We start from the raw sequence: 72,089 nt of genomic DNA on the forward strand, positions 1-72,089 counted from the left end.
GATGGCGTATCGCTGCAGAATGCTGTGGTAGCCATGCTGGTTAAGTGTGCCTTGAATTCTAAGTAAATCACAGAGTGTCACCAGCAAAGCACCCCCACACCATCACACCTCCTCCTCCTCCATGCTTCACAGTGGGAACCACACATGCAGAGATCATCCGTTCACCTGTGTCTCATAAAGACAACGGTTGGAACCAAAAATCACACATTTGGACCCATCAGACTAAATGGACAGAATTTCCACCGGTCTAATATCCATTGCTCGTGTTTCTTGGCCCAAGCAAGTCACTTCTTATTGGTGTCCTTTAGTAGTGGTTTCTTTGCAGCAATTCGACCATGAAGGCCTGATTCACACCGTCTCCTCTGAACAGTTGATGTTGAGATGTGTCTGTTGCTTGAACTCTGTGAAGCATTTATTTGGGCTGAAATCTGAGGCTGGTAACTCTAATGAATTTATCCTCAGCAGCAGAGGGAACTCTGGGGCTTTCCTTTCCTGTGGTGGTCCTCATGAGAGCCAGTTTCATCATAGGACTTGCTGGTTTTTGCGCCTGTACTTAGAAACTTTCAAAGTTCTTGACATTTTCCGTATTGACTGACCTTCCTGTCTTAAAGTAAAGATGGACTGTCGTTTCTCTTTGCTTATTTGAGCTGTTCTTGCCATAATGTGGACTTGGTCTTTTACCAAATAGGGCTATATGCTGTATACCACCCCTACCTTGTCACAACACAACTAATTGACTCAAATATATTAGAAAATAAATCATTCCTACAAATTAAGTCACACCTGTTAATTGAAATGCATTCCAGGTGACTACCTCATGAAGCTGGTTGAGAGAATGCCAAAGTGGTCATCAAGGCAAAGGGTGGCTACTTTGAAGAATCTCAAATATAAAATATATTTTTATTTGTTTAACACATTTTTCGTTACTACATGATTCCATGTGTGTTATTTCATAGTTATGTCTTCACTATTATTTCCCAATGTAGAAAATAGTAAATAAATAAAGATAAATCGTTGAATGTGCAGGTGTTCTAAAACGTTTGACCGGTAGTGTAAGTTTAAAAGGATCAATCAAGTATTTTATTCAAACACACTGCAGACAATTTCAACTAAAATTTTATGGTGAAAAAAAATTGATGAACATCAGCTGACAATAATGATTAAATATGGCTGATAATGAACTGAATGGTGGGACTTTCTAAACATGACCAGCAGATGGTGCCAAAGCGTTTTCTTCATCGGGCCTCGAGGGCCTTCATTCACACCACTAAACATTGTAACAGCCTGCATTTTAAATGGATTAAATGGAGAGTTGTCGTCACTGGCTACACAATATTCCAGAATGTCAAAGTAGAATTATGCTTTTCAAATTTTTACAAATGAATTACATTTATGCTGAAGTGTCTTGAGTCAATAAGTATTGTTTTGGCAAAGCCTAAATAAGGTCAGCAGTGAAGATGTGCTTAACAAGTTACACAATAAGTTGCATGGACTCGCTGTGTGCATTAGTCTTTAACATCGCTTTTGAATGACCACATCGGGGTGGCAGGTAGCCTAGTGGTTAGTGTAGAGGAGGCAGGTAGCCTAGTGGTTAGAGTGTAGAGGTGGCAGGTAGCCTAGTGGTTAGTGTAGAGGAGGCAGGTAGCCTAGTGGTTAGAGCGTGAGGAGGCTGGTAGTCTAGCGGTTAGGGGTAGGTAGCCCTAGTGGTTAGAGTGTAGAGGAGGCAGGTAGCCTAGTGGTTAGAGTGTAGAGGAGGCAGGTAGCCCAGTGGTTAGTGTAGCAGGTAGCCTAGTGGTTAGTGTAGAGGTGGCAGGTAGCCTAGTGGTTAGTGTAGAGGAGGCAGGTAGCCTAGTGGTTAGTGTAGAGGAGGCAGGTAGCCTAGCGGTTAGGTGTAGAGGCGGCAGGTAGTCTAGCGGTTAGAGCGTAGGCGGCAGGTAGTCTAGCGGTTAGAGCGTAGAGGAGGCAGGTAGCCGGTTAGAGCGTAGAGGTGGCAGGTAGCCTAGCGGTTAGAGCGTAGAGGTGGCAGGTAGCCTAGCGGTTAGAGCGTAGAGGAGGCAGGTAGCCTAGTGATTAGAGCGTAGAGGAGGCAGGTAGCCTAGTGGTTAGAGTTTAGAGGTGGCAGGTAGCCTAGTGGTTAGAGTGCAGAGGTGGCAGGTAGCCTAGTGGTTAGAGTGTAGAGGTGGCAGGTAGCCTAGTGGTTAGAGGTAGAGGTGGCAGGTAGCCTAGCGGTTAGAGTGTAGAGGTGGCAGGTAGCCTAGCGGTTAGAGAGTAGAGGTGGCAGGTAGCCTAGCGGTTAGAGCGTAGAGGTGGCAGGTAGCCTAGCGGTTAGAGCGTAGAGGAGGCAGGTAGCCTAGTGATTAGAGCGTAGAGGAGGCAGGTAGCCTAGTGGTTAGAGTTTAGAGGTGGCAGGTAGCCTAGTGGTTAGAGTGTAGAGGTGGCAGGTAGCCTAGTGGTTAGAGTGTAGAGGTGGCAGGTAGCCTAGTGGTTAGAGTGTAGAGGTGGAGGTAGCCTAGCGGTTAGGTGTAGCCAGGTAGCCTAGCGGTTAGAGCGCAGAGGTGGCAGGTAGCCTAGCGGTTAGAGCGTAGAGAAGGCAGGTAGCCTAGTGGTTAGAGTGTAGAGGTGGCAGGTAGCCTAGTGGTTAGAGTGTAGAGGGCAGGTAGCCTAGTGGTTAGGTAGCCTAGTGGTTAGAGCGCAGAGGAGGCAGGTAGCCTAGTGGTTAGAGTGTAGCGGCAGGTAGGTTTGAGGTAGGGAGGCAGGTAGCCTAGTGGTTAGAGCGTAGATGTGGCAGGTAGCCTAGTGGTTTGAGAGTAGATGTGGCAGGTAGCCTAGTGGTTAGAGTTTAGAGGTGGTAGGTAGCCTAGTGGTTAGAGTGTAGAGGTGGCAGGTAGCCTAGTGGTTAGAGTGTAGAGGAGGCAGGTAGCCTAGTGGTTAGAGAGTAGATGTGGCAGGTAGCCTAGTGGTTAGAGTGTAGAGGTGGCAGGTAGCCTAGTGGTTAGAGAGTGGAGGTGGCAGGTAGCCTAGTGGTTAGAGCGTAGAGGAGGCAGGTAGCCTAGTGGTTAGAGTGTAGAGGTGGCAGGTAGCCTAGTGGTTAGAGTGTAGAGGTGGCAGGTAGCCTAGTGGTTAGAGTTTAGGTGGCAGGTAGCCTAGTGGTTAGAGTGTAGAGGTGGCAGGTAGCCTAGTGGTTAGAGTGTAGAGGTGGCAGGTAGCCTAGTGGTTAGAGTGTAGAGGTGGCAGGTAGCCTAGCGGTTAGAGTGTAGAGGTGGCAGGTAGCCTAGCGGTTAGAGGAGGTGGCAGGTAGCCTAGCGGTTAGCGTAGAGAAGGCAGGTAGCCTAGTGGTTAGAGTGTAGAGGTGGCAGGTAGCCTAGTGGTTAGAGTGTAGAGGTGGCAGGTAGCCTAGTGGTTAGAGAGTAGAGGAGGCAGGTAGCCTAGTGGTTAGAGAGTAGAGGAGGCAGGTAGCCTAGTGGTTAGAGTGTAGAGGTGGCAGGTAGCCTAATGGTTTGAGAGTAGAGGAGGCAGGTAGCCTAGTGGTTAGAGTGTAGATGTGGCAGGTAGCCTAGTGGTTTGAGTTGTGGCAGGTAGCCTAGTGGTTAGGTGGCAGGTAGCCTAGTGGTTAGAGTGTAGAGGTGGCAGGTAGCCTAGTGGTTAGAGTGTAGGCAGGTAGCCTAGTGGTTAGAGAGTAGATGTGGCAGGTAGCCTAGTGGTTAGAGTGTAGAGGTGGCAGGTAGCCTAGTGGTTAGAGAGTGGAGGTGGCAGGTAGCCTAGTGGTTAGAGTGTAGAGGAGGCAGGTAGCCTAGTGGTTAGAGTGTAGAGGTGGCAGGTAGCCTAGTGGTTAGAGTGTAGAGGTGGCAGGTAGCCTAGTGGTTAGTGTAGAGGGGGCAGGTAGCCTAGTGGTTAGAGTGTAGAGGTGGCAGGTAGCCTAGTGGTTAGAGTGTAGAGGTGGCAGGTAGCCTAGTGGTTAGAGTGTAGAGGTGGCAGGTAGCCTAGTGGTTAGAGTGTAGAGGTGGCAGGTAGCCTAGTGGTTAGAGTGTAGAGGAGGCAGGTAGCCTAGTGGTTAGAGAGTAGAGGAGGCAGGTAGCCTAGTGGTTAGAGTGTAGAGGTGGCAGGTAGCCTAGTGGTTAGAGTGTAGAGGTGGCAGGTAGCCTAGTGGTTAGAGTGTAGAGGTGGCAGGTAGCCTAGTGGTTAGAGTGTAGAGGTGGCAGGTAGCCTAGTGGTTAGAGTGTAGAGGTGGCAGGTAGCCTAGTGGTTAGAGTGTATAGGTGGCAGGTAGCCTAGTGGTTAGAGTGTAGAGGTGGCAGGTAGCCTAGTGGTTAGAGTGTAGAGGAGGCAGGTAGCCTAGTGGTTAGAGTGTAGAGGAGGCAGGTAGCCTAGTGGTTAGAGTGTAGAGGAGGCATGTAGCCTAGTGGTTAGAGTGTAGAGGAGCATGTAGCCTAGTGGTTAGAGTGTAGAGGAAGCAGGTAGCCTAGTGGTTAGAGTGTAGAGCAGGTAGCCTAGTGGTTAGAGTGTAGAGGTGGCAGGTAGCCTAGTGGTTAGAGTGTAAAGGGCAGGTAGCCTAGTGGTTAGAGTGTAAAGGTGGCAGGTAGCCTAGTGGTTAGAGTGTAGAGGAGGCAGGTAGCCTAGTGGTTAGAGAGTAGAGGAGGCAGGTAGCCTAGTGGTTAGAGTGTAGAGGTGGCAGGTAGCCTAGTGGTTAGAGTGTAGAGGTGGCAGGTAGCCTAGTGGTTAGAGTGTAGAGGTGGCAGGTAGCCTAGTGGTTAGAGTGTAGAGGTGGCAGGTAGCCTAGTGGTTAGAGTGTATAGGTGGCAGGTAGCCTAGTGGTTAGAGTGTATAGGTGGCAGGTAGCCTAGTGGTTAGAGTGTAGAGGTGGCAGGTAGCCTAGTGGTTAGAGTGTAGAGGTGGCAGGTAGCCTAGTGGTTAGAGTGTAGAGGTGGCAGGTAGCCTAGTGGTTAGAGTGTAGAGGTGGCCTAGTGGTTAGAGTTTAGCCCTAGTGGTTAGAGTGTAGAGGAGGCAGGTAGCCTAGTGGTTAGAGTGTAGAGGTGGCAGGTAGCCTAGTGGTTAGAGTGTAGAGGTGGTAGGTAGCCTAGTGGTTAGAGTGTAGAGGAGGCAGGTAGCCTAGTGGTTAGAGTGTAGAGGTGGCAGGTAGCCTAGCCTAGAGGTAAACCTGGTTCAGTCTGCTTACCACCTGAGTGGCCGAGTAACAGTTTTGACTTAAAATCGGCTTGAGAATCTTATGTCAAGACTTAAATCGCTGTCTAGCAATGATCAACCAACTTGAGAGGTTGAAGAACTTTAAAAAATAATAATAATTAGCAAATATTGTACAATCCAGATGTGCAAAAGCTCTTAAAAGAGACTTACCCAGAAAGACACACAGCTGTAATCACTCTTAGAGACTTACCCAGAAAGACTCACAGCTGTAATCACTCTTAGAGACTTACCCAGAAAGACACACAGCTGTAATCACTCTTAGAGACTTACCCAGAAAGACACACAGCTGTAATCACTCTTAGAGACTTACCCAGAAAGACACACAGCTGTAATCACTCTTAGAGACTTACCCAGAAAGACACACAGCTGTAATCACTCTTAGAGACTTACCCAGAAAGACTCACAGCTGTAATCACTCTTAGAGACTTACCCAGAAAGACACACAGCTGTAATCACTCTTAGAGACTTACCCAGAAAGACACACAGCTGTAATCACTCTTAGAGACTTACCCAGAAAGACACACAGCTGTAATCACTCTTAGAGACTTACCCAGAAAGACTCACAGCTGTAATCACTCTTAGAGACTTACCCAGAAAGACTCACAGCTGTAATCACTCTTAGAGACTTACCCAGAAAGACTCACAGCTGTAATCACTCTTAGAGACTTACCCAGAAAGACTCACAGCTGTAATCACTCTTAGAGACTTACCCAGAAAGACACACAGCTGTAATCACTCTTAGAGACTTACCCAGAAAGACACACAGCTGTAATCACTCTTAGAGACTTACCCAGAAAGACTCACAGCTGTAATCACTCTTAGAGACTTACCCAGAAAGACACACAGCTGTAATCACTCTTAGAGACTTACCCAGAAAGACTCACAGCTGTAATCACTCTTAGAGACTTACCCAGAAAGACACACAGCTGTAATCACTCTTAGAGACTTACCCAGAAAGACACACAGCTGTAATCACTCTTAGAGACTTACCCAGAAAGACACACAGCTGTAATCACTCTTAGAGACTTACCCAGAAAGACACACAGCTGTAATCACTCTTAGAGACTTACCCAGAAAGACACACAGCTGTAATCACTCTTAGAGACTTACCCAGAAAGACTCACAGCTGTAATCACTCTTAGAGACCTACCCAGAAAGACACACAGCTGTAATCACTCTTAGAGACTTACCCAGAAAGACACACAGCTGTAATCACTCTTAGAGACTTACCCAGAAAGACACACAGCTGTAATCACTGCCAAAAGGTGATTCTAACATGTACTGACTCAGGTTGAATACTTGTCGAATCAAGATATTAGTTTTGTATTTATTTACAAAATATTTTAAAATGTTTCTTCCCCTTTTGAGTATTGTGTGTAAATTGAATACTTTCTGAAGCCTATGTATATACACTGTAAAAGTCTACGACTGCCGGCATGGCTACCACAACATTCTGTACCATAATAACTAAACAGTGCCTCCTCTTATTCCCTAACGGAATCAAATGAGATCAGCAAAGTGTGTGAGACAAGGATGAATTTTTTAAAAAGTGAACCTCCGCATTTTTATTATTGATTATTAAAATGAACAGACATCTCTGACATGGAGCTTGTATATCTCAAAATATATTAGGAAATATAACAATATTACCAATAATCAATATTGATCAATCACAATCTGCAGGCCAAGAATCCAAACCACATTAAAATGGGAAAAAAATATATATATATATAAACTAAATAAAAATCAGGAAAATAAAAGTAGAACACAAAGAGAGCCATCCGAATCCTGTTGACAGATCCATTCCTGGTTTTAACATCATTTACATTTAAGTCATTTAGCAGACGCTCTTATCCAGAGTCTGCTGGTCTGTGGATGAAGGCTTTTTTTTGTACCAAATGTCATAATGTGACAGACTGTGGTTTACTTTCCCAAATAGAACCCTATTCCCTATATAGTGCACTACTTTAGACCAGAGCTCTATAGAACCCTATTCCCTATATAGTGCACTACTTTAAACCAGAATATGGGCCCTGGTCTAAAGTAGTGCACTATATAGGGAATTGGGTTCCATAGGGCTCTGGTCAAAGTAGTGCACTCCATAGGGAATAGGGCTCTATAGGGGCCTGGTCTAAAGTAGTGCACTATATAGGGAATTGGGTTCCATAGGGCTCTGGTCAAAGTAGTGCACTATATAGGGAATAGGGCTCTATAGGGTCCTGGTCTAAAGTAGTGCACTATATAGGGAATTGGGTTCCATAGGGCTCTGGTCAAAGTAGTGCACTATATAGGGAATAGGGCTCTATAGGGTCCTGGTCTAAAGTAGTGCACTATATAGGGAATTGGGTTCCATAGGGCTCTGGTCAAAGTAGTGCACTATATAGGGAATAGTGCTCTATAGGGTCCTGGTCTAAAGTAGTGCACTATATAGGGAATAGGGCTCTATAGGGTCCTGGTCTAAAGTAGTGCACTATATAGGGAATAGGGCTCTATAGGGTCCTGGTCTAAAGTAGTGCACTATATAGGGAATAGGGCTCTATAGGGTCTGGTCTAAAGTAGTGCACTATATAGGGAATATGGTTCTATAGGGTCCTGGTCTAAAGTAGTGCACTATATAGGGAATAGGGAGTTCTTTTTGTGCCATTAATATCAAGCAAAACTTCTGAAGTCAGAGAACCAAATCGAAAGCAAAATAAACCCAAAAGTATTGAGTGCAATAATATTCAAGGAAATACATTTTGAAATGCGTGAACAAATGACGTAAAAAAAATATAGTTTTCAGTGAAACACTGAGTTCAAACGCCTCCCTCTTTGCCTGCTGCCCCCCCGACTAACCCTCCATCACCACTTCCAGCTGGTCTCCCATCCAGGGACGAACCAGGACCCTGCTTAGCTTCAGAGGAAAACGTGCAGGGTGCTTTGTTGCTGGAATGAAGGTGCCAAAACCGGCAATTATTATGATTTATTATAATAATGCAGGCAAAGGAGAAGGCGTTTAATCACAATAGTTATAATTTAAAATAATAATTCTGAATTAAGTGGTTCACACACTTCAAAATGATTTCCTTGCGGTATATATATATTTTTTTTCTCTCAATACTTTTGTTTTTTTTTTTTTTTTGTGGCAAAACTAAAAAGACATTTGTTTTAGACTTCATTAGTTTCGCTTGATAATATAAAAAATGGCACAAAAGTCCATATAAACTCGGCAAGCATACCAACCTCGTCAGACCAACAGTAGAGATGTTGTTGAAAACTATGTAGTTGTACACATCCTATTGACCAGAAACATTGCAGAGAAACTCAAAAACACTCCTATTAATCACTCTAATTAGTAAAAAAAATTAACGCACCCATTTCCAACTTCCGTAATACCGTCATTTAAACAATTTAAGACTTATATATAATAGGTTCATACGCTGTAATTTAACAACATAAGTCTCTTTTTTTTGGTGAAAATATAGTTAAAATGCAAAATATCTTGACAGGAGGATATCTTTTTCAAAGGTGAGCTCGTATTGAAAAAAAAGTACCTGAGCCAATCGCTGACCAGGGAATCAGTCGAGCCAATCGCTGACCAGGGAATCAGTCGAGCCAATCGCTGACCAGGGAATCAGTCGAGCCAATCTCTGACCAGGGAATCAGTCGAGCCAATCTCTGACCAGGGAATCAGTCGAGCCAATCTCTGACCAGGGAATCAGTCGAGCCAATCTCTGACCAGGGAATCAGTCGAGCCAATCGCTGACCAGGGAATCAGTGGAGCCAATCGCTGACCAGGGAATAAGTCGAGCCAATCGCTGACCAGGGAATCAGTCGAGCCAATCTCTGACCAGGGAATCAGTCGAGCCAATCGCTGACCAGGGAATCAGTCGAGCCAATCTCTGACCAGGGAATCAGTCGAGCCAATCGCTGACCAGGGAATCAGTCGAGCCAATCGCTGACCAGGGAATCAGTCGAGCCAATCGCTGACCAGGGAATCAGTCGAGCCAATCGCTGACCAGGGAATCAGTCGAGCCAATCTCTGACCAGGGAATCAGTCGAGCCAATCTCTGACCAGGGAATCAGTCGAGCCAATCTCTGACCAGGGAATCAGTCGAGCCAATCGCTGACCAGGGAATCAGTCGAGCCAATCTCTGACCAGGGAATCAGTCGAGCCAATCGCTGACCAGGGAATCAGTCGAGCCAATCGCTGACCAGGGAATCAGTCGAGCCAATCTCTGACCAGGGAATCAGTCGAGCCAATCTCTGACCAGGAATCAGTCGAGCCAATCTCTGACCAGGGAATCAGTCGAAACAACAGTTCTGACCAGGGAATCAGTTACTACCACTCTGACCAGGGAATCAAAATCAAAGATGACCAGGGAATCAGTCAGCAATCTCTGACCAGGGAAAAAAAACCAGGGAAAAAAAAAAAAAACCAGGGAATCAGTCAGCCAATCGCTGACCAGGGAAACAGTCGACCAAAAACCTGAACAAGAAAACAGTCGAAATATATGTGACCAGGAATCAGTCGAGCCAATCTCTGATTAATCATCAAAAACAAACCAAACCAGGGAATCAGTCGAGCCAATCGCTGACCAGGGAATCAGTCTAAACAACAGTTCTGATTCCTTTCACTGTTACTACCACTCTGGAGATCAAAATCAAAGATGTTCATTAAATACACAACTCCCCCTTTAAAAAAAAAAATAAAAAAAATAAAAAACAAGTGTCAGCTCGCTGAAAAACAGTACCAAAAACCAACAAGACAAACATCGTAAAATATGTTTTTAGGAGATTAAAGCATTAATCTCATCAAAAACAAACCAAACCAACGTATCATACAAATGAATCACAACAGTTTGCACACACCGTTGGGCTTTACACGGAGATGATGTTTTCACACACCACACCGTTGGGCTTTACACGGAGATGATGTTTTCACACACCACACCGTTGGGCTTTACACGGAGATGATGTTTTCACACACCACACCGTTGGGCTTTACACGGAGATGATGTTTTCACACACCACACCGTTGGGCTTTACACGGAGATGATGTTTTCACACACCACACCGTTGGGCTTTACAGGGAGATGATGTTTTCACACACCACACCGTTGGGCTTTACACGGAGATGATGTTTTCACACACCACACCGTTGGGCTTTACACGGAGATGATGTTTTCACACACCACACCGTTGGGCTTTACACGGAGATGATGTTTTCACACACCGTTGGGCTTTACACGGAGATGATGTTTTCACACACCGTTGGGCTTTACACGGAGATGATGTTCTCACACACCGTTGGGCTTTACACGGAGATGATGTTCTCACACACCGTTGGGCTTTACACGGAGATGATGTTCAGATCCTCTTCCTGGTATAAGATGTTCAGATCCTCTTCCTGGTATAAGATGCTCAGATCCTCTTCCTGGTATTAGATGCTCAGATCCTCTTCCTGGTATTAGATGCTCAGATCCTCTTCCTGGTATAAGATGCTCAGATCCTCTTCCTGGTATAAGATGCTCAGATCCTCTTCCTGGTATAAGATGTTCAGATCCTCTTCCTGGTATAAGATGCTCAGATCCTCTTCCTGGTATAAGATGCTCAGATCCTCTTCCTGGTATAAGATGCTCAGATCCTCTTCCTGGTATTAGATGCTCAGATCCTCTTCCTGGTATTAGATGCTCAGATCCTCTTCCTGGTATTAGATGCTCAGATCCTCTTCCTGGTATAAGATGCTCAGATCCTCTTCCTGGTATAAGATGCTCAGATCCTCTTCCTGGTATTAGATGCTCAGATCCTCTTCCTGGTATTAGATGTTCAGATCCTCTTCCTGGTATAAGATGTTCAGATCCTCTTCCTGGTATAAGATGTTCAGATCCTCTTCCTGGTATAAGATGTTCAGATCCTCTTCCTGGTATTAGATGCTCAGATCCTCTTCCTGGTATAAGATGTTCAGATCCTCTTCCTGGTATTAGATGCTCAGATCCTCTTCCTGGTATTAGATGCTCAGATCCTCTTCCTGGTATTAGATGTTCAGATCCTCTTCCTGGTATAAGATGTTCAGATCCTCTTCCTGGTATTAGATGTTCAGATCCTCTTCCTGGTATAAGATGCTCAGATCCTCTTCCTGGTATAAGATGCTCAGATCCTCTTCCTGGTATTAGATGCTCAGATCCTCTTCCTGGTTCCTGGTATTAGATGCTCAGATCCTCTTCCTGGTATTAGATGTTCAGATCCTCTTCCTGGTATTAGATGTTCAGATCCTCTTCCTGGTATTAGATGCTCAGATCCTCTTCCTGGTATTAGATGTTCAGATCCTCTTCCTGGTATTAGATGTTCAGATCCTCTTCCTGGTATGCATCCACCGTTGTTATTAATATTATTATTACACAACACATGACAACCTTTTAAATGTACTCAAACAAACACAAAGGGAAATAAGAATCATCTTAAAATAATAATAATAATAATAATACAATAATCTTCACTTCAAAACCATTGTTTTTTTGCTGGCTGCCAAAACAATCCGTGGTTGGGACATATAACTTTCCTTTATTTTCTCATTTTGTATATTACAACCGGCAAAAACATGCACCCAACTACCCTCTGGGAAATGCAGTTAAAAAAATAAAAAAAAAATTGTTTAAAAAAAGAGTCTCCGGGGCATCACGGTGTCCATTGTTCCAGTCAAAAGGTCAGAGTTCAGTGACTGTATGATTCAAAAGTGCTTTATGTGGGACAGTAGGACTTTTTGAAAGTGAATTAGCATGTATCATCTGGAAAAGAAAAACAAGCACGTCAGTACACACATACGTACACACAGAGACACACACAATTTCACCATTAAAACACACCGACGTCCATAAATATTGATTCTTCCTAATCTAATCTGTAGTCAAGTGTTGGATTTCTGTACATATTCCCACTAACTAGAGCAGATGACCGTCCCAGTAGGTGAACACAACACCTGTAGAGCAGATGACCGTCCCAGTAGGTGAACACAACACCTGTAGAGCAGATGACCGTCCCAGTAGGTGAACACAACACCTGTAGAGCAGATGACCGTCCCAGTAGGTGAACACAACACCTGTAGAGCAGATGACCGTCCCAGTAGGTGAACACAACACCTGTAGAGCAGATGACCGTCCCAGTAGGTGAACACAACACCTGTAGAGCAGATGACCGTCCCAGTAGGTGAACACAACACCTGTAGAGCAGATGACCGTCCCAGTAGGTGAACACAACACCTGTAGAGCAGATGACCGTCCCAGTAGGTGAACACAACACCTGTAGAGCGGATGACCGTCCCAGTAGGTGAACACAACACCTGTAGAGCAGATGACCGTCCCAGTAGGTGAACACAACACCTGTAGAGCAGATGACCGTCCCAGTAGGTGAACACAACACCTGTAGAGCAGATGACCGTCCCAGTAGGTGAACACAACACCTGTAGAGCAGATGACCGTCCCAGTAGGTGAACACAACACCTGTAGAGCAGATGACCGTCCCAGTAGGTGAACACAACACCTGTAGAGCGGATGACCGTCCCAGTAGGTGAACACAACACCTGTAGAGCAGATGACCGTCCCAGTAGGTGAACACAACACCTGTAGAGCAGATGACCGTCCCAGTAGGTGAACACAACACCTGTAGAGCAGATGACCGTCCCAGTAGGTGAACACAACACCTGTAGAGCAGATGACCGTCCCAGTAGGTGAACACAACACCTGTAGAGCAGATGACCGTCCCAGTAGGTGAACACAACACCTGTAGAGCAGATGACCGTCCCAGTAGGTGAACACAACACCTGTAGAGCAGATGACCGTCCCAGTAGGTGAACACAACACCTGTAGAGCAGATGACCGTCCCAGTAGGTGAACACAACACCTGTAGAGCAGATGACCGTCCCAGTAGGTGAACACAACACCTGTAGAGCAGATGACCGTCCCAGTAGGTGAACACAACACCTGTAGAGCAGATGACCGTCCCAGTAGGTGAACACAACACCTGTGAGCAGATGGCAGTAGGTGAACACACACCTGTAGAGCAGATGACCGTCCCAGTAGGTGAACACAACACCTGTAGAGCAGATGACCGTCCAGGTAGGTGAACACAACACCTGTAGAGCAGATGACCGTCCCAGTAGGTGAACACAACACCTGTAGAGCAGATGACCGTCCCAGTAGGTGAACACAACACCTGTAGAGCAGATGACCGTCCCAGTAGGTGAACACAACACCTGTAGAGCAGATGGCCGTCCCAGTAGGTGAACACAACACCTGTAGAGCAGATGACCGTCCCAGTAGGTGAACACAACACCTGTAGAGCAGATGACCGTCCCAGTAGGTGAACACAACACCTGTAGAGCAGATGACCGTCCCAGTAGGTGAACACAACACCTGTAGAGCGGATGACCGTCCCAGTAGGTGAACACAACACCTGTAGAGCAGATGACCGTCCCAGTAGGTGAACACAACACCTGTAGAGCGGATGACCGTCCCAGTAGGTGAACACAACACCTGTAGAGCGGATGACCGTCCCAGTAGGTGAACACAACACCTGTAGAGCAGATGACCGTCCCAGTAGGTGAACACAACACCTGTAGAGCAGATGACCGTCCCAGTAGGTGAACACAACACCTGTAGAGCAGATGACCGTCCCAGTAGGTGAACACAACACCTGTAGAGCAGATGACCGTCCCAGTAGGTGAACACAACACCTGTAGAGCAGATGACCGTCCAGGTAGGTGAACACAACACCTGTAGAGCGGATGACCGTCCCAGTAGGTGAACACAACACCTGTAGAGCAGATGACCGTCCCAGTAGGTGAACACAACACCTGTAGAGCAGATGACCGTCCCAGTAGGTGAACACAACACCTGTAGAGCAGATGACCGTCCCAGTAGGTGAACACAACACCTGTAGAGCAGATGACCGTCCCAGTAGGTGAACACAACACCTGTAGAGAGATGACCGTCCCAGTAGGTGAACACAACACCTGTAGAGCGGATGACCGTCCCAGTAGGTGAACACAACACCTGTAGAGCAGATGACTGTCCCAGTAGGTGAACACAACACCTGTAGAGCAGATGACCGTCCCAGTAGGTGAACACAACACCTGTAGAGCGGATGACCGTCCCAGTAGGTGAACACAACACCTGTAGAGCAGATGACCGTCCCAGTAGGTGAACACAACACCTGTAGAGCAGATGACCGTCCCAGTAGGTGAACACAACACCTGTAGAGCAGATGACCGTCCCAGTAGGTGAACACAACACCTGTAGAGCAGATGACCGTCCCAGTAGGTGAACACAACACCTGTAGAGCAGATGACCGTCCAGGTAGGTGAACACAACACCTGTAGAGCGGATGACCGTCCCAGTAGGTGAACACAACACCTGTAGAGCAGATGACCGTCCCAGTAGGTGAACACAACACCTGTAGAGCAGATGACCGTCCCAGTAGGTGAACACAACACCTGTAGAGCAGATGACCGTCCCAGTAGGTGAACACAACACCTGTAGAGCAGATGACCGTCCCAGTAGGTGAACACAACACCTGTAGAGCAGATGACCGTCCCAGTAGGTGAACACAACACCTGTAGAGCAGATGACCGTCCCAGTAGGTGAACACAACACCTGTAGAGCAGATGACCGTCCCAGTAGGTGAACACAACACCTGTAGAGCAGATGACCGTCCCAGTAGGTGAACACAACACCTGTAGAGCAGATGACCGTCCCAGTAGGTGAACACAACACCTGTAGAGCAGATGACCGTCCCAGTAGGTGAACACAACACCTGTAGAGCAGATGACCGTCCCAGTAGGTGAACACAACACCTGTAGAGCAGATGACCGTTAGGTGAACACAACACCTGTAGAGCAGATGACCGTCCCAGTAGGTGAACACAACACCTGTAGAGCAGATGACCGTCCCAGTAGGTGAACACAACACCTGTAGAGCAGATGACCGTCCCAGTAGGTGAACACAACACCTGTAGAGCGGATGACCGTCCCAGTAGGTGAACACAACACCTGTAGAGCAGATGACCGTCCCAGTAGGTGAACACAACACCTGTAGAGCAGATGACCGTCCCAGTAGGTGAACACAACACCTGTAGAGCAGATGACCGTCCCAGTAGGTGAACACAACACCTGTAGAGCAGATGACCGTCCCAGTAGGTGAACACAACACCTGTAGAGCAGATGACCGTCCCAGTAGGTGAACACAACACCTGTGTGATGTTGGGAAGGTTTAACCCTTTACGTATTAACATCGTCACATCTCAAGAGGACGTAACCACTCACCGTGATACCACCATTTTGTCTTCTTCGGATTCTTGTTACACGTTTTTACGTAAAAGGAGTTATCAGGGGGCCGTCTCTGCAGAGAGAGACAACCGTCATGATCAGAGAAGTGCTGGTATAAATATGGCATGTAGAGACAACCTCACTCAGAGTGAGGTGAAGTTGCCTCTAGACAGTCATTTAGATTGAGGTTCAATAGTGTAGAGACAACCTCATTCAGAGTGAGGTGAAGTTGCCTGTAGACTGTCATTTAGATTGAGGTTCAATAGTGCAGAGAGCTTTATTCTGATTCCCCCTCTACCTCACGTGTCAAAGTCATTCCAGAGGGCCGTGTGTCTGCAGGTTCTCTCTCAGCCCTTGTACATGATTGATGAACTAAAGGTCATTGAGTAGTTAAGACAAGGTCATTGAGTAGTTAGGACCTCCCCTCACCTGGTTCTAAAGGTCATTGAGTAGTTAGGACCTCCCCTCACCTGGTTCTAAAGGTCATTGAGTAGTTAGGACCTCCCCTCACCTGGTTCTAAAGGTCATTGAGTAGTTAGGACCTCCCCTCACCTGGTTCTAAAGGTCATTGAGTAGTTTAGACCTCCCCTCACCTGGTTCTAAAGGTCATTGAGTAGTTAAGACCTCCCCTCACCTGGTTCTAAAGGTCATTGAGTAGTTTAGACCTCCCCTCACCTGGTTCTAAAGGTCATTGAGTAGTTAGGACCTCCCCTCACCTGGTTCTAAAGGTCATTGAGTAGTTTAGACCTCCCCTCAACTGGTTCTAAAGGTCATTGAGTAGTTAGGACCTCCCCTCAACTGGTTCTAAAGGTCATTGAGTAGTTAGGACCTCCCCTCACCTGGTTCTAAAGGTCATTGAGTAGTTTAGACCTCCCCTCACCTGGTTCTAAAGGTCATTGAGTAGTTTAGACCTCCCCTCAACTGGTTCTAAAGGTCATTGAGTAGTTAGGACCTCCCCTCACCTGGTTCTAAAGGTCATTGAGTAGTTAGGACCTCCCCTCACCTGGTTCTAAAGGTCATTGAGTAGTTAGGACCTCCCCTCACCTGGTTCTAAAGGTCATTGAGTAGTTAGGACCTCCCCTCACCTGGTTCTAAAGGTCATTGAGTAGTTTAGACCTCCCCTCACCTGGTTCTAAAGGTCATAAAGTACAGATTGAAAGGATAAATCTAAAACCAGCAGACACTGGGTCCTCCATGGCAGTGACAAGCCCCTTCTGTATTATAGTGTCAATGGGGCGTATTTAAAATTATGTCTACTGAACAAAAATATAAAAACGCAACATGCAACAATTACAAACGATTTTGACTGAGTTTACATTTCATAAGGAAATCAGTCAATTTAAATAAATTCATTAGGTCCCCTTCATCTGTGGATTTCACATGACTGGGAACAGAGATGTATCTGTTGGTCTGTCACATACACCGGCGAAAAGTAGGGGCGTGGCTCAGAAAACCAGTCGGTATCTGGCGTGGCTCAGAGAACCAGTCGGTATCTGGCGTGGCTCAGAAAACCAGTCGGTATCTGGCGTGGCTCAGAAAACCAGTCGGTATCTGGCGTGGCTCAGAAAACCAGTCGGTATCTGGCGTGGCTCAGAAAACCAGTCGGTATCTGGCGTGGATCAGAAAACCAGTCGGTATCTGGCGTGGATCAGAAAACCAGTCGGTATCTGGCGTGGATCAGAAAACCAGTCGGTATCTGGCGTGGATCAGAAAACCAGTCAGTATCTGGCGTGGATCAGAAAACCAGTCAGTATCTGGCGTGGATCAGAAAACCAGTCAGTATCTGGCGTGGATCAGAAAACCAGTCAGTATCTGGCGTGGATCAGAAAACCAGTCAGTATCTGGCGTGGATCAGAAAACCAGTCAGTATCTGGCGTGGATCAGAAAACCAGTCAGTATCTGGCGTGGATCAGAAAACCAGTCAGTATCTGGTGTGGATCAGAAAACCAGTCAGTATCTGGTGTGGATCAGAAAACCAGTCAGTATCTGGTGTGGATCAGAAAACCAGTCAGTATCTGGTGTGACCATTTGCCTCATGCAGCGTGACACATCTCCTTCACATAGAGTTGATCAGGCTTGTTGATTGTGGCCTGTGGAATGTTGTCCCACTCCTCTTCAATGGCTGTGTGAAGTTCCTGGATATTGGAGGGAACTGGAACACGCTGTCGTGCACGTCGATCCAGAGCATCCCAAACATGCTCAACGGGTGACATGTCTGGTGAGTATGGAGGAACTGGAACACACTGTCATACACGTTGATCCAGAGCATCCCAAACATGCTCAATGGGTGACATGTCTGGTGAGTATGCAGGCCATGGAAGAACTGGGACATTTTCAGCTTCCAGGAATTGTGACCAGATCCTTGTGACATGGGGCTGTGCATTATCATGCTGAAACATGAGGTGATGAATATAATAATAATAATAATAATATGCCATTTAGCAGACGCTTTTATCCAAAGCGACTTACAGTCATGTGTGCATACATTCTACGTATGAAGGCGGATGAATGGCACGACAATGGGCCTCAGGATCTCATCACGGTATCTCTGTGCATTCAAATTGCCATCGATAAAATGCAATTGTGTTTGTTGTCCGAAGCTTATGCTTGCCGATACCATAACCCCACTGCCAACAAGGTGGTGTTTACGTCAGGTTTGCGGTGGTGAGGCCGGTTGGACGTACTGCCATAATCTCTAAAACGATGTTGGAAGTGGCTTATGGTAGAGAAATTAACATTCAATTCTATGGCAAAAGCTCTGGTGGACATTCCTGCAGGCCTTTTATTGTCCCCAGCACAAGGTGCACCTGTGTAAATGATCATGCTGTTTAAATCAGCTTCTTGATATGCCACACCTGTCAGGTGGATGGATTATCTTGGCAAAGGAGAAATGCTCACTAACAGGGACGTAAACACATGTGTGCACAACATTAGAGAGAAATAAGCTTTTTGTTCGTATGGAACATTTCTGGGATCTTTTATTTCAGCTCATGAAACACGGGACCAAAACTTTTTTACATGTTGTGTTTATATTTTTGTTCAGTGTATAATGTACTAACCCCTGTACCGGTAACATTATGCCAGGCATTTAGCATTTTTTTCGAATTTGGCGTTCCCCAAGGGTCTGTTGTCGCCCACTTACCTTTTCTTTGCAGCTGGACAGCATACTGATAATGCTGAGACAGACTGACTGCACTGAGAGAGCTGGCGACCAGTCTTCTGTTAGTATTGAAAGACAGATGTGACCGTTGCTATAAACGTGAGGATGTACAGGTATATTCTCTCCCATGAACATTACCTGAAATGGAAAACCAACAACATGATCAGACACATCTCTCAATAATTAATTAAATAGAATACATTTTCCTTGTTTGAGTTCCATCTACTATATACAGTGCATTTTCCACATTTTGTTACATTAAAGCCTTATTCTAAAATGGATTAAATACATAAAAATCCTCATCAACATACACACAATACCCCATAATGCAAAACTTTTCCATTGAACGGAGCAAAGTACAGAGAGATCTTTGATGAAAACCTGCTCCAGAGCACTCAGGACCTCGGACTGTTGCGGAGGTTCACCTTCCAACAGGACAACAACCCTAAGTACACAGCCAAAACAACGCAGGAGAGGCCCAGCCAGACATGAACCCAATCGAACATCTCTGGAGAGACCTGAAAATAGCTGTGCAGTGACTCTCCACTTCCAACCTGACAGAGCTCGAGAGGATCTGCAGAGAAGAATGGGAGAAACTCCCCAAATACAGGTGTGCCAAGCTTGTAGCGTCCTACCCAAGAAGACTTGAGGCTGTAATCACTGCCAAAGGTGCTTCAACAAATTACTGAGCAAAAGGTCTGAATACTTACGTAAATGTGATATTTCATTTTTGTAATTTTTTTTTAATACATTTGCAAAAATGTCTAAAAACCCGTTTTCGCTTTGTCATTATGGGCTATTGTGATGTCATTATGGGCTATTGTGATGTCATTATGGGCTATTGTGATGTCATTATGGGCTATTGTGATGTCATTATGGGCTATTGTGATGTCATTATGGGCTATTGTGATGTCATTATGGGCTATTGTGATGTCATTATGGGCTATTGTATGTAGCTCGATGAGGGGAAAATAACAACGTACTCCATTTTTTAGAATAAGTCTATAACGTTAAAAAAAATGTGGAAAAAGTCCAGGGGTCTAAATACTTTCCGAATCTATTTGTCATAAGGTCATCTCTGTCACTTTTCAACCTCATATTCATTATCTCCAGCCAGTGTCTAAAAATGTGAAAACAGTGCGTTCCTTGATCTGTGTTTAAAAAGATTAGGTCCTAAAAAAAAATGTCAAGAGTAGGATTAAAATAAATTTTCCAAACGACTTTCTAGCCAGAGGGAGGGGATTTTCTTGTTCGCCACGTCACGTTTTTTTCTTTTGATGATGTCATTGGGTAGAACTTTATTTAAAATGTAGAAATGTGTAATTGTCACATATGTAGACACTGGTATTGTTCTTGAGATAATGGAAAATTAAGTTGAAAAGTGGTGAAATTGCCCTTTAAATTTGGACTCCGATTGGATTAAAATACAGTTTTCCTGCGTTTTACATGTGAGGTGGCAGATTAGGAGAGGGGTGCCAGGAAGGGGGGAGAAGAGAGGGGGAGCAGAGACAAGAGAGGGGGAGCAGGGACAAGAGAGGGGGAGCAGGGACAAGAGAGGGGGAGCAGGGACAAGATAGGGGGAGCAGGGACAAGAGAGGGGGAGCAGGGACAAGATAGGGGAGCAGAGCCAAGATAGGGGAGCAGGGACAAGATAGGGGGAGCAGGGACAAGATAGGGGGAGCAGGGACAAGATAGGGGGAGCAGGGACAAGATAGGGGGAGCAGGGACAAGATAGGGGGAGCAGGGACAAGATAGGGGGAGCAGGGACAAGATAGGGGGAGCAGGGACAAGATAGGGGGAGCAGGGACAAGATAGGGGGAGCAGGGACAAGATAGGGGGAGCAGGGACAAGATAGGGGGAGCAGGGACAAGATAGGGGGAGCAGGGACAAGATAGGGGGAGCAGGGAGAAGATAGGGGGAGCAGGGAGACGATAGGGGGAGCAGGGAGACGATAGGGGGAGCAGGGAGACGATAGGGGGAGCAGGGAGAAGATAGGGGGAGCAGGGAGAAGATAGGGGGAGCAGGGAGAAGATAGGGGGAGCAGGGAGAAGATAGGGGGAGCAGGGAGAAGATAGGGGGAGCAGGGAGAAGATAGGGGGAGCAGGGAGAAGATAGGGGGAGCAGGGAGAAGATAGGGGGAGCAGGTAGAAGAGAGTAGGCTGGGGATGGCTGTAGGGATGGGGAAAGAAGAGTGGATAAGGGAGGGGGAAGAGAGATGAGGGTAAGAGGTCAAATGATAGGAGAGAGCTACACACTTAATTAGGGAGGATAACGTGACAGCTCTCTCTCTAAACTCAGAAGCCACCAGAGACCTCTCTCTCTAAACTCAGAAGCCACCAGAGACCTCTCTCTCTAAACTCAGAAGCCACCAGAGACCTCTCTCTCTAAACTCAGAAGCCACCAGAGACCTCTCTCTCTCTGGTGAATAAATTCAATGACCTTCACGTAAGATTAAACTACCAACGGGACACACACACACACACACACACACACACACACACACACACACACACACACACACACACACACACACACACACACAGCCAACCACACACACACACACAGCCAACCACACACACACACACACACACAGCCAACCACACACACACACACACACACACACACACACACACACACAGCCAGCCACACACACAGCCAACCACACACACAGCCAGCCACACACACAGCCAGCCACACACACACACACACACACACACACACACACACAGCCACACACACAGCCAGCCACACACACACAGCCAACCACACACACACACACACACACACAGCCAGCCACACACACACACAGCCAACCACACACAGCCAACCACACACAGCCAACCACACACACACACAGCCAACCACACACACACACACACACAGCCAACCACACACACACACACAGCCAACCACACACACACACACAGCCAACCACACACACAGCCAACCACACACACACAGCCAACCACACACACAGCCAACCACACACACACACACAGCCAGCCACACACACAGCCAGCCACACACACAGCCAGCCACACACACACAGCCAGCCACACACACACAGCCAGCCACACACACACAGCCAGCCACACACACACACACAGCCAACCACACACACACACAGCCAGCCACACACACAGCCAGCCACACACACAGCCAACCACACACACAGCCAGCCACACACACACAGCCAGCCACACACACACAGCCAACCACACACACACAGCCAGCCACACACACACAGCCAGCCAGCCACACACAGCCAGCCACACACACACAGCCAGCCACACACACACAGCCAGCCACACACACACACACACACACACACACACATGCCAGCCACACACACAGCCAGCCACACACACACAGCCAGCCACACACACACACACACAGCCAACCACACACACACAGCCAGCCACACACACACACACACACAGCCAACCACACACACACAGCCAGCCACACAACAGCCAGCCACACACACACACACACACACCAGCCAACCACACACACACACAGCCAACCACAGCCAACCACACACACACACACACAGCCAACCACACACACACACACACACAGCCAACCACACACACACACACAGCCAACCACAGCCAACCACACACACACACACACACACAGCCAACCACACAGCCAACCACCCACACACACACACACACACACACACCCCAACCACACACACACACAGCCAACCACACACACACACACACACAGCCAACCACACACACACACACAGCCAACCACACACACACAGCCACACACACACACACAGCCAACCACACACACACACACACACACCAGCCAACCACACACACAGCCAACCACACACACACACACACACACACACACACACACAGCCAACCACACACACACACACACACACACACACAGCCAACCACAACACACACACACACACACACAGCCAACCACACACACACACACACACACACACAGCCAACCACACACACACAGCCAACCACACACACACAGCCAACCACACACACACACACAGCCAACCACACACACACACACACACACACACACACACACACACACAGCCAACCACACACACACAGCCAACGCCCAGCTAAAACCGCCATTTACCCAACACCCAGCTAAAACAGCCATTTACCCAACACCCAGCTAAAACAGCCATTTACCCAACACCCAGCTAAAACAGCCATTTACCCAACGCCCAGCTAAAACAGCCATTTACCCAACGCCCAGCTAAAACAGCCATTTACCCAACGCCCAGCTAAAACAGCCATTTACCCAACGCCCAGCTAAAACAGCCATTTACCCAACACCCAGCTAAAACAGCCATTTACCCAACACCCAGCTAAAACAGCCATTTACCCAACGCCCAGCTAAAACAGCCATTTACCCAACGCCCAGCTAAAACAGCCATTTTATTATTTTATTATATTATTAGAAGCAATTATTGTCTTAAAAAAAAATGTTGAAGATATGTTGTGTGTTTAAAATAGCGCAGTAGACTGGAACCATCTCTACCCTACAGAATGATATCTATCCTCTTCATCAGACCAGTAGACTGGAACCATCTCTACCCTACAGAATGATATCCATCCTCTTCATCAGACTGGAACCATCTCTACCCTACAGAATGATATCCATCCTCTTCATCAGACCAGTAGACTGGAACCATCTCTACCTTACAGAATGATATCCATCCTCTTCATCAGACCAGTAGACTGGAACCATCTCTACCTTACAGAATGATATCCATCCTCTTCATCAGACCAGTAGACTGGAACCATCTCTACCCTACAGAATGATATCCACCCTCTTCATCAGACCAGTAGACTGGAACCATCTCTACCCTACAGAATGATATCTACCCTCTTCATCAGACCAGTAGACTGGAACCATCTCTACCTTACAGAATGATATCCATCCTCTTCATCAGACCAGTAGACTGGAACCATCTCTACCCTACAGAATGATATCCATCCTCTTCATCAGACCAGTAGACTGGAACCATCTCTACCTTACAGAATGATATCCATCCTCTTCATCAGACCAGTAGACTGGAACCATCTCTACCTTACAGAATGATATCCATCCTCTTCATCAGACCAGTAGACTGGAACCATCTCTACCCTACAGAATGATATCCATCCTCTTCATCAGACCAGTAGACTGGAACCATCTCTACCCTACAGAATGATATCTATCCTCTTCATCAGACCAGTAGACTGGAACCATCTCTACCTTACAGAATGATATCCATCCTCTTCATCAGACCAGTAGACTGGAACCATCTCTACCTTACAGAATGATATCCATCCTCTTCATCAGACTGGAACCATCTCTACCCTACAGAATGATATCTATCCTCTTCATCAGACTGGAACCATCTCTACCCTACAGAATGATATCTATCCTCTTCATCAGACCAGTAGACTGGAACCATCTCTACCTTACAGAATGATATCCATCCTCTTCATCAGACCAGTAGACTGGAACCATCTCTACCTTACAGAATGATATCCATCCTCTTCATCAGACTGGGAACCATCTCTACCCTACAGAATTATATCTATCCTCTTCATCAGACTGGAACCCTCTCTACCTTACAGAATGATACCCATCCTCTTCATCAGACCAGTAGACTGGAACCATCTCTACCTTACAGAATGATATCCATCCTCTTCATCAGACCAGTAGACTGGAACCATCTCTACCCTACAGAATGATATCCATCCTCTTCATCAGACCAGTAGACTGGAACCATCTCTACCTTACAGAATGATATCCATCCTCTTCATCAGACCAGTAGACTGGAACCATCTCTACCCTACAGAATGATATCCATCCTCTTCATCAGACCAGTAGACTGGAACCATCTCTACCTTACAGAATGATATCTATCCTCTTCATCAGACCAGTAGACTGGAACCATCTCTACCTTACAGAATGATATCCATCCTCTTCATCAGACTGGAACCATCTCTACCTTACAGAATGATATCCATCCTCTTCATCAGACCAGTAGACTGGAACCATCTCTACCCTACAGAATGATATCCATCCTCTTCATCAGACCAGTAGACTGGAACCATCTCTACCCTACAGAATGATATCCATCCTCTTCATCAGACTGGAACCATCTCTACCTTACAGAATGATATCCATCCTCTTCATCAGACCAGTAGACTGGAACCATCTCTACCTTACAGAATGATACCCATCCTCTTCATCAGACTGGAACCATCTCTACCTTACAGAATGATATCCATCCTCTTCATCAGACTGGAACCATCTCTACCTTACAGAATGATATCCATCCTCTTCATCAGACTGGAACCATCTCTACCTTACAGAATGATATCCATCCTCTTCATCAGACTGGAACCATCTCTACCTTACAGAATGATATCTATCCTCTTCATCAGACCAGTAGACTGGAACCATCTCTACCTTACAGAATGATATCCATCCTCTTCATCAGACCAGTAGACTGGAACCATCTCTACCCTACAGAATGATATCCATCCTCTTCATCAGACCAGTAGACTGGAAGCATCTCTACCGTACAGAGTTATATCCATCCTCTTCATCAGACCAGTAGACTGGAACCCTCTCTACCCTACAGAATGATATCCATCCTCTTCATCAGACCAGTAGACTGGAACCATCTCTACCCTACAGAATGATATCCATCCTCTTCATCAGACCAGTAGACTGGAACCATCTCTACCCTACAGAATGATATCTACCCTCTTCATCAGACTGGAACCATCTCTACCTTACAGAATGATATCCATCCTCTTCATCAGACCAGTAGACTGGAACCATCTCTACCCTATAGAATGATATCCATCCTCTTCATCAGACCAGTAGACTGGAACCATCTCTACCCTACAGAATGATATCTACCCTCTTCATCAGACTGGAACCATCTCTACCCTACAGAATGATATCCATCCTCTTCATCAGACCAGTAGACTGGAACCATCTCTACCCTACAGAATGATATCTACCCTCTTCATCAGACCAGTAGACTGGAACCATCTGATATCTATCCTCTTCATCAGACCAGTAGACTGGAACCCTCTCTACCTTACAGAATGATATCCATCCTCTTCATCAGACCAGTAGACTGGAACCATCTCTACCCTACAGAATGATATCCATCCTCTTCATCAGACCAGTAGACTGGAACCATCTCTACCCTACAGAATGATATCCATCCTCTTCATCAGACCAGTAGACTGGAACCATCTCTACCTTACAGAATGATATCCATCCTCTTCATCAGACCAGTAGACTGGAACCATCTCTACCTTACAGAATGATATCCATCCTCTTCATCAGACCAGTAGACTGGAACCATCTCTACCTACAGAATGATACCCATCCTCTTCATCAGACCAGTAGACTGGAACCATCTCTACCTTACAGAATGATATCCATCCTCTTCATCAGACCAGTAGACTGGAACCATCTCTACCTTACAGAATGATATCCATCCTCTTCATCAGACCAGTAGACTGGAACCATCTCTACCTTACAGAATGATATCCATCCTCTTCATCAGACCAGTAGACTGGAACCATCTCTACCCTACAGAATGATATCCATCCTCTTCATCAGACTGGAACCATCTCTACCCTACAGAATGATATCCATCCTCTTCATCAGACCAGTAGACTGGAACCATCTCTACCCTACAGAATGATATCCATCCTCTTCATCAGACCAGTAGACTGGAACCATCTCTACCCTACAGAATGATATCCATCCTCTTCATCAGACTGGAACCATCTCTACCCTACAGAATGATATCCATCCTCTTCATCAGACCAGTAGACTGGAACCATCTCTACCCTACAGAATGATATCCATCCTCTTCATCAGACCAGTAGACTGGAACCATCTCTACCTTACAGAATGATATCCATCCTCTTCATCAGACCAGTAGACTGGAACCATCTCTACCCTACAGAATGATATCCATCCTCTTCATCAGACCAGTAGACTGGAACCATCTCTACCTTACAGAATGATATCCATCCTCTTCATCAGACCAGTAGACTGGAACCATCTCTACCTTACAGAATGATATCCATCCTCTTCATCAGACCAGTAGACTGGAACCATCTCTACCTTACAGAATGATATCCATCCTCTTCATCAGACCAGTAGACTGGAACCATCTGATATCCATCCTCTTCATCAGACCAGTAGACTGGAACCATCTCTACCCTACAGAATGATATCCATCCTCTTCATCAGACCAGTAGACTGGAACCATCTCTACCCTACAGAATGATATCCATCCTCTTCATCAGACCAGTAGACTGGAACCATCTCTACCTTACAGAATGATATCCATCCTCTTCATCAGACCAGTAGACTGGAACCATCTCTACCCTACAGAATGATATCCATCCTCTTCATCAGACCAGTAGACTGGAACCATCTCTACCCTACAGAATGATATCCATCCTCTTCATCAGACTGGAACCATCTCTACCTTACAGAATGATATCCATCCTCTTCATCAGACCAGTAGACTGGAACCATCTCTACCCTACAGAATGATATCCATCCTCTTCATCAGACTGGAACCATCTCTACCTTACAGAATGATATCCATCCTCTTCATCAGACCAGTAGACTGGAACCATCTCTACCTTACAGAATGATATCCATCCTCTTCATCAGACCAGTAGACTGGAACCATCTCTACCCTACAGAATGATATCCATCCTCTTCATCAGACTGGAACCATCTCTACCCTACAGAATGATATCCATCCTCTTCATCAGACCAGTAGACTGGAACCATCTCTACCCTACAGAATGATATCTATCCTCTTCATCAGACCAGTAGACTGGAACCATCTCTACCCTACAGAATGATATCCATCCTCTTCATCAGACCAGTAGACTGGAACCATCTCTACCCTACAGAATGATATCTACCCTCTTCATCAGACCAGTAGACTGGAACCATCTCTACCTTACAGAATGATATCCATCCTCTTCATCAGACCAGTAGACTGGAACCATCTCTACCCTACAGAATGATATCCATCCTCTTCATCAGACCAGTAGACTGGAACCATCTCTACCCTACAGAATGATATCCATCCTCTTCATCAGACCAGTAGACTGGAACCATCTCTACCCTACAGAATGATATCCATCCTCTTCATCAGACCAGTAGACTGGAACCATCTCTACCCTACAGAATGATATCCATCCTCTTCATCAGACCAGTAGACTGGAACCATCTCTACCTTACAGAATGATATCCATCCTCTTCATCAGACCAGTAGACTGGAACCCTCTCTACCTTACAGAATGATACCCATCCTCTTCATCAGACCAGTAGACTGGAACCCTCTCTACCTTACAGAATGATATCCATCCTCTTCATCAGACCAGTAGACTGGAACCATCTCTACCCTACAGAATGATATCCATCAGACCAGAGACTGGAACCATCTGATATCCATCCTCTTCATCAGACCAGTAGACTGGAACCATCTCTACCCTACAGAATGATATCCATCCTCTTCATCAGACCAGTAGACTGGAACCATCTCTACCCTACAGAATGATATCTATCCTCTTCATCAGACCAGTAGACTGGAACCATCTCTACCCTACAGAATGATATCTATCCTCTTCATCAGACCAGTAGACTGGAACCATCTCTACCCTACAGAATGATATCTACCTCTTCATCAGACTGGAACCATCTCTACCCTACAGAATGATATCTATCCTCTTCATCAGACCAGTAGACTGGAAACATCTCTACCCTACAGAATGATATCCATCCTCTTCATCAGACCAGTAGACTGGAACCATCTCTACCCTACAGAATGATATCCATCCTCTTCATCAGACCAGTAGACTGGAACCATCTCTACCTTACAGAATGATATCCATCCTCTTCATCAGACTGGAACCATCTCTACCTTACAGAATGATATCCATCCTCTTCATCAGACTGGAACCATCTCTACCCTACAGAATGATATCCATCCTCTTCATCAGACCAGTAGACTGGAACCATCTGATATCCATCCTCTTCATCAGAAGTAGACTGAACCATCTGATATCCATCCTCTCATCAGACCAGTAGACTGGAACCATCTCTACCTTACAGAATGATATCCATCCTCTTCGTCAGACTGGAATCATCTCTACCTTACAGAATGATATCCATCCTCTTCATCAGACCAGTAGACTGGAACCATCTCTACCCTACAGAATGATATCCATCCTCTTCATTCAGACCAGTAGACTGGAACCATCTCTACCTTACAGAATGATATCCGTCCTCTTCATCAGACCAGTAGACTGGAACCATCTCTACCCTACAGAATGATATCCATCCTCTTCATCAGACCAGTAGACTGGAACCATCTCTACCCTACAGAATGATATCCATCCTCTTCATCAGACCAGTAGACTGGAACCATCTCTACCTTACAGAATGATATCCATCCTCTTCATCAGACCAGTAGACTGGAACCATCTCTACCTTACAGAATGATATCCATCCTCTTCATCAGACCAGTAGACTGGAACCATCTCTACCTTACAGAATGATACCCATCCTCTTCATCAGACCAGTAGACTGGAACCATCTCTACCTTACAGAATGATATCCATCCTCTTCATCAGACCAGTAGACTGGAACCATCTCTACCTTACAGAATGATATCCATCCTCTTCATCAGACCAGTAGACTGGAACCATCTCTACCTTACAGAATGATACCCATCCTCTTCATCAGACCAGTAGACTGGAACCATCTCTACCTTACAGAATGATATCCATCCTCTTCATCAGACCAGTAGACTGGAACCATCTCTACCTTACAGAATGATATCCATCCTCTTCATTCAGACCAGTAGACTGGAACCATCTCTACCCTACAGAATGATATCCATCCTCTTCATTCAGACCAGTAGACTGGAACCATCTCTACCCTACAGAATGATATCCATCAGACCAGTAGACTGGAACCATCTCTACCCTACAGAATGATACCCATCCTCTTCATCAGACCAGTAGACTGGAACCATCTCTACCCTACAGAATGATATCCATCCTCTTCATCAGACCAGTAGACTGGAACCATCTCTACCTTACAGAATGATATCCATCCTCTTCATCAGACCAGTAGACTGGAACCCTCTCTACCTTACAGAATGATATCCATCCTCTTCATCAGACCAGTAGACTGGAACCATCTGATATCCATCCTCTTCATCAGACCAGTAGACTGGAACCATCTCTACCCTACAGAATGATACCCATCCTCTTCATCAGACCAGTAGACTGGAACCATCTCTACCTTACAGAATGATACCCATCCTCTTCATCAGACCAGTAGACTGGAACCATCTCTACCTTACAGAATGATATCCATCCTCTTCATCAGACCAGTAGACTGGAACCCTCTCTACCCTACAGAATGATATCCATCCTCTTCATCAGACCAGTAGACTGGAACCATCTCTACCCTACAGAATGATATCTACCCTCTTCATCAGACTGGAACCATCTCTACCTTAGAGAATGATATCCATCCTCTTCATCAGACCAGTAGACTGGAACCATCTCTACCCTACAGAATGATATCTAGACTGGAACCATCTCTACCTTAGAGAATGATATCCATCCTCTTCATCAGACCAGTAGACTGGAACCATCTCTACCCTACAGAATGATATCCATCCTCTTCATCAGACCAGTAGACTGGAACCATCTCTACCCTACAGAATGATATCCATCCTCTTCATCAGACTGGAACCATCTCTACCCTACAGAATGATATCCATCCTCTTCATCAGACCAGTAGACTGGAACCATCTCTACCCTACAGAATGATATCCATCCTCTTCATCAGACTGGAACCATCTCTACCCTACAGAATGATATCCATCCTCTTCATCAGACCAGTAGACTGGAACCATCTCTACCCTACAGAATGATATCCATCCTCTTCATCAGACCAGTAGACTGGAACCATCTCTACCCTACAGAATGATATCCATCCTCTTCATCAGACCAGTAGACTGGAACCATCTCTACCCTACAGAATGATATCCATCCTCTTCATCAGACCAGTAGACTGGAACCATCTCTACCCTACAGAATGATATCTACCCTCTTCATCAGACCAGTAGACTGGAACCATCTCTACCTTACAGAATGATATCCATCCTCTTCATCAGACCAGTAGACTGGAACCATCTCTACCCTACAGAATGATATCCATCCTCTTCATCAGACCAGTAGACTGGAACCATCTCTACCCTACAGAATGATATCCATCCTCTTCATCAGACCAGTAGACTGGAACCATCTCTACCCTACAGAATGATATCCATCCTCTTCATCAGACCAGTAGACTGGAACCATCTCTACCCTACAGAATGATATCCATCCTCTTCATCAGACCAGTAGACTGGAACCATCTCTACCTTACAGAATGATATCCATCCTCTTCATCAGACCAGTAGACTGGAACCATCTCTACCCTACAGAATGATATCCATCCTCTTCATCAGACCAGTAGACTGGAACCATCTCTACCCTACAGAATGATATCCATCCTCTTCATCAGACCAGTAGACTGGAACCATCTCTACCCTACAGAATGATATCCATCAGACCAGTAGACTGGAACCATCTGATATCCATCCTCTTCATCAGACCAGTAGACTGGAACCATCTCTACCCTACAGAATGATATCTACCCTCTTCATCAGACTGGAACCATCTCTACCCTACAGAATGATATCTACCCTCTTCATCAGACTGGAACCATCTCTACCCTACAGAATGATATCTATCCTCTTCATCAGACCAGTAGACTGGAACCATCTCTACCCTACAGAATGATATCCATCCTCTTCATCAGACCAGTAGACTGGAACCATCTCTACCCTACAGAATGATATACATCCTCTTCATCAGACCAGTAGACTGGAACCATCTCTACCTTACAGAATGATATCCATCCTCTTCATCAGACTGGAACCATCTCTACCTTACAGAATGATATCCATCCTCTTCATCAGACTGGAACCATCTCTACCCTACAGAATGATATCCATCCTCTTCATCAGACCAGTAGACTGGAACCATCTGAACCATCCTCTTCATCAGACCAGTAGACTGGAACCATCTGATATCCATCCTCTTCATCAGACCAGTAGACTGGAACCATCTCTACCTTACAGAATGATATCCATCCTCTTCATCAGACTGGAACCATCTCTACCTTACAGAATGATATCCATCCTCTTCATCAGACCAGTAGACTGGAACCATCTCTACCCTACAGAATGATATCCATCCTCTTCATTCAGACCAGTAGACTAGAACCATCTCTACCTTACAGAATGATATCCGTCCTCTTCATCAGACCAGTAGACTGGAACCATCTCTACCCTACAGAATGATATCCATCCTCTTCATCAGACCAGTAGACTGGAACCATCTCTACCTTACAGAATGATATCCATCCTCTTCATCAGACCAGTAGACTGGAACCATCTCTACCTTACAGAATGATACCCATCCTCTTCATCAGACCAGTAGACTGGAACCATCTCTACCTTACAGAATGATATCCATCCTCTTCATCAGACCAGTAGACTGGAACCATCTCTACCTTACAGAATGATATCCATCCTCTTCATTCAGACCAGTAGACTGGAACCATCTCTACCCTACAGAATGATATCCATCCTCTTCATTCAGACCAGTAGACTGGAACCATCTCTACCTTACAGAATGATACCCATCCTCTTCATCAGACCAGTAGACTGGAACCATCTCTACCCTACAGAATGATATCCATCCTCTTCATCAGACCAGTAGACTGGAACCATCTCTACCTTACAGAATGATATCCATCCTCTTCATCAGACCAGTAGACTGGAACCATCTCTACCTTACAGAATGATATCCATCCTCTTCATCAGACTGGAACCCTCTCTACCCTACAGAATGATATCCATCCTCTTTATCAGACCAGTAGACTGGAACCATCTCTACCTTACAGAATGATATCCATCCTCTTCATCAGACCAGTAGACTGGAACCATCTCTACCCTACAGAATGATATCCATCCTCTTCATCAGACCAGTAGACTGGAACCATCTCTACCTTACAGAATGATATCCATCCTCTTCATCAGACCAGTAGACTGGAACCATCTCTACCCTACAGAATGATATCTATCCTCTTCATCAGACCAGTAGACTGGAACCATCTCTACCCTACAGAATGATATCCATCCTCTTCATCAGACTGGAACCATCTCTACCTTACAGAATGATATCCATCCTCTTCATCAGACTGGAACCATCTCTACCTTACAGAATGATATCCATCCTCTTCATCAGACTGGAACCCTCTCTACCTTACAGAATGATACCCATCCTCTTCATCAGACCAGTAGACTGGAACCCTCTCTACCTTACAGAATGATACCCATCCTCTTCATCAGACTGGAACCATCTCTACCCTACAGAATGATATCCATCCTCTTCATCAGACTGGAACCATCTCTACCCTACAGAATGATATCTATCCTCTTCATCAGACCAGTAGACTGGAACCATCTCTACCCTACAGAATGATATCCATCCTCTTCATCAGACTGGAACCATCTCTACCTTACAGAATGATATCCATCCTCTTCATCAGACTGGAACCATCTCTACCTTACAGAATGATATCCATCCTCTTCATCAGACCAGTAGACTGGAACCATCTCTACCCTACAGAATGATATCCATCCTCTTCATCAGACCAGTAGACTGGAACCATCTCTACCCTACAGAATGATATCCATCCTCTTCATCAGACCAGTAGACTGGAACCATCTCTACCCTACAGAATGATATCCATCCTCTTCATCAGACTGGAACCATCTCTACCTTACAGAATGATATCCATCCTCTTCATCAGACCAGTAGACTGGAACCATCTCTACCCTACAGAATGATATCCATCCTCTTCATCAGACCAGTAGACTGGAACCATCTCTACCTTACAGAATGATATCTATCCTCTTCATCAGACCAGTAGACTGGAACCATCTCTACCCTACAGAATGATATCTATCCTCTTCATCAGACCAGTAGACTGGAACCATCTCTACCCTACAGAATGATATCCATCCTCTTCATCAGACTGGAACCATCTCTACCTTACAGAATGATATCCATCCTCTTCATCAGACCAGTAGACTGGAACCATCTCTACCCTACAGAATGATATCCATCCTCTTCATCAGACTGGAACCATCTCTACCCTACAGAATGATATCCATCCTCTTCATCAGACTGGAACCATCTCTACCCTACAGAATGATATCCATCCTCTTCATCAGACTGGAACCATCTCTACCCTACAGAATGATATCCATCCTCTTCATCAGACCAGTAGACTGGAACCATCTCTACCCTACAGAATGATATCCATCCTCTTCATCAGACCAGTAGACTGGAACCATCTCTACCCTACAGAATGATATCCATCCTCTTCATCAGACCAGTGACTGAACCATCTCTACCTTACAGAATGATATCCATCCTCTTCATCAGACCAGTAGACTGGAACCATCTCTACCTTACAGAATGATATCCATCCTCTTCATTCAGTTCGATGAATGACCCGTTACTAAGCAACATGCCCACTCAGCGTACTCACAGAGCATGGATGGATCTTGACAGTGTCCTGGCTTGCTGATTCAATAGTTACTAACCTATACAGTACTATTTATCAATGAGGCGGCGCTAGGCTAGCTAGTAGCTATAGTACTCAATGAGGCGGCGCTAGGCTAGCTAGTAGCTATAGTACTCAATGAGGCGGCGCTAGGCTAGCTAGTAGCTATAGTACTCAATGAGGCGGCGCCAGGCAAGTCCATAGCACCAGTACTCGTCAATGAGGAGCCGCTAGGCTAGCTAGTAGCTATAGTACTCAATGAGGAGGCGCTAGACTAGCTCGTAGCACCAAGTCTCAATGAGGCAGCGCTAGGCTAGCTAGTAGCAACAGTATTCATCAACGAGGACGTGCTAGGCTAGCTAGCGAGCTACAGTACTCAATGAAGAGGCGCTAGGCTAGCTACTTACCTGAGGTGAATCGAAAGGATACCGACTACTGAATTTGAAAAGCAGCTGAAATTTCTCTCCTTCATAGAGTGTGCCCGTGGCTCCTTCCATATCTACAATCCATCTGGAAGACAAGACAACAGATACCATGTTAAATTATTATATATTACTGTATATTTGATTCTCCAATACAAACAAACAAGTGTGTGTGTGTGTTCATGTATGGTCTGGGTCATAGGTCAATCAGAGATGGAGAGGATGGGATCGGTCCCTTGGCCTGAGGATAATCCATTCACTTAAGTGCTCATTCTGACAGAAAGAGCCAATGATAAATCCCTGTCGTGATGTGTCGTTATAGAAGACCCAGTAGGAGTTAAGACACCTGACCTGTCCAGTACAACAGGTCATTCAGATGACCTCTGAGGATCAGGTCATGTCTCCTCACCGTTTGTTGACTCTCCATCAGGAGAGAGACACACAGACAGAAACACTGGTTTTGAACTCCCAGAGTCCTTAGCGGTCCTCCCCAGTCAAACCAGATTTGTGGGACCAGGGCAGGCACGAGGCAGCAAAGACATTCTCTAGCTGCTTCCCCAACTCCTGTGTGTATGTCAGTGTCAAGTCTGGACGGGTTTAAAACACACATTTTTAGTGTGAACTCTGAATCAATACATTTTCAACAGGCATAACTTAAAAGACGACTTGGTTTATCATAGATCTGGGATTTAAAAAAATGAACTGAACATCTTGTTTTTTTTAATAAAAATGTGTAATAATGAATTAAAAATGAAAAGCTGAAATGTCTTGAGTCAGTAAGTACTCAACCCCTTTGTTATGGTAATCCTAAACACGTTCAGGAGTAAAACAGTGTGCTTAACAAGTCACATAAAAAGTAGCATTGACTCTGTGTGCAACAAGTGTTTAATAACATATATATTTTTTAATGACTACCTCATTAGGGGAGGCAGGTAGCCTAGTGGTTAGAGTGTAGAGGTGGCAGGGTAGCCTAGTGGTTAGAGTGTAGAGGTGGCAGGTAGCCTAGTGGTTAGAGTGTAGAGGTGGCAGGTAGCCTTAGTGGTTAGAGTGTAGAGGTGGCAGGTAGCCTAGTGGTTAGAGTGTAGAGGTGGCAGGTAGCCTTAGTGGTTAGAGTGTAGAGGTGGCAGGTAGCCTAGTGGTTAGAGTGTAGAGGTGGTAGGGTAGCCTAGTGGTTAGGTAGCCTAGTGGTTAGAGTGTAGAGGTGGCAGGTAGCCTAGTGGTTAGAGTGTAGAGTGGTGGCAGGTAGCCTAGTGGTTAGAGTATAGAGGTGGCAGGTAGCCTAGTGGTTAGAGTGTAGAGGTGGCAGGTAGCCTAGTGGTTAGAGTATAGAGGTGGCAGGTAGCCTAGTGGTTAGAGTATAGAGGTGGCAGGTAGCCTAGTGGTTAGAGTGTAGAGGTGGCAGGTAGCCTAGTGGTTAGAGTGTAGAGGTGGCAGGTAGCCTAGTGGTTAGAGTGTAGAGGTGGCAGGGAGGCCTAGTGGTTAAGAGTGTAGAGGTGGCAGGGAGGCCTAGTGGTTAGAGTGTAGAGGTGGTAGGGTAGCCTAGTGGTTAGAGTGTAGAGGTGGCAGGTAGCCTAGTGGTTAGAGTGTAGAGGAGGCAGGTAGCCTAGTGGTTAGAGTGTAGAGGTGGCAGGTAGCCTAGTGGTTAGAGTGTAGAGGTGGCAGGTAGCCTAGTGGTTAGAGTGTAGAGGAGGCAGGTAGCCTAGTGGTTAGAGTGTAGAGGTGGCAGGTAGCCTAGTGGTTAGAGTGTAGAGGTGGCAGGTAGCCGATAGTGGTTAGAGTGTATAGGTGGCAGGTAGCCTAGTGGTTAGAGTGTAGAGGCGGCAGGTAGCCGATAGTGGTTAGGGCGTTGGGCCAGTAACCGAAAGGTTGCTAGATCGAATCCCCGAGCTGACAAGGTAAAACTCTGTCGTTCTGCCCCTGAACAAGGCAGTTAACCCACTGTTCCTCGGTAGGGCGTCTTTGTAAATAAGAATTTCTTCTTAACCGACTTGCCTAGTTGAATTAAGGTTAAACAAAAAAATATAAATGAATCTCTGTACCCCACACATACAATTATCTAGAAAGGTCCCTCAGTCGAACAGTGAATTTCAAACACAGATTCAACCAAAGACCAGGGAGGTTTTTCAAGGCCTCGTAAAGAAGGCCATCAATTGGTAGATGGGTAAAACTAAACTAAAAAAAGCAGGTGAAGTTAGTCACTACAAAAAAAACTGGCTCAGTGATTTCACCATGAGGCCAATGTTGACTTTAAAAACAGTTACCGAGTTTAATGGCTGCGACAGGAGGAGAAAACTGAGAACGGATTAACAACTTTGTAGTTACTCCACAACACTAACCTTATTAACAGAGTGAAATGTAAGAAGCCTGCACAGAATGAAAATATTCCAAAACATGCATCCTGCTTGCGACAAGCCACTAATGTAATTCTGCAAAAAATGTGGCAAAGCAATTAACATTTTGCCCTGAATACAAAGTGCAAATCCAACACAACCCATTACCGAGTACCACTTTACATATTTTCAAGAATAGTGGCGTCTGCATCATGTTATGGGTATGCTTGTAATCGCTAAGGACTGGGGAGTTTTTCCGGATAAAAATAATAATAAATCAATCCTAGAGTAAAACCTGGTTATCTGCTTTCCATACAGAGATGAATTCACCTTTCAGCAGGACAATGATCTAAAACGCGTTTCCAAAAGTCCAATGGTGGCAAGCTTTACACAACTCCAGCTTTACACAACTCCAGCTTTACACAACTCCAGCTTTACACAACTCCAGCATTACACAACTCCAGCATTACACAACTCCAGCATTACACAACTCCAGCATTACACAACTCCAGCTTTACACAACTCCAGCTTTACACAACTCCAGCTTTACACAACTCCAGCTTTACACAACTCCAGCTTTACACAACTCCAGCTTTACACAACTCCAGCTTTACACAACTCCAGCCGACGCTTGGCATTGGTGATCTTAGGCTTGTGTGCCGCTGCTCGGCCATGGAAACCCATTTCATGAAGCTCCCGGCGAACAGGTCTTGTGCTGATGTTGATTCCAGAGGCAGTTTGGAACTCTGTAGTGAGTGTTGCAACCGAGGACAGACCATGTTTACACGCAACGAACTGAACGGGTGTCCACATACTTTTGTGTGTATATATATATATATATATATATATATAGAATACATTACTTAATCTGTTGTTAAATGTGTTAAATGTGTGAAATTAGGTTAGATATAGTTTAGGTTCCGTTTTGAGGCAATTATCGGGGTGATTATCAACTGGCCCCCACTGTCGGGAGACTGATCAGAGCAGGCCCCGCTGTCGGGAGGCTGATCAGAGCAGGCCCCGCAGTCGGGAGGCTGATCAGAGCAGGCCCCGCAGTCGGGAGGCTGATCAGAGCAGGCCCCGCAGTCGGGAGGCTGATCAGAGCAGGCCCCGCAGGAGGCTGATCAGGGGCCCCGCAGTCGGGGCTGATCAGAGCAGGCCCCGCAGTCGGGAGACTGATCAGAGCAGGCCCCGCAGTCGGGAGACTGATCAGAGCAGGCCCCGCAGTCGGGAGGCTGATCAGAGCAGGCCCCGCAGTCGGGAGGCTGATCAGAGCAGGCCCCGCAGTCGGGAGACTGATCAGAGCAGGCCCCGCAGTCGGGAGACTGATCAGAGCAGGCCCCGCAGTCGGGAGACTGATCAGAGCAGGCCCCGCAGTCGGGAGGCTGATCAGAGCAGGCCCCGCAGTCGGGAGGCTGATCAGAGCAGGCCCCGCAGTCGGGAGACTGATCAGAGCAGGCCCCGCAGTCGGGAGACTGATCAGAGCAGGCCCCGCAGTCGGGAGACTGATCAGAGCAGGCCCCGTAGTCGGGAGGCTGATCAGAGCAGGCCCCGTAGTCGGGAGGCTGATCAGAGCAGGCCCCGTAGTCGGGAGACTGATCAGAGCAGGCCCCGTAGTCGGGAGACTGATCAGAGCAGGCCCCGCAGTCGGGAGACTGATCAGAGCAGGCCCCGCAGTCGGGAGACTGAATCAGAAAACTGGTAATAAGTCCAGTCCTGCAGTTAAGGGAGACTGATCAGAAAAGGCCCCGCAGTCGGGAGACTGATCAGAAAAAGCAGGCCCCGCAGTCGGGGGCTGATCAGAAAAAGCAGGCCTTGGAGTAAAGGAAAAAGTCAAGGGAAAATCATAAATCATAAAACTGGTAATAAGTCCTCTTTGTGATATTAAGGTTTATAACAATATGTGATCGACTTATTTAGAAAAAGTCAAGAACGGGGGGGGGCTTGGATAGATTTATTTAGAAAAAGTCAAGAACGGAGGGGGGGCTTGGATAGATTTATTTAGAGAAAGTCAAGAACGGAGGGGGGGGGCTTGGATAGATTTATTTAGAGAAAGTCAAGAACGGAGGGGGGCTTGGATAGATTTATTTGGAAAAAGTCAAGAACGGGGGGGGGTTGATAAAAGAAAAGGCAGAGTAATAAAGCGAATGAGCAGAAAATGACAACTGAACCAGTTCTTTCCAATATTTGATCGTTGTTTTGGTTGTTATCGAGCAAAATCGTTACGGTATGACAGCTCTTCCGTCAACAACAGATACTAAAACCCTAACACGCACGCTGAGACACGCACGCTGAGACACGCACGCTGAGACACGCACGCTGAGACCACGAGTATGACACGGGCCTGATATTCCACTCTATCACATGGAATGAATTGATTTGTTTTGGGGCAGTTGTTTCATTGAGAAACACACTCAAAATGGCATAATCTTACGTATCAGACAAGAAGGGCTGGCTGTTACACAATCCTAAAAAAATGTATAAAAAAGACATCGTATGGAACAAAACGGAAAAAAAATACGCTGCTCGTCTCTTTCAGTCAAGTCTGTGAATAAATCTAAATCAAATCGTCATAGTAACCATTACATAACAGAGACAGACTTCGGCCAGGCACACGGAGTATTGCCAAGCTGAAGCTGTCATAGCAAAGCCACACCCCGGGCCGTACCGCCCTAAAACAAGGATAAGATCCAGCTCAACAGGTTCTGGAAGGTTCTCATTCCAGTGACTCATACCATTATTGACAGACACGAGATCTGGGGTGTATTCATTGTTGCAATATGTTTCGCAATGAAAATAAAGAGTTTCATATTGGACAAATTCAGGTAGGTAGGAAAGAAGAGTGTGTTTCCTTATGCAACGCAGAACAGCTGAAACTACTACTGAGCTTGTTCTGCATTTGTGTCATTTAACAGACTCTCTTATCCAGGGCCACTATAGTAGTGAGTCATTTAACAGACTGATAGAGACACTACAGTAGTGAGTCATTTAACAGACTGATAGAGACACTACAGTAGTGAGTCATTTAACAGACTCTCTGATCCAGAGACACTACAGTAGTGAGTCATTTAACAGACTCTCTTATCCAGAGACACTACAGTAGTGAGTCATTTAACAGACTGATCCAGCCACTACAGTAGTGAGTCATTTAACAGACTCTCTTATCCAGAGACACTACAGTAGTGAGTCATTTAACAGACTCTCTTATCCAGAGACACTACAGTAGTGAGTCATTTAGCAGACTCTGATCCAGAGACACTACAGTAGTGAGTCATTTAACAGACTCTGATCCAGAGACACGACAGTAGTGAGTCATTTAACAGACTCTCTTATCCAGAGACACTACAGTAGGGAGTCATTTAACAGACTGATCCAGAGCCACTACAGTAGTGAGTCATTTAACAGACTGATCCAGAGCCACTACAGTAGTGAGTCATTTAGCAGACTGATCCAGAGCCACTACAGTAGTGAGTCATTTAACAGACTGATACAGAGACACTACAGTAGTGAGTCATTTAACAGACTCTCTTATCCAGAGCCACTACAGTAGTGAGTCATTTAGCAGACTGATACAGAGACACTACAGTAGTGAGTCATTTAGCAGACTCTCTGATCCAGAGACACTACAGTAGTGAGTCATTTAACAGACTCTGATCCAGAGACACTACAGTAGTGAGTCATTTAACAGACTGATACAGAGACACGACAGTAGTGAGTCATTTAACAGACTCTCTGATCCAGAGACACTACAGTAGTGAGTCATTTAGCAGACTGATACAGAGACACTACAGTAGTGAGTCATTTAGCAGACTCTCTGATCCAGATATACTACAGTAGTGAGTCATTTAACAGACTCTCTGATACAGAGACACTACAGTAGTGAGTCATTTAACAGACTGATACAGAGACACTACAGTAGTGAGTCATTTAACAGACTCTCTTATCCAGAGACACTACAGTAGTGAGTCATTTAACAGACTGATACAGAGACACTACAGTAGTGAGTCATTTAACAGACTGATACAGAGACACTACAGTAGTGAGTCATTTAACAGACTGATCCAGAGACACTACAGTAGTGAGTCATTTAACAGACTGATCCAGCCACTACAGTAGTGAGTCATTTAACAGACTCTCTTATCCAGAGTCACTACAGTAGTGAGTCATTTAACAGACTCTGATCCAGAACCACTCCAGTAGTGAGTCATTTAGCAGACTCTCTGATCCAGAGTCACTACAGTAGTGAGTCATTTAGCAGACTCTCTAGTCCAGAGACACTCCAGTAATGAGTGCATACATTTTCTTACAAGTCCCCCATGGGAATCAAACCCACAACTGTTCAGTTTACATCCTCATTCCTCGCTTGTTTCAGAATAGAGAATTCTAATATCCCAAACCTCTGCGTTAAAATAGAAAATAAGTCTAAACTACATGACGAGTGATGCTAGTTAGCAACGCCGCTAATCCAATGAATCTGTTATATATTCCTAAAGCTTCCGCATGGAATCATTAGGTTGTCCTAACCTGGACATCTTAGACCTAATTTCCGCAGTACACACCATCGCTTTCTAAACACAACAATACATTGGTTTAGGCTACAATATTTCTCACACTTGAATGAACCGGGACGACGGCTATAGCCAATAGCTGCAGTCAAGAGTAGAGGGATATGGCCTATTCAAGCCCTTGTATGGCTAAATCACGAGACTGCAAGACGAAACACCGTCACCACGCGTCTCCATTACACTACACTACCCTCACACTGCCACACTACCCTGCCACACTACCCTCACACTGCCACACTACCCTCACACTGCCACACTACCCTGTTACACTACCCTCACACTGCCACACTACCCTCACACACTACCCTCACACTGCCACACTACCCTGTTACACTACCCTCACACTGCCACACTACCCTGTTACACTACCCTCACACTGCCACACTACCCTCACACTGCCACACTACCCTGACACACTGCCACACTACCCTGACACACTGCCACACTACCCTGACACACTGCCACACTACCCTCACACTGCCACACTACCCTGACACACACACTGCCACACTACCCTCACACTGCCACACTACCCTGACACACACACTGCCACACTACCCTGACACACACACTGCCACACTACCCTCACACTGCCACACTACCCTGACACACGCCACACTACCCTGACACACGCCACACTACCCTGACATACGCCACACTACCCTGACACACGCCACACTACCCTGACACACACCACACTACCCTGACACACACCACCCTGACACACACCACCCTGACACACATCACCCTGACACACACCACACTACCCTGACACACACCACCCTGACACACACCACACTACCCTGACACACACCCTGACACACTACCCTGACACACACTACCCTGACACACACCACCCTGACACACACCACCCTGACACACGACACACCACCCTGACACACACCACCCTGACACACACCACCCTGACACACACACTGCCACACTACCCTGACACACACACGCCACACTACCCTCACACTGCCACACTACCCTGTTACACTACTATATTTTATGATGATGAACAGTGACCCTGTGCATTGAGAGATGCTCGACTGATGGGCTTTATATCTTGTTCATGTGCTAGTCGGAAATAGGAAATGTCCAACCAGCTAACTGGTTGAACGCGGTACGTGTATCACTACAACCAGTAAGCAAGTCTGACATTTCAGAGTTCCCTAGTTCCGACTTGCACGTGAATGCGACAATAGCCAGTGTACCAGTCAGGGGGTCTGGGATGACCTTGCGTGATCCACAGCCCAGCAACATGGCCGTGGCTAGAGAGGCAGTCTCTTATCTCTGGGTGTCTCTGAAGAGAACCATTAGACTTTGCCACTATTTAAAAAGACTTTAATGAGCAAGCCTTCCTTCATGAACTGGCCTCTGTAAATTGGTATAGAAATCAGCTTGATCCCCTCTGTCGAAGACACTTGGACCTTATTTTTTTTTATTTTATTTTTTCAGTGGTATTGTTAACAAACACTCCCCCATAAAGAAAATGAGAATTAAAAACAGGTTCAGCCCCTGGTTCGACCGTGATCCACCTCAAGAATCCCATTTGGCGAAAAAAAAAAAAAAAAAATTAATTGTACCTTTATTTTACTAGGCAAGTCAGTTAAGAACAAATTCTTATTTTCAATGACAGCCTAGGAACAGTGGGTTAACTGCCTGTTCAGGGGCAGAACGACAGCTCGGGGATTTGAACTTGCAACCTTTCGGTTACTAGTCCAACTCTCTAACCACTAGGCTACCCTGCCGCCCTGCACACGCATATTCAGGATGACTGGCTCTCGTTCAGGCAAATAAGAAATCAGTGCTCTCAGGCTATCCGGAACGCCAAAGTTAGTTACTTTAAGGAGCAGTTCTCTCTCTGTGGGTCGAACCCCAAGAAGTTCTGGAAAACAGTTAAAGACCTGGAGAATAAACCCTCCTCCTCACAGCTGCCCATGTCCCTTCATGTTGATGATGTGGTTGTTACTGACAAGGAGCACATGGCTGAGCTCTTTAATCACCACTTCATTAAGCCAGGATTCCTATTTGACTCAGCCACGCCTCCTTGCTGTCCAACATTTCCTCATCTCCCACCCCTTCTAATGCAACTATCCCCGATGCTCCTCCCTCTTTTCTAATGCCCTGCTACAAAGTTTCTCCCTGTAGGCGGTCACTGAGTCCGAGGTGCTAAAGGAAACTTGACAAAACATCTGGTTCAGATGGTTTAGACCCTTTCTTCTTTAAGGTTGCTACCCCATCGTCGCCAAGCCTGTCTCACCTCTCTGGGGAGGTTCCCATTGCTTGTAAGGCAGCCACGGTTCGTATTTAATTTAAAGAGGGAGATCAAGCTGATCCTAACAGTTATAGGCCCATTTCTATTTTGCCCTGTTTATCAAAAGTGTTGGGAAAACTTGGCAATAATCAACTGACTGGCTTCCTTGATGTCTATAGTATTCTCTCTGGTCTGCAATCTGGTTTCTGCTCAGGTTCTGGATGTGTCACTACAACCTTAAAGGTCCTCAATGATGTCACCATTACCTTTGATTCTAAGCAACATTGAGCTGCTATTTTTATTGACTTGGCCAAAGCTTTTGATACGGTAGACCATTCCATTCTTGTGGGCCGGCTAAGGACTATTGGTGTCTCTGAGGGGCCTTTGGCCTGGTTTGCTAACTACCTCTCTCAAAGAGTGCAGTGTACAAAGTCAGAACATCTGCTGTCTCAGCCACTGCCTGTCAATAAGGGAATACCCCCAAGGCTCAATCCTAGGCCCCACGCTCTTCTCAATTTACATTTTTTTAAATAACTCAACCAGTAGGAATCCCTCTCATCCATGTATATGCAGATGACAGTCTTCTATTCAGCTGCCCCCCCCCTTCTTAGTGTCCAACAAGCTTCACCTACCCTTGACCTTGTCCTGAACACCTCCAAAACAAAGGTCATGTGGTTTGTTAAGAAGAATGCCCCTCTCCCCACAGTTGTGATTACTACCTCTGAGGGTTTAGCGCTTGAGGTAGTCACCTCATACAAGTACTTGGGAGTATGACTACACTGTCCTTCTCTCAGCATATATCAAAGCTGCAGGCTAAAGTTAAATCTCGACTTGGTTTCCTCTATCGTAAATCGCTCCTTTTTCTCTCCAGCTGCCAAACTATCTCTGACTCAGATAACCATCCTACCCGCGCTAGATTTACGGAGACATCATTTATAGATTGGTGGTAAGGGTGCTCTCGAGTGGCTCGATGTTCTTTACCATTCGGCCATCAGATTTGTCACCAATGCTCCTTATAGGACACATCACTGCACTCTATACTCCTCTGTAAACTGGTCATCTCTGTATACCTGTCGCAAGACCCACTGGTTGATGCTTATTTATAAACCCTCTTACGCCTCACTTCCCCTTATCTGAGATATCTACTGCAGCCCTCATCCTCCACATACAACACCTGTTCACTCCCTCCTATCTGAGATATCTACTGCAGCCCTCATCCTCCACATACAATACCCGTTCTGCCAGTCACATTCTGTTAAAGGTACCCAAAGCACACACATCCCTGTGTCGCTCGTCTTTTCAGTTCTCTGCAGCTAGCGACTGGAACGAGCTGCAACAAACACTCAAACTGGACAGTTTTATCACAATCTCTTCATTCAAAGACTCAATCATGGACACACTTAGTGACAGTTGTGGCTGCTTCACCTGATGTATTGTTCCCAAGAGGTGCAGATGTCTAAGGCACTGCATCTCAGTGCAAGAAGCGTCACTACAGTCCCTGGTTCGAATCGAGGCTTTATCACATCCGGCCGTGATTGGGAGTCCCATAGGGCGGCGCACAATTAGCCCAGCGTCGTCCGGGTTAGGGTTTAGCCGGGGCAGGCCTTCATTTCAAATAAGAATTTGTTCTTAACTGACTTGCATAGTGACTTGTTTGTGCCATGTGGTGCTGCTGCCATGTTGTGCTGCTGCCATGTTGTGCTGCTGCCATGTTGTGCTGCTGCCATGTTGTGCCATGTGTGCTGCTGCTGCTGCATGTTGTGCTGCTGCCATGTTGTGCTGCTGCCATGTTGTGGTGCCGTGTTGTGGTGCTGCTGCATGTTGTGGCCGCCATGCTGCCATGTTGCTGCCGCCATGTTGTGGTGCTGCCATGTTGTGGTGCTGCCATGTTGTGTTGTGGTGCTGCCATGTTGTGTTGTGTGCTGCCATGTTGTGCTGCTGCCATGTTGTGGTGCTGCCATGTTGTGCTGCTGCCATGTTGTGCTGCTGCCATGTTGTGCCTGCCATGTTGTGCTGCTGCTGCCATGTTGTGCTGCTGCCATGTTGTGCTGCTGCCATGTTGTGCTGCTGCCATGTTGTGCTGCTGCCATGTTGTGCTGCTGCCATGTTGTGCTGCTGCCATGTTGTGCTGCTGCCATGTTGTGCTGCTGCCATGTTGTGCTGCTGCCATGTTGTGCTGCTGCCATGTTGTGTGCTGCTGCCATGTTGTGCTGCTGCCATGTTGTGCTGCTGCCATGTTGTGCTGCTGCCATGTTGTGCTGCTGCCATGTTGTGCTGCTGCCATGTTGTGCTGCTGCCATGTTGTGCTGCTGCCATGTTGTGCTGCTGCCATGTTGTGCTGCTGCCATGTTGTGCTGCTGCCATGTTGTGCTGCTGCCATGTTGTGGTGCTGCCATGTTGTGGTGCTGCCATGTTGTGCTGCTGCCATGTTGTGCTGCTGCCATGTTGTGCTGCTGCCATGTTGTGGTGCTGCCATGTTGTGGTGCTACCATGTTGTGCTGCTGCCATGTTGTGGTGCTGCCATGTTGTGCTGCTGCCATGTTGTGGTGCTGCCATGTTGTGGTGCTGCCATGTTGTGCTGCTGCCATGTGGTGCTGCTGCCATGTGGTGCTGCTGCCATGTGGTGCTGCTGCCATGTTGTGTGCTGCCATGTTGTGGTGCTGCCATGTTGTGTTGCTGCTGCCATGTCTGCTGCCATGTTGTGCTGCTGCCATATGTTGTGTTGCTACCATGTGTTGCTGCCATGTTGTGTTGCTACCATGTTGTCTGCTGCCATGTTGATGTCTGCTTTGACCATATTTTATTTTTGCTGCCATGTTGTGCTGCTGCCATGCCTGCTGCCATGTTGTGCTGCTGCCATGCTGCTGCCATGTTGTGGTGCTACCATGTTGTGTTGTAGTCTTCGGTTTTATGCCTTTTGTCTGTTTGAGTAGGCCGCCTTTTAGTAGGCCGTCATTGTAAATAAGAATTTGTGCTTAACTGTCCTCCCCTGTTAAATACATTTTTAAAAAGCTACCTAATCACCTGTACCTGGGATTTGTGTACTGTGTTTTCTTCTATACATGATGGATAGATCCATACTGACGCCCCTGAGTACAGAGCAGGTTCTTGGTGTTTATCTTCTTTCACAATGAAATGAGTCAGAGGGAAATGTTATAGATCTGTGCAACAAAGCAAGACATGCATATCCACACTAGGACACATAAGAGTCAGCATGCTGATGTACACTCACTGTGTGATGGTGTTCTGTACACTTTTCTCATTGAGTGTCATTCCAGGGGGTGGATCATTTTGCAAAGCCATTAGTTCCTTTTGTAGCCTTTTCTGTAAGAGAAGAACAAACATTAGATTAGAATATTTGGAGGTACAATTTTCAGATTTTTGTGGAGAACAAAAAGAAAGAAGTGTAAACATGAAGCTAAACTGAGGTAACCCAGACGAGATTAAACAAATCCCCCAGTGTTCAGAGACTAGATACAAATCAAGCCCGCTGGATGTGTCGTAATATCCTCTAGCTTGGAGAGTACTGCTAAATAAAAGCCTGTTGCATGCTTCCCAGTTCATGCATATGACGACATTTTGTGGTGTTCCTGGTTTTAAATGTGTTTTTTCTTTCTTTCTTAGTTCAATTTTTTTTTTTTTTGAAAGGAGCATGCTTATTTAAGATAGTGAGGAAATCACTTTTAAAAGAATAACCAGGCATCCTCTACTGATGGAATGAGGTAGAAATCCTTCCAAGATACTAAGGCCAGATTGATTAGAAAGGCCTGCTCGCTGAAGTGTTTTAGGGAGCGTTTGACAGTGATGAGGGGTGGTCGTTTGACCGCGGACCCATTGCGGACGCAGGAAATGAGGCAGTGATCGTTGAGATCCTGATTGAAGACAGCAGAGGTGTATTTAGAGGGCAGGTTGGTCAGGATGATATGAGGGTGCCGTGTTTACAGATTAAGGGTTGTACCTGGTAGGTTCCTTGATAATTTGTGTGAGATTGAGGGCATCTAGCTAAGAATGTAGGACCGCCGGGATGTTAAGCATGTCCCAATTTAGGTCACCTAGCAGAACGAACTCCGAAGATAAATGGGGGGCAATCAATTCACATATGGTATCCAGGGCACAGCTGGGGACTGAGCGGAGTCTATAACAAGCGGCAACAGTGAGAGACTTACTTCTGGAAAGGTGGATTTTTTAAAATAGAAGCTCGAAATGTTTTTGGTACAGGCCTGGATAGTATGACAGAACTCTGCAGGATATCTCTGCAGTAGAATGCAACTCCACCCGCTTTGGCAGTTCTATCTTGGTGGACAATGTTGTAGTTTGGAAATTTCAGAATATTTGGTGGTCATCCTAAGCCAAGATTCAGACCTGGCTATGATATCAGGGTTAGCGGAGTGTGCTAAAGCAGTGAATAGAACAACCTTAGGGAGGAGGCTTCTGATGTCAACATGCATGAAACCAAGGCTATTACGGTTACCAAAGTCAACCAAATGAGAGCGCCTGGGGAATAGGAGTGGAACTGGGGGCTCCAGGGCCTGGGTTAACCTCTACATCAGAGGAAGAGAGGAGGAGCAGGATAAGGGTATGGCTAAAAGCTATAAGAGCTGGTCGTCTAGTGCGTTGGGGACAGAGAATAAAAGGAGCAGATTTCTGGGCGTGGTAGAATAGATTCATAATGTACAGACAAGGGTATGGTAGGATGTGAGTACAGTGGAGGTAAACCTAGGCGTTGAGTGATGAGAGATCTTGTCTCTGGAGGCACCAGTTAAGCCAGATGAGGTCTCCACATGTGTGTGGGGTGGGACGAAAGAGCTATCTAAGGCATTTTGAACGGGACTGAGGGCTCTACAGTGAAATAAAACATTAAGAACTAGCCAAGACAGCAGTAGAGAATGCATACTGACAGAGAGAGGCATAAATCAATCACAGGTGTTGATCAGGAGAGCTAAGACAACAACGGGTAAATGACAGGACCTGAGTACAAGGCTGGGGCCGACGGGTAAACAAAATTAAGTTTATTGAAACAGTCCAGGGGGCATCAGCTGTGTAGCCGAATGATCCTAGGGTCAAAAGAGCAGCAATAGGTGAGTCAGGGTGCCGTTCGGTAGTCACTGCTACACTAGGCGAGTCAGGGTGCTGTCCGGTAGTCACTACTACACTAGGTGAGTCAGGGTGCTGTTCGGTAGTCACTACTACACTAGGTGAGTCAGGGTGCTGTTCGGTAGTCACTACTACACTAGGTGAGTCAGGGTGCTTTTCGGTAGTCACTACTACACTGGGTGAGTCAGGGTGCTTTTCGGTAGTCACTACTACACTGGGTGAGTCAGGGTGCTGTTCGGTAGTCACTGCTACGCTAGCCGAGCAGGGGACACAGCATTCAGAAAAGCTAGCGGCCGGGGCTAGTAGATGGTTATTTGGCGCGCCATTGTAACAGAACAGCCTGTTGAGACAACATTGAGCGATCACGTCGGCAGACCAGTCGTGATGGATCGGCGGGGCTCCGTGTCGACAATAAAGGGTCCAGGCCAATTGTCAAAGGGGTTATTGTAGCCCTAGAATTAGCTGGTATATGGGCCTAGCTCGAGGCCAGCTGGTGCTTGCTTCGGGACAGAGGCGTTAGCTAACATTAGCCACTCGTTTGCAGCTAGCTAGCTGCGATGATCCGGTGTAATGATCCAGAGCGGCAGGCATCCGGTGATGTGGTAGAGAAGCAGTCAGATATGCTCTGGGTTGATATCGCACCTGTGCAGACTGGCAGGTGTTGTCCGAGTTAAGGCTGGCTGGTGACCGAGACAAACGTGAAGACCGCTAGCCGTGGCTAACAAAGGCTAGTAGCTAGTTAGCTGGCTAGCTCCTGATGGTAGTTCCAGTTATATGGAATAGAAATAGCAGATCCGTACCACATTGGGTGAGGCGGGTTGCTGGAAAGTTTAATTAGTTTGTAGATAGAAAGTATGATTAAGATATATACGTAAAAGCCCGGCTATTTACACAGGATAAGACAAAGACAAAACACACACGTCCTACTGCTAGGCCATCTTGTATTGCTATACTCAGCCTGGTTTCAGGGTAGTAGGTTGGTGGTTGAAGATATCCCTCTAGTGGTGTGGGGGCTATGCCTTGGCAAAGTGGGTGGGGTTATATCCTGCCTGTTTGGCCCTGTCCGGGGATATCGTCCGACCCCTCCAGTATTTATGCTGCAATAGTTTGTGTCGGGGTGCAAGGGTCAGTCTGTTATATCTGGAGTATTTCTCAGGTCTTAACCAGCGTCCTGTGTGAATTTAAGTATGCTCCCTCAGAGAGAGAGAGAAAGAGAATTAGAGGACCTGAGCCCTAGGACCATGCCCCAGGACTACCTGGCCTGATGACTCCTTGCTGTCCCCATTCCACCTGGTCATGCTGCTGCTCCAGTTTCAACTGTTCTGCCTGCGGCATGGAACCCTGACCTGTTCACTGTCTCGAACTCTGAATGATCGGCAATGAAAAGCCAACTAACATTTACTCTTGAGGTGCTGACCTGTTGCAACCTCTACAACCACTGTGATGATGATGATGATTATTATTATTATTATTATTTGACCCTGCTGGTCATCTATGAACGTTTGAACATCCTGGCCATGTTCTGTTATAATGGCCACCCCTCAGGGACTGGTTCCTCTTTAGGTTTCATCATAGTGTCATGTCTTCAGTATCATTAAAGGTGAAGACTGTTATTTTATCAAATCAATTCTCTGTAATTATTATTACGTGATTAAAACTAATCATGTAAATTTAATTAACTAGGAAGTCGGGGCACCACGGAAAATGTTCCGGTCACAGAGTTAACGTTTTCCCAAATAGAACTCTTCAGATACTTTAATATCTGATCAATTAGTCTTCCGATATGACAGCTTGGTATAGAAAGAAAAGGGTAATTAGTAATTAGTATCTAAGATTTGCTCTTATTCTGTAGGGATCGATAGTCTTAGAGTTTAACCATTTCCAGACGTGTAGCCAATGCGTCACGTGGTTTTCTAGTCTTGGTACTCAACCATTTCGACCACTGGGGGGGGTTTGCTTTGTCTGAAGAGGATTTCCTCAGGAGGGGGTTTTATCCGTAACAATAGAAAAGGGTGGTTCCATGACGTCAGATCATGTCTGTGCTAACAGGGGAGTGGCCGCTGACTAGTTAACCTTTACAGGGAATACAATTCTCTCATTCTAAAAAAGGTTAAAATCACATTACATCATTTCACAAATACTTTAATCTTTACTCGTTCATTTATACAAGAATTAGATACAAACCCCATAATTGAGAAATGTACACATTCAGAGATAGTTATGCGTTTCCTGTCTTCAATGAGGTCACCAAATTAAACACACTCGTCATACCCGTCTCCTACGTATCAACGGACCCTTCCCACATTCTTACAAGTGGACATACAGTTTAATTCTCCCATTTTGGGGATTTAGGAGTTCGGCCAAGTGAAATCCCTTGTTCTGTTTCCACACTCTCTTTCTGCATGGCCTGGGGTAGAGTCTCTGCCAGGAATTTACAACCTGAGATAACAGAACATGGGTGTAGGAGAAAACGAGAGAGGGGGAAGCCACGATCTAAAACCAGAAAGGGCCACGTCATGACACTAGGTTCTGGCTTTTCTAAGGGAGTTTTTCTCTTCTACATCGCTTGCTGTTTGGGGTTTTAGGCTGGGTTTCTGTACAGCACTTTGTGACATCGACTGATGTAAAAAGGACTTTATAAATACATTTGATTGCAAGGTGGAAGCACAGAATCGTCTAGAATGTCATTGTATGCTGTAGCGATAAGATTTTGCGTCACTGGAACTAAGGGACCTGCCCAAATCATGAAAAACAGCCCCAGACCATTATTCCTCCTCCACCAAACTTTACAGTTGGCACAATGAAGTCGGGCAGTAGCGTTCTCTTGGCCTCCGCCAAACCCAGATTCGTCCGTTTGACTGCCAGATGGTGAAGCATGATTCAGAGAACGTGTTTCCACTGCTCCAATAGCGGTGAGCTTTACACCACTCCAGCCAATGCTTGGCATTGTGCATGTGTGCGGCTGCTCGGCCATGGAAACCCACATCCTGAAGCTCTCGATGAACAGTTATTGTGCTGACGTTGCTTCCAGAGGTAGTTTGGAACTTGGTAGTGAGTGTTACAAACGAGGACAGACGATTTTTACGCGCTACGGGCTTCAGCACTCGGCGGTTCCGTTCTGTGAGCTTGTGTGGCCTACCACTTAGTGGCTGCGCCATTGTTGTTCCTTAATGTTTCCACTTCACAATAATAACAACACTGGGGGCAGCTCTAGCAGTGCAGAAATCCAATGAACTGACTTGTTGGAAAGGTGGCATCCTATGACGGTGCCACGTCGAAAGTCACTGAGCTCTTCAATAAGGTCATTCTACTGTCAATGTTAGGCTATGGAGATTGCATGGCGGTGTGCTCGATTTCATACCTGTCAGCAACGTTTGTGGCTGAAATAGCCAAATCCACTCATTTGTAAGGGTGTCCATATACTTCTGTAGTATAGTGTGTGTATACGGACGCCTTAACCTTGCGTCTGCTCCTCGCATTAACTCTGTCTACACTAACAGTAATATAACTAACGTTGCACAGCTATTAGCTTAGAAGTGTTCACTATCATAACAGGTCGCTAAAATTTGGAGAATCAGTTGCCTGGATAAGGTGTCAGCTAGATAGGGTTTCAGAACACAAAGCTAGCTAATCCACTTCATGAATTCAGACAAGCTGACCCAGTCAGCCACCTGACACAGCGAACAACTTTAGCTAGCTAACGTTAGCATGCTAGCTAGCTGTTTATGTTGCTCGCCGCCATGTCACCGCACTCATAGACCACCGGTAACTATGTGTGTTAGTTCCGTTTGCTAGCTAGCTAACTATTTAAAACGTGAAACTGAGAGTCGGGGGGAAGTAGTATCTAACTAGCGAACGTTCGCTTGCTAACGTCGTTAGCAACTCTGTTCTTTCTAGCTGTTCATGATAACTAGATGCTGGCGTTGAAACCCCGAGGTAACTTATAAAATAACAGTTAAAACGTCAAAATACATTTATTTTTTTTTAAACCTCGCATCTTAAAACAGACCCGTGTTATTTATATACATACAAATACTGATTTGTTTTTTTTTTTAAATGTGTTGAAATATCAGAGGAAAAGATAATAGAAGGTGATGACTGTCTGTAGAGATCCTACCTGCATCGACGCCATGACGAAAACCCCCTGCGTCAGAGCGACGCAAAACGTGACGCTGCGTCAGGATATCACATGGGATGGGGGGGGGGGAAGCGTTGTGAAAATGTAGTGGAGACAATTCTTTCCCTTTCCCAGGATGTGCTGTGCAGGGCAACAGAACCGCCAACCAAAGACTCTTGTTTTGAATCCTCGAGCGGCGCATTTAATCGGGAAAAACGTGAATTCAATTGAGATGTCACGTGGTGGACTAGAAACTGTACTGAAAAAAATGGTCAATGACCTCTAGTAGTTGCATCAAGATAAAAGGGCCCGTTTCAAACTGTTTCTCATATTCCACAGATTTTTCCTGTAGATAATCATAACCACTTTAAGGTGTGGAAAAGTGAATAACATTGATTCTTGTATTACGGGCTGTTGAATACCAGCCCAACAACACACTCATTGTCACACTGTACCTCAAAGTCAGTACACACTGAGACATTGTTTGTTATTACAATTTCCACAACAAAAATCCGTTTTGGGTTACATTCACACATACCATGTATTACATTGTTTTATTTTGAACAGAATGATTGGATGAACCGGTGTGTTTAGATATTAGTCCACCTATTCATGTCCCCGTGAGCAAAACGGATCCATGTCAGCAGTGTTATTGCAGAGCGCCTGGTAATCTGACTCCCAAATGACCTTTTTAGGTCATAGACACAGCCTCTCCACTGTCGGGAGGGAGCCAGGAGAGCTGGCCAGATGCCTGACAGGCTTCAGGGAAATTGGTGCAGGGATAAAACACTCTTCGAGCACTTCAACGATGAATTGCATGTTCTTCCTCTCACATAAAAGGAATTATCATGATCCATTTGACATTTTCGTTGTCATCATGATATTATTTTGGCCATTGCCTCATGAATTCATAAAGGCACCTGCCATGTGAGCTATCTTATTGCAGTCGCCTGGTAACAATAAGATAAAGCACACACTGCTTCTGCTATCACTTCAGTTATATATATATATATTTTATTTATTTTTATTTTTTTTATTTTTTTGCATTATAATGTCATAAAATGGGGCCTTTACAAAATTGTGTTCAGATTTGCAATTTGCAGATTTGTTTTTGAATTGGAGGGCCGCACCCTCCCTCTTTGAGCAGCGTCACTCGGAGGCGTGGTCATCTCCTTCCCGAGCGCAATCAACAATGGCGGATTTCTTTGACAAACAAGCCTAGTGTTGCACGGGTCAGGTGTTTGTTCACCAGCACCCACCCGCAATTGCTAATAACAAATCCCCAAACCGCCAGACTGTGATAAAGTGCAAATCTGAGGCCCACACCCAACCCTAATCGGCAAATATAGAAAATGTGCTATAGGCTACAGGCTGCCTTCTTTGAGTAGCTTATGTGTGTGGCTAGCTAGTTAGCGGCGGTGCGCGCTAATAGTGTTTCAATCGGTGATGTCACTCGCTCTGAGACCTTGAAGTAGTTGTTCCCTCTTTGCTCTGCAATGGTCGCGGCTTTTGTGGAGCGATGGGTAACGATGCTTCGTGAGTGGCTGTTGTTGATGTGTGCAGAGGGTGGTTCGAGCCCAGGTAGGGGCGAGGAGAGGGACGGAAGCTACACTGTTACAACAACATCGATTGGGATGATGGCCTGGAGTCTCTCACAGGAATCACAGGTGAATGTGAAGATACTGATGAAGAGGAGTTTGAAGATCCTGGGGACAGCAGCTTGGACGAAGGATATATTCCTTCCCTTTGTGTGCGGTATGTTTATCATTCCAAGCCTTTAGCCATGTTTACATTTTGAAATGTGCATCTTATGCTTCAGCTGTACCGTTTTGGGGCAAATGATTTATTATCCTCATTATTTTCTGTGTTTAATCAGACCAGGTGGATCTCTCCATCCACGGCTGCACACTGACAGACTACCGATCGTCACTGTGGAAGAGACAGTGCATGACTCCATCCTTTTAGAAGACTCTCCATCCACAGACACGCCTCCATCCACAGACACGCCTCCATCCACAGACACGCCTCCATCCACAGACACGCATCCACAGACAGACTACCATCCGTCACGCCTCCAAGAGACACGCCTCCATGACAGCCATGCCTTTTATCCAGACACGCCTCCATCCACAAACACGCTGCATCCGCAGACAGACTCCATCCACAGACACGCCTCCATCCACAGACAGCCTCCATCCGCAGACACGCTCCATCCATTTCATCCGCAGACACGCCTCCATCCGCAGACACGCCTCCATCCGCAGACACACCTCCATCCACAGACACGCCTCCATCCACAGACACGCCTCCATCCACAGACACGCCTCCATCCACAAACACGCCTCCATCCGCAGACACGCCTCCATCCGCAGACACGCCTCCATCCACAGACACGCCTCCATCCACAGACACGCCTTCATCCACAGACACGCCTCCATCCACAGACACGCCTCCATCCACAGACACGCCTCCATCCACAGACACGCCTCCATCCGCAGACACGCCTCCATCCGCAGACACGCCTCCATCCGCAGACACGCCTCCATCCACAGACACGCCTCCATCCGCAGACACGCCTCCATCCGCAGACACGCCTCCATCCACAGCCACGCCTTCATCCACAGACACGCCTCCATCCACAAACACGCCTCCATCCACAGACACGCCTCCATCCACAGACACGCCTACATCCGCAGACACGCCTCCATCCGCAGACACACCTCCATCCACAGACACGCCTTCATCCACAGACACGCCTCCATCCACAGACACACCTCCATCCGCAGACACGCCTCCATCCACAGACACGCCTCCATCCGCAGAAACACCTTCATCCACAGACACACCTCCATCCACAGACACGCCTTCATCCACAGACACACCTCCATCCACAGACACGCCTCCATCCACAGACACGCCTCCATCCACAGACACACCTCCATCCACAGACACGCCTCCATCCACAGACACACCTCCATCCACAGACACGCCTCCATCCACAGACACGCCTCCATCCACAGACACACCTCCATCCACAGACACGCCTCCATCCACAGACACACCTCCATCCACAGACACGCCTCCATCCGCAGACACGCCTCCATCCACAGACACGCCTCCATCCACAGACACGCCTCCATCCACAGACACGCCTCCATCCGCAGACACGCCTCCATCCACAGACACACCTCCATCCACAGACACACCTGACCCACTTCAAGTGATTTGCGAGGATGACATCATTGGCAACCATGCATCTGTCACTTATGAAGACAGTTCAATACTTCTGACAAATGTTATTGTGCTGCCTGTGGATCAGTATTGATCAGTGCCCCGTTCCACAACCGGGGGGAACATGTAAAGATACACATGTCCTTCCACCCTTTGAGGTCCAAATCAGTTTGAGAGGCACAGCAAGCATCATTGCATGGGTCAATTAATCCAATCCTAACATGGGTTTGTTGTATTTCTCTACATGCAATGAAGGATGTCACAGACTTGTATCTTTGAACTTCCTATGTTATTTAGACATCGGTTGGCATCTACTGTAGTACGTATGCTTACGCAAATGTATTTGATCCCAAAAAAAGCTGTAATTTGGTAATAGTCTTTTTTTAACATCCAGGTTCATCCTCTGGACGAAAGAGGTTTTCCACCACAGATTAAAGTCCATGCATAACTTGTCCCCTGGACGAAGGAGGTTGTCAACCACAGATTAAGTTCCATGCATAACTTGTCCACTGGACGAAGGAGGTTGTCAACCACAGATTAAAGGCGGACGTAATTCTGTGGATGAAGGAGGTTGTCAACCACTTGTGGTGGTGCTGTACGAGGAGTTTATTTTTTTATTGTCAGTCATATTTATCTTGTTACTCTTGTATTATGCTTAGCTGTGAGCTTGCACTCGTCCCTGAGTTGCTAAAATCATTTCTGCAATAGGCAAAGTGGGGAATGCATGCATTGCGATTGTATGTGTCAGGACCTGTGGAGGGGTGTTACTCACCATGTGGGGAATGAACACACATGGACAACTGGGACATTGTGATCTTCCTGGGGGACAACCACACCAAGGAATGGATCACAAAGGGCTCTCACAGACATCGTCCTCAACTCACGGTGCCTGACACAGACATCGTCCCCAACACACGGTGCCTGACACAGACATTACATTTACATTACATTCCCCCTATTTACAATTAGAATCCTTCCCCCTATTTAGCATTTAGAATCCTTCCCCTTATTTAGCATTTAGAATCCTTCCCCCATTTACAATTAGAATCCTTCCCCCTATTTACAATTAGAATCCTTCCCCCTATTTAGCATTTAGAATCCTTTCCCCTATTTAGCATTTAGAATCCTTCCCCCATTTAGCAATTAGAATCCTTCCCCTATTTAGCATTTAGAATCCTTCCCCCTATTTAGCATTTAGAATCCTTCCCCCTATTTAGCATTTAGAATCCTTCCCCCTATTTAGCAATTAGAATCCTTCCCCCTATTTAGCATTTAGAATCCTTCCCCCTATTTAGCAATTAGAATCCTTCCCCCTATTTAGCATTTAGAATCCTTCCCCCTATTTACATTTAGAATCCTTCCCCCCTATTTAGCATTTAGAATCCTTCCCCCTATTTACAATTATAATCCTTCCCCCTATTTAGCATTTAGAATCCTTCCCCCGATTTAGCATTTAGAATCCTTCCCCCTATTTAGCATTTAGAACCCTTCCCCATATTTTATAATTAGAATCCTTCCCCCTATTTACATTTAGAATCCTTCCCCCTGTTTACAATTAGAATCCTTCCCCTATTTACAATTAGAATCCTTCCCCCTATTTAGAATTTAGAATCCTTCCCCCGATTTAGCATTTAGAATCCTTCCCCCTATTTAGCATTTAGAACCCTTCCCCCTATTTTATAATTAGAATCCTTCCCCCTATCTACATTTAGAATCCTTCCCCCTATTTACAATTAGAATCCTTCCCCCTATTTAGAATTTAGAATCCTTCCCCCTATTTAGAATTTAGAATCCTTCCCCCTATTTAGCATTTAGAATCCTTCCCCCTAGTTAGCAATTAGAATTATTCCCCCTATTTAGCAATTGGTTACAGATATTGGTCCATTATATATTACTCCAATAGTTTCCTCAGAGACCACCAGAAAAATGTAGACAACTATTGGTCTATTGGTCACAAACCTTGCTTTAGGGGGTTTGTTTGACATGCAGACAGCAGACAGCCAAAGGGGATTACAATTTATTTGATTTCATGACGCTCATTACGACTTGATTTCATGATGCTCATTACGACTTGTCTGTCAACTGTGGGACCTTATATAGACAGGTGTGTGCCTTTCCAAATCATGTCCAAATCAATAGAATTTATCACAGGTGGACTCCAATCAAGTTGTAGAAACATCTCAGGGATGATCAATGGAAACAGGATGCACCTGAGCTCAATTTTGAGTCTCATAGCAAAGGGTCTGAATACTTATGTAAATAAGGCATTTCTGGTTTTCTATATTGAATACATTTGCAAACAATTTAAAAAAAAAACTGTTTTCTCTTTGTCATGATGGGGTATTGGGGGCAGGCCAGTGACATAAAAACTCAATTTATTCCATTTTGAATTCAGACTGTAACAGAAAAAAAAATGGGGGGAAAGGTCAAGGGGTGTGAATACTTTCTGAAGGCCCTGGAGATATAGATAGTATAGATAGTATAGATATAGATAGTGTAGATATAGATATAGATAATATAGATATAGATAGTGTAGATATAGATCGTGTAGATATAGATCGTGTAGATATGGATAGTATAGATATAGATAGTATAGATATAGATAGTGTAGATATAGATAGTATAGATATAGATAGTGTAGATATAGATAGTATAGATATAGATAGTATAGATAGTATAGATATAGATATAGATAGTATAGATATAGATAGTATAGATATAGATAGTATAGATAGATAGTAGATATAGATAGTAGATATAGATAGTATATATAGATAGTAGATAGTATAGATATAGATAGTATAGATAGTGTAGATAGTATAGATATAGATAGATATAGATAGATAGTATAGATAGTATATTATAGATATAGATAGTATAGATATAGATAGTATAGATATAGATAGTGTAGATATAGATAGTATAGATATAGATAGTATAGATATAGATAGTATAGATATAGATAGTGTAGATATAGATAGTATAGATATAGATAGTATAGATATAGATAGTATAGATATAGATAGTGTAGATATAGATAGTATAGATATAGATATTATAGATATAGATAGTATAGATATAGATAGTATAGATAGTGTAGATAGTATAGATATAGATAGTATAGTGTAAGCCACCACTCTATTGGAAGTCGATAGGTTAGAGAAGGAAGTTTTGAACAACAGAACTTTTTAAGTCAACGCACCTGTTCACACTCACACATTGGCCAAAGACAGGATCTTACTAAATTCATTTCCTGAATTGCTGACATCCTCTCTCCTTGCCTCCTTCTCAAAACCTATTGGAGAAGAGGGTCAGAGGAGCGCAGCATTTTTTTCCTACCGTACGATTGAGAAGTAGGCAAGGACGTGGGATTCAAGAAACTGCGAGTGATTGAATATAAACAGGAACTTCTCCGTGTATATTTTCTTTCTCTAAACCAATGAGGGAAGTGATCCACAACAACAACCTGATTTGTTCTGATGTACTCAGATTACAAGATCTACATACATTTAAAAAAAAATACATATTTTATAACGCAATGAAGACTCTCAAATTATGTTGGGTTATAGCTACAGAAGACTATTTAAAAAAATGCTGAACTTTGGAGTGTCTCTAATCACTAAAAGACTACTAAGAATACACATGGATACATTCTGGACCTCAAAAGCAAGATTTTGAGGAAGCGGTTGGAATCTTGTGGCTGGACGCTAAGGAGAAGTACCGAGAAGACTCGGACTCCTATCCCATATTTCTCCACCAACAACCAAGGAACTTGTACAATCACAAGTGACAAGAGGCCGAGGTAAGTAAGGTAGTAGGTAAGTAAAAACAACTGAAGGCTGGAATAACACGTGGAACTACACCAGACCTCAGAATGAGAAGATTCCTATACACCAGACCTCAGAATGAGAAGATTCCTATACACCAGACCTCAGAATGAGAAGATTCATATACACCAGACCTCAGAATGAGAAGATTCATATACACCAGACCTCAGAATGAGAAGATTCATATACACCAGACCTCAGAATGAGAAGATTCCTATACACCAGACCTCAGAATGAGAAGATTCCTATGCACCAGACCTCAGAATGAGAAGATTCCTATACACCAGACCTCAGAATGAGAAGATTCTTATACACCAGACCTCAGAATGAGAAGATTCCTATGCGGTCGATGAACAGTTGTCTTTTTATCGTTACAATTAACCTCCACATTCCTTATTTTTCCCCTCCCCCCTTGCGTTGGGTGAACCTGGAGACCACGCAGGAGCTCCAGAAACCTCCTCCAGCTCAGCAACCCTGTGAGGTAACCCAGGTAACGACCCAAACAAACCGTTCTACACCAAGTACATTACCACAGAAATAAAAGAAGTGGTTTCATTTAGTTTTGCCCCACATGGTAACAATTATATTTCTCTGTTGGAATACCTTTTAAGATTAACAGTAAAGACCCTGATGGACCTCTCTAGATTAACAGTAAAGACCCTGATGGACCTCTCTAGATTAACAGTAAAGACCCGGATGGACCTCTCTAGATTAACAGTAAAGACCCTGATGGACCTCTCTAGATTAACAGTAAAGACCCTGATGGACCTCTCTAGATTAACAGTAAAGACCATGATGGACCTCTCTAGATTAACAGTAAAGACCATGATGGACCTCTCTAGATTAACAGTAAAGACCCTGATGGACCTCTCTAGATTAACAGTAAAGACCCTGATGGACCTCTCTAGATTAACAGTAAAGACCCTGATGGACCTCTCTAGATTAACAGTAAAGACCCTGATGGACCTCTCTAGATTAACAGTAAAGGCCCTGATGGACCTCTCTAGATTAACAGTAAAGACCCTGATGGACCTCTCTAGATTAACAGTAAAGACCTGATGGACCTCTCTAGATTAACAGTAAAGACCCTGATGGACCTCTCTCTAGATTAACAGTAAAGACCCTGATGGACCTCTCTAGATTAACAGTAAAGACCCTGATGGACCTCTCTAGATTAACAGTAAAGACCATGATGGACCTCTCTAGATTAACAGTAAAGACCCTGATGGACCTCTCTAGATTAACAGTAAAGACCCTGATGGACCTCTCTAGATTAACAGTAAAGACCCTGATGGACCTCTCTAGATTAACAGTAAAGACCCTGATGGACCTCTCTAGATTAACAGTAAAGACCCTGATGGACCTCTCTAGATTAACAGTAAAGACCATGATGGACCTCTCTAGATTAACAGTAAAGACCCTGATGGACCTCTCTAGATTAACAGTAAAGACCCTGATGGACCTCTCTAGATTAACAGTAAAGACCCTGATGGACCTCTCTAGATTAACAGTAAAGACCCTGATGGACCTCTCTAGATTAACAGTAAAGACCCTGATGGACCTCTCTAGATTAACAGTAAAGACCCTGATGGACCTCTCTAGATTAACAGTAAAGACCCTGATGGACCTCTCTAGATTAACAGTAAAGACCCTGATGGACCTCTCTAGATTAACAGTAAAGACCCTGATGGACCTCTCTAGATTAACAGTAAAGACCCTGATGGACCTCTCTAGATTAACAGTAAAGACCCTGATGGACCTCTCTAGATTAACAGTAAAGGCCCTGATGGACCGGGACCCCAGCTGTTGGACCTCTCTATATTAACAGTAAAGACCCTGATGGACCTCTCTAGATTAACAGTAAAGACCATGATGGACCTCTCTAGATTAACAGTAAATGCCCTGATGGACCTCTCTAGATTAACAGTAAAGGCCCTGATGGACCTGTTGGACCTCTCTAGATTAACAGTAAAGACCCTGATGGACCTCTCTAGATTAACAGTAAAGACCCTGATGGACCTCTCTAGATTAACAGTAAAGACCCTGATGGACCTCTCTAGATTAACAGTAAAGACCCTGATGGACCTGTTGGACCTCTCTAGATTAACAGTAAAGACCCTGATGGACCTCTCTAGATTAACAGTAAAGACCCTGATGGACCTCTCTAGATTAACAGTAAATGCCCTGATGGACCTCTCTAGATTAACAGTAAAGATGGACCCTGATGGACCTCTAGATTAACAGTAAAGCCCTGATGGACCTCTCTAGATTAACAGTAAAGACCCTGATGGACCTCTCTAGATTAACAGTAAAGACCCTGATGGACCTCTCTAGATTAACAGTAAAGACCCTGATGGACCTCTCTAGATTAACAGTAAAGACAGTAAAGAAAGACCCTGATGGACCTCTCTAGATTAACAGTAAAGACCCTGATGGACCTCTCTAGATTAACAGTAAAGACCCTGATGGACCTCTCTAGATTAACAGTAAAGACCCTGATGGACCTCTCTAGATTAACAGTAAAGACCCTGATGGACCTCTCTAGATTAACAGTAAAGACCCTGATGGACCTCTCTAGATTAACAGTAAAGACCCTGATGGACCTCTCTAGATTAACAGTAAAGACCCTGATGGACCTCTCTAGATTAACAGTAAAGACCCTGATGGACCTTAACAGTAAAGACCCTGATGGACCTCTCTAGATTAACAGTAAAGACCCTGATGGACCTCTCTAGATTAACAGTAAAGACAGTAAAGACTGATGGACCTCTCTAGATTAACAGTAAAGACCCTGATGGACCTCTCTAGATTAACAGTAAAGACCCTGATGGACCTCTCTAGATTAACAGTAAAGACCCTGATGGACCTGATGGACCTCTAGATTAACAGTAAAGACCCTGATGGACCTCTCTAGATTAACAGTAAAGACCCTGATGGACCTCTCTAGATTAACAGTAAAGACCTGATGGACCTCTCTAGATTAACAGTAAAGACCCTGATGGACCTCTCTAGATTAACAGTAAAGACCCTGATGGACCTCTCTAGATTAACAGTAAAGACCCTGATGGACCTCTCTAGATTAACAGTAAAGACCCTGATGGACCTCTCTAGATTAACAGTAAAGACCCTGATGGACCTCTCTAGATTAACAGTAAAGACCCTGATGGACCTCTCTAGATTAACAGTAAAGACCCTGATGGACCTCTCTAGATTAACAGTAAAGACCCTGATGGACCTCTCTAGATTAACAGTAAAGACCCTGATGGACTCTCTAGATTAACAGTAAAGACCCTGATGGACCTCTCTAGATTAACAGTAAAGATGGACCTCTGAACAGTAAAGACCCTGATGGACCTCTCTAGATTAACAGTAAAGACCCTGATGGACCTCTCTAGATTAACAGTAAAGACCCTGATGGACCTCTCTAGATTAACAGTAAAGACCCCATGGACTGATTAACAGGACCTGATGGACCTCTAGATTAACAGTAAAGACCCTGATGGACCTCTCTAGATTAACAGTAAAGACCTCTGATGGATGGACCTCTCTAGATTAACAGTAAAGACCCTGATGGACCTCTCTAGATTAACAGTAAAGACCCTGATGGACCTCTCTAGATTAACAGTAAAGACCCTGATGGACCTCTCTAGATTAACAGTAAAGACCCTGATGGACCTCTCTAGATTAACAGTAAAGACCCTGATGGACCTCTCTAGATTAACAGTAAAGACCCTGATGGACCTCTCTAGATTAACAGTAAAGACCCTGATGGACCTCTCTAGATTAACAGTAAAGACCCTGATGGACCTCTCTAGATTAACAGTAAAGACCCTGATGGACCTCTCTAGATTAACAGTAAAGACCCTGATGGACCTCTCTAGATTAACAGTAAAGACCCTGATGGACCTCTCTAGATTAACAGTAAAGACCCTGATGGACCTCTCTAGATTAACAGTAAAGACCCTGATGGACCTCTCTAGATTAACAGTAAAGACCCTGATGGACCTCTCTAGATTAACAGTAAAGACCCTGATGGACCTCTCTAGATTAACAGTAAAGACCCTGATGGACCTCTCTAGATTAACAGTAAAGACCCTGATGGACCTCTCTAGATTAACAGTAAAGACCCTGATGGACCTCTCTAGATTAACAGTAAAGACCCTGATGGACCTCTCTAGATTAACAGTAAAGACCCTGATGGACCTCTCTAGATTAACAGTAAAGACCCTGATGGACCTCTCTAGATTAACAGTAAAGACCCTGATGGACCTCTCTAGATTAACAGTAAAGACCCTGATGGACCTCTCTAGATTAACAGTAAAGACCCTGATGGACCTCTCTAGATTAACAGTAAAGGCCCTGATGGACCTGTCTGGACCTCTCTAGATTAACAGTAAAGACCCTGATGGACCTCTCTAGATTAACAGTAAAGACCATGATGGACCTCTCTAGATTAACAGTAAAGACCCTGATGGACCTGATGGACCTCTCTAGATTAACAGTAAAGACCATGATGGACCTCTCTAGATTAACAGTAAAGACCCTGATGGACCTCTCTAGATTAACAGTAAAGACCCTGATGGACCTCTCTAGATTAACAGTAAAGACCCTGATGGACCTCTCTAGATTAACAGTAAAGACCCTGATGGACCTCTCTAGATTAACAGTAAAGACCCCTGATTAACAGGACCTGATGGACCTCTCTAGATTAACAGTAAAGACCCTGATGGACCTCTCTAGATTAACAGTAAAGACCCTGATGGACCTCTCTAGATTAACAGTAAAGACCCTGATGGACCTCTCTAGATTAACAGTAAAGACCCTGATGGACCTCTCTAGATTAACAGTAAAGACCCTGATGGACCTCTCTAGATTAACATGGACCTCTCTAGTAAAGACCCTGATGGACCTCTCTAGATTAACAGTAAAGACCTGATGGACCTCTCTAGATTAACAGTAAAGACCCTGATGGACCTCTCTAGATTAACAGTAAAGACCCTGATGGACCTCTCTAGATTAACAGTAAAGACCCTGATGGACCTCTCTAGATTAACAGTAAAGACCCTGATGGACCTCTCTAGATTAACAGTAAAGACCTCTCTAGATTAACAGTATGGACCTCTCTAGATTAACAGTAAAGACCCTGATGGACCTCTCTAGATTAACAGTAAAGACCATGATGGACCTCTCTAGATTAACAGTAAAGACCCTGATGGACCTCTCTAGATTAACAGTAAAGACCTGATGGACCTCTCTAGATTAACAGTAAAGACCCTGATGGACCTCTCTAATTAACAGTAAAGACCCTGATGGACCTCTCTAGATTAACAGTAAAGACCCTGATGGACCTCTCTAGATTAACAGTAAAGACCCTGATGGACCTCTCTAGATTAACAGTAAAGACCTGATGGACCTCTCTAGATTAACCCCAAAGACCCTGATGGACCTCTCTAGATTAACAGTAAAGACCCTGATGGACCTCTCTAGATTAACAGTAAAGACCATGATGGACCTCTCTAGATTAACAGTAAAGACCCTGATGGACCTCTCTATATTAACAGTAAAGACCATGATGGACCTCTCTAGATTAACAGTAAAGACCCTGATGGACCTCTCTAGATTAACAGTAAAGACCCTGATGGACCTCTCTAGATTAACAGTAAAGACCCTGATGGACCTCTCTAGATTAACAGTAAAGACCCTGATGGACCTCTCTAGATTAACAGTAAAGACCCTGATGGAACAGTAAAGACCATGATGGACCTCTCTAGATTAACAGTAAAGACCCTGATGGACCTCTCTAGATTAACAGTAAAGACCCTGATGGACCTCTCTAGATTAACAGTAAAGACCATGATGGACCTCTCTAGATTAACAGTAAAGACCCTGATGGACCTCTCTAGATTAACATGGACCTAATTAACAGACCCTGATGGACCTCTCTAGATTAACAGTAAAGACCATGATGGACTGATGGACCTCTCTAGATTAACAGTAAAGACCCTGATGGACCTCTCTAGATTAACAGTAAAGACACTGACCCTGATGGACCTGATGGACCTCTCTAGATTAACAGTGCAGACCCTGATGGACCTCTCTAGATTAACAGTAAAGACCCTGATGGACCTCTCTAGATTAACAGTAAAGACCCTGATGGACCTCTCTAGATTAACAGTAAAGACCCTGATGGACCTCTCTAGATTAACAGTAAAGGCCCTGATGGACCGGGACCCCAGCTGTTGGACCTCTCTATATTAACAGTAAAGACCCTGATGGACCTCTCTAGATTAACAGTAAAGACCATGATGGACCTCTCTAGATTAACAGTAAAGACCCTGATGGACCGAGACCCCAGCTGTTGGACATCTCTAAAGACCACTCTCCTCCACTATCAAGCAACTATTGGGAGACCTCCCTGTCTGCCTCCCAACACCATAAACTGATGCAGCAGTTTTTCCATATACCAGGTCACACAAACACAACCCGATGACAGGAACATCCACATGGACAGCTTAAACTCTAGGAATGGGATGAAATTAGCATTGATCTAAATATCTTTATGCTGTGCAGAGGGTCTACAGAGCCAGACCATGTTCTTGGCTTTACTAAACATGGCCTTACTTTTGACATTATTTCATCAAAAGGCTCACCGTCGTCACATAATCACCCCGTTCAATTTGCCAAGCAGCTCCTCCTAAATGTCTATTCACAAAATGTGACGAAATAAAGAGTGACAATGTGATTCTAGCCTTTTGAAACCACACAAAGCAGACCGTCCCCGTCCCCCAAAACCCCCCGTTGTTGCACAATGAACCTTATTGTGATGTAGATGGTGGTCTGTGGTCTTTTGAATGCAGGTGATCATGTGATGTTCAGGTGAAATCTATAGAGATCAGATCCATCTACGCTGCTATGTCTTACCGGGTCCGCCTGTCAGCCATAGCTCTATTAAAAGATATTGTTGGCATCTTTACCCTCCTAATCCTGTAACGCCAGGGTAGTGGGTTCGATTCCCGGGACCACCCATACGTAGAATGTATGCACACATGACTGTAAGTCGCTTTGGATAAAAGCGTCAGCTAAATGGCATATATTATTATTATTTATAATCAAATCAAATCTTACGTCACATGCGCCGAATACAACAAGTATTACCTTACAGTGAAATGCTGAATACAACAAGTATTACCTTACAGTGAAATGCTTTACTTACCATCCCTTAACCAACAATGCTGTTTTTAGAAAATACCCCCCCCCCTTCCCCCAAAAAAGAGAAACAAATGATTAAAGAGCAGCAGTAAATAACAATATGGAGGCTATATACAGGGTATTACGGTACAGAGTCAATGTGGAGGCTATATACAGGGTATTACGGTACAGAGTCAATGTGGAGGCTATATACAGGGTATTACGGTACAGAGTCAATGTGGAGGCTATATACAGGGTATTACGGTACAGAGTCAATGTGGAGGCTATATACAGGGTATTACGGTACAGAGTCAATGTGGAGGCTATATACAGGGTATTACGGTACAGAGTCAATGTGGAGGCTATATACAGGGTATTACGGTAGAGTCAATGTGGAGGCTATATACAGGGTATTACGGTAGAGTCAATGTGGAGGCTATATACAGGGTGGAGGCTATATACGGTACAGAGTCAATGTGGAGGCTATATACAGGGTGTTACGGTACAGAGTCAATGTGGAGGCTATATACAGGGTATTACGGTACAGAGTCAATGTGGAGGCTATATACAGGGTATTACGGTACAGAGTCAATGTGGAGGCTATATACAGGGTATTACGGTACAGAGTCAATGTGGAGGCTATATACAGGGTATTACGGTACAGAGTCAATGTGGAGGCTATATACAGGGTATTACGGTACAGAGTCAATGTGGAGGCTATATACAGGGTATTACGGTACAGAGTCAATGTGGAGGCTATATACAGGGTATTACGGTACAGAGTCAATGTGGAGGCTATATACAGGGTATTACGGTACAGAGTCAATGTGGAGGCTATATACAGGGTATTACGGTACAGAGTCAATGTGGAGGCTATATACAGGGTGTTACGGTACAGAGTCAATGTGGAGGCTATATACAGGGTATTACGGTACAGAGTCAATGTGGAGGCTATATACAGGGTGGTACGGTACAGAGTCAATGTGGAGGCTATATACAGGGGGTTACGGTACAGAGTCAATGTGGAGGCTATATACAGGGTATTACGGTACAGAGTCAATGTGGAGGCTATATACAGGGTATTACGGTACAGAGTCAATGTGGAGGCTATATACAGGGTGTTACGGTACAGAGTCAATGTGGAGGCTATATACAGGGTATTACGGTACAGAGTCAATGTGGAGGCTATATACGGGGTATTACGGTACAGAGTCAATGTGGAGGCTATATACAGGGTGTTACGGTACAGAGTCAATGTGGAGGCTATATACAGGGGGTACCAGTACAGAGTCAGTGTGGAGGCTATATAGGGGTACCAGTCAGTCAGTGGGAGGCTATATACAGGGTATTACGGTACAGAGTCAATGTGGAGGCTATATACAGGGGTACCAGTACAGAGTCAATGTGGAGGCTATATACAGGGTGTTACCAGTACAGAGTCAATGTGGAGGCTATATACAGGGGGTTACGGTACAGTCAGTGTGGAGGCTATATACAGGGTATTACGGTGGAGAGTCAATGTGGAGGCTATATACAGGGTATTACGGTAGAGTCAATGTGGAGGCTATATACAGGATATTACGGTACAGAGTCAATGTGGAGGCTATATACAGGGTATTACGGTACAGAGTCAATGTGGAGGCTATATACAGGGTGTTACGGTACAGAGTCAATGTGGAGGCTATATACAGGGTGTTACGGTAGAGTCAATGTGGAGGCTATATACAGGGTATTACGGTACAGAGTCAATGTGGAGGCTATATACAGGGGGTACCAGTACAGAGTCATTGTGGAGGGGTACCAGTACAGAGTCATGCTATGTACAGGGGTACCAGTACAGAGTCAATGTGGAGGCTATATACAGGGGGTACCGGTAAAGAGTCAATGTCGAGGCTATATGCAAGGGGTACCGGTACAGAGTCAATGTGGAGGCTATATACAGGGGGTACCGGTACAGAGTCAATGTGTGAGGGCTTCGGTATCGAGGTAATATGTACATGTAGGTAGAGTTATTAAAGTGACTATGCATAGAGGGAGTCTTGTAGCTTGGGGATAGAAGCTATTTAGGAGCCTCTTGGACCTAGACTTGGCGCTCTCGTACCGCTTTTTTAGGGCCTTCCTCTGACACCGCCTGGTATAGAGGTCCTGGATGGCAGGAAGCTTGGCCCCAGTGATGTACTGGGCCGTATGCACTAGCCTCTGTAGTGCCTTGCGGTCGGGGGCCGAGCAGTTACCATACCAGGCAGTGATGCAACCCATCATGATGCTCTCGATGGCGCAGGATCTGAGGACCCATGCCAAATCTTCTCCTGAGGGGGAATAGGTTTTGTCGTGCCCGCTTCACGACTGTCTTGGTGTGCTTGGATCATGATGTGGACACCATGGAATTTGAAGCTCTCAACCTGCTCAACTGCAGCCCGTCGATGAGAATCGGGGCGTGCTTGTTCCTGTTTTTCCTGTCGTCATCTCCTTTGTAAACAAATCCACACATTTTATAACGAAAAGGAGAGCGACTTCATGATTTTATCATTCATTTTGAACTAAAATACAAAACTGATCCTAGATACCACCCTTTTCTCCCCAATTTCGTGGTATCCAATTGGTAGTCAAGTCTTGTCGCTGCATTTCCCGTAAGGACTCGTATATCGAGGGCCATGCGTCCTCAGAAACATGACCCTGCCAAGCCGCACTGCTCGCTTAACCCGGGAGCCAGCCACACCGATGTGTCTGAGGAAACACAGTACTACTGGCAACTTCGGTCAGCAGGCATTGAGCCCGGCCCACCACAAGGAGTCGCTAGAGCGTGATGGGAGAAGGACGTCCTGGCCGGCCAAACCCTCCTCTAACCCAGACGATGCAGGGTGAATTGCGCTCCACCTCATGGTTCTCCCGGTCGCGGCTTGCTGCGACACAACCTTAGAACCCTACGCCACACTGGAGTCCCACAGCTCAGCACTTCTACTCTAAGGCTTTGTGAATAGAGATCGGACGTGATATTTTATTGTTTATTTAAGTTCATTCAGTTAGGTTCACAGGTATGACCTAATGAATATCCCATCAGGAGCAGAGAACTCCCTGTGGTGAAAAATCACAAAAGGTTGTGGACCAAAACGATCATCCCCACAGATAAATGGATGTGATGAACTCCTCCAACAGCCATTCTGTTCTAAATGAATATAAACGTGTAAATGTTTATCACACAAGGGACCCATTAAGCACCAAAAACACTCACCAAACAGCCTTTATTGTGGCGGGGAGGTAAGGAACGATTGTTTACCAGGTGCCACATTCTGGAGCAACCGGTACATTTATTATATTCAAATGAGAGTCATTACTAAACCAATAAAAAAGGTGGACATAAAGCCTGTAGCAAAAAAAAAAGATATATAAATAAACAAAAGCTTAAACGCATACTGACAAAAGTACTCATCATTCACGGTTTAGTTTTATATCTGAAAGGTTAAAGGTTAAATAAGTCAAAACAAAATGTTTTTTGTTTGTTGTTTTAACGAGTTTCAGTTGCGACATTTCTTTGCGTTAACAATCCAGGAAGTTGGCAGCCATGAGTAGTTCCAGGGCGATCTCCGGGGCGATGGGGAACTCTGGGATCTCCGTGGAGCTGTTGGTGTAGCGGACCTTGTAGGTGAAGTACATGCACACCTTGGACAGGACATGGGAGGGGATCTCTCTGAAGTTCACTTCGTTGGTTTCATTCTCTGCAAACTGACCTGTGGGGGAAGAAACGTTGTTAGTTTGATCTGAAGTGGTTCAGAAGTAATATTTATAGGTCTGAGATGTGGTTCAGAAGTCTGAGATGTGGTTCAGAAGTGGTCAGAAGTAATATTTATAGGTCAAACTGAGATGTGGTTCCTGGTGGATGTGGTTCAGAAGTAATTTATAGGTCTGAGATGTGGTTCAGAAGTAACATTTATAGGTCTGAGATGTGGTTCAGAAGTAACATTTATAGGTCTGAGATGTGGTTCAGAAGTAACATTTATAGGTCTGAGATGTGGTTCAGAAGTAACATTTATAGGTCTGAGATGTGGTTCAGAAGTAACATTTATAGGTCTGAGATGTGGTTCAGAAGTAACATTTATAGGTCTGAGATGTGGTTCAGAAGTAACATTTATAGGTCTGAGATGTGGTTCAGAAGTAACATTTATAGGTCTGAGATGTGGTTCAAGATGTGGTTCAGAAGTGATTAACATTTATAGGTCTGAGATGTGGTAATATTTATAGGTCTGAGATGTGGTTCCATTTATAGGTCTGAGATGTGGTTCAGAAGTAATATTTATAGGTCTGAGATGTGGTTCAGAAGTAATATTTATAGGTCTGAGATGTGGTTCAGAAGTAATATTTATAGGTCTGAGATGTGGTTCAGAAGTAATATTTATAGGTCTGAGATGTGGTTCAGAAGTAATATTTATAGGTCTGAGATGTGGTTCAGAAGTAATATTTATAGGTCTGAGATGTGGTTCAGAAGTAATATTTATAGGTCTGAGATGTGGTTCAGAAGTAATATTTATAGGTCTGACATGTGGTTCAGAAGTAACATTTATAGGTCCGAGATGTGGTTCAGAAGTAACGTTTCTGTTTATTCAAAATGATTAACCGTTGGCACTTCCCGCCTACAAGCA

At 45.3% G+C, this 72,089-nt stretch overlaps 2 protein-coding genes and 3 long non-coding RNA genes across 72 annotated transcripts in view; 2 read left to right on the top strand and 3 right to left on the bottom strand.

The window, feature by feature from the left end:
• Positions 1–6,736: 6,736 nt before the first annotated feature.
• LOC118376785 (probable ubiquitin-conjugating enzyme E2 W-B) lies at positions 6,737–53,351 on the bottom strand. 11 transcript variants are annotated; one of them, XM_052484143.1, is made up of 7 exons: positions 53,207–53,351; positions 47,228–47,319; positions 34,826–34,928; positions 18,645–18,800; positions 15,500–15,575; positions 9,748–11,969; positions 6,737–8,915 (listed from the first exon to the last, which is right to left on the bottom strand). In XM_052484143.1, the coding sequence occupies exons 1-6, from the start codon at positions 53,219–53,221 to the stop codon at positions 11,956–11,958; spliced, it is 456 nt and encodes a 151-aa protein (XP_052340103.1). In that variant the 5' UTR covers positions 53,222–53,351; the 3' UTR covers positions 6,737–8,915; positions 9,748–11,955. The 11 variants fall into 11 exon arrangements, with proteins under 11 accessions (XP_052340103.1, XP_052340102.1, XP_052340101.1 ...); XM_052484142.1 differs by having other exon boundaries at positions 6,737–8,943; XM_052484141.1 differs by having other exon boundaries at positions 6,737–8,971.
• LOC127912959 (uncharacterized) lies at positions 11,976–15,493 on the top strand. Of its 50 annotated transcripts, XR_008084260.1 has the most exons (7): positions 11,976–12,747; positions 13,380–13,459; positions 13,540–13,619; positions 13,660–13,815; positions 13,936–14,059; positions 14,179–14,414; positions 14,535–15,043. It is a non-coding gene; the product is annotated as an uncharacterized LOC127912959 (long non-coding RNA). The 50 variants fall into 50 exon arrangements; XR_008084262.1 differs by lacking the exon at positions 13,380–13,459 and adding an exon at positions 15,134–15,493 and having other exon boundaries at positions 13,540–13,815; positions 14,535–14,578; XR_008084264.1 differs by lacking the exon at positions 13,380–13,459 and adding an exon at positions 15,174–15,493 and having other exon boundaries at positions 13,540–13,815; positions 14,535–14,578.
• LOC127912960 (uncharacterized) lies at positions 22,721–27,017 on the bottom strand. The gene is made up of 3 exons (XR_008084287.1): positions 26,590–27,017; positions 24,877–24,972; positions 22,721–23,355 (listed from the first exon to the last, which is right to left on the bottom strand). It is a non-coding gene; the product is annotated as an uncharacterized LOC127912960 (long non-coding RNA).
• Positions 53,352–70,675: 17,324 nt separating the features above from the next.
• LOC118376787 (elongin-C) overlaps positions 70,676–72,089 on the bottom strand; it is a 3,464-nt gene continuing 2,050 nt past the window's right edge. The window contains exon 4 of the mRNA XM_035763568.2: positions 70,676–71,180. Coding sequence (XP_035619461.2) covers positions 70,990–71,180 — 191 coding nt within the window. The 3' untranslated portion in view covers positions 70,676–70,989. The remainder of the gene's footprint in view (positions 71,181–72,089) is intronic.
• Positions 71,216–71,927, top strand: LOC127912961 (uncharacterized). 9 transcript variants are annotated; one of them, XR_008084295.1, is made up of 3 exons: positions 71,216–71,239; positions 71,354–71,617; positions 71,783–71,927. It is a non-coding gene; the product is annotated as an uncharacterized LOC127912961 (long non-coding RNA). The 9 variants fall into 9 exon arrangements; XR_008084296.1 differs by having other exon boundaries at positions 71,354–71,584; XR_008084293.1 differs by having other exon boundaries at positions 71,750–71,894.

The sequence above is a fragment of the Oncorhynchus keta genome, chromosome 28 (assembly GCF_023373465.1).
Source record: "Oncorhynchus keta strain PuntledgeMale-10-30-2019 chromosome 28, Oket_V2, whole genome shotgun sequence".
In the NCBI taxonomy this organism is placed as follows: Eukaryota; Metazoa; Chordata; class Actinopteri; order Salmoniformes; family Salmonidae; genus Oncorhynchus; species Oncorhynchus keta.

What these genes read in the sequence shown, in the direction of transcription:
- LOC118376785 (XM_052484143.1), bottom strand. An exon ending in GTACAGAACACCATCACACA is followed by an intron (nt 34,929 to 47,227) that starts GTGAGTGTACAT and finishes CTTGTCTTCCAG; the next exon opens with ATGGATTGTAGATATGGAAG. An exon ending in ATCCTTTCGATTCACCTCAG is followed by an intron (nt 18,801 to 34,825) that starts GTAAGTAGCTAG and finishes TTTCCATTTCAG; the next exon opens with GTAATGTTCATGGGAGAGAA.